The 70364-nt window shown below is 39.8% G+C and overlaps 6 protein-coding genes, 2 long non-coding RNA genes and 2 other non-coding genes across 12 annotated transcripts; 1 reads left to right on the top strand and 9 right to left on the bottom strand.

Annotated features, from left to right (window-relative positions):
* Nucleotides 1–13372: 13372 nt before the first annotated feature.
* Nucleotides 13373–13446, bottom strand: TRNAV-AAC (transfer RNA valine (anticodon AAC)). The gene has a single exon. It is a non-coding gene; the product is annotated as a tRNA-Val (tRNA).
* A 1825-nt stretch (nt 13447–15271) lies between these two features.
* TRNAV-AAC (transfer RNA valine (anticodon AAC)) lies at nt 15272–15345 on the bottom strand. The gene has a single exon. It is a non-coding gene; the product is annotated as a tRNA-Val (tRNA).
* Nucleotides 15346–15511: 166 nt separating this feature from the next.
* LOC127781506 (cysteine-rich and transmembrane domain-containing protein WIH2-like) lies at nt 15512–17664 on the bottom strand. The gene is made up of 3 exons (XM_052308465.1): nt 17505–17664; nt 16799–17066; nt 15512–15725 (listed from the first exon to the last, which is right to left on the bottom strand). Exons 1-3 carry the CDS (start codon nt 17548–17550, stop codon nt 15677–15679), a joined length of 363 nt encoding a protein of 120 aa, XP_052164425.1. The 5' UTR covers nt 17551–17664; the 3' UTR covers nt 15512–15676.
* Nucleotides 17665–28050: 10386 nt separating this feature from the next.
* LOC127782966 (uncharacterized) lies at nt 28051–29087 on the bottom strand. The gene is made up of 2 exons (XR_008019243.1): nt 28747–29087; nt 28051–28350 (listed from the first exon to the last, which is right to left on the bottom strand). It is a non-coding gene; the product is annotated as an uncharacterized LOC127782966 (long non-coding RNA).
* A 2993-nt stretch (nt 29088–32080) lies between these two features.
* Nucleotides 32081–32850, bottom strand: LOC127782920 (uncharacterized). The gene is made up of 2 exons (XR_008019234.1): nt 32604–32850; nt 32081–32397 (listed from the first exon to the last, which is right to left on the bottom strand). It is a non-coding gene; the product is annotated as an uncharacterized LOC127782920 (long non-coding RNA).
* Nucleotides 32851–38874: 6024 nt separating this feature from the next.
* Nucleotides 38875–43113, top strand: LOC127783229 (zinc finger protein CONSTANS-LIKE 15-like). Its single transcript, XM_052310464.1, has 4 exons — nt 38875–39887; nt 41075–41302; nt 42291–42571; nt 42685–43113. The coding sequence occupies exons 1-4, from the start codon at nt 39021–39023 to the stop codon at nt 42797–42799; spliced, it is 1491 nt and encodes a 496-aa protein (XP_052166424.1). The 5' UTR covers nt 38875–39020; the 3' UTR covers nt 42800–43113.
* A 115-nt stretch (nt 43114–43228) lies between these two features.
* LOC127783230 (CASP-like protein UU1) lies at nt 43229–44840 on the bottom strand. The gene is made up of 2 exons (XM_052310465.1): nt 44009–44840; nt 43229–43930 (listed from the first exon to the last, which is right to left on the bottom strand). The coding sequence occupies exons 1-2, from the start codon at nt 44185–44187 to the stop codon at nt 43606–43608; spliced, it is 504 nt and encodes a 167-aa protein (XP_052166425.1). The 5' UTR covers nt 44188–44840; the 3' UTR covers nt 43229–43605.
* A 152-nt stretch (nt 44841–44992) lies between these two features.
* On the bottom strand, nt 44993–50595 carry LOC127783228 (uncharacterized). Of its 2 annotated transcripts, none has more exons than XM_052310463.1 (8): nt 50197–50595; nt 49782–50013; nt 47752–49229; nt 47407–47658; nt 46584–46664; nt 46044–46191; nt 45550–45956; nt 44993–45257 (listed from the first exon to the last, which is right to left on the bottom strand). In XM_052310463.1, exons 3-8 carry the CDS (start codon nt 48874–48876, stop codon nt 45201–45203), a joined length of 2070 nt encoding a protein of 689 aa, XP_052166423.1. In that variant the 5' UTR covers nt 48877–49229; nt 49782–50013; nt 50197–50595; the 3' UTR covers nt 44993–45200. The 2 variants fall into 2 exon arrangements, with proteins under 2 accessions (XP_052166423.1, XP_052166422.1); XM_052310462.1 differs by having other exon boundaries at nt 50201–50595.
* Nucleotides 50596–52756: 2161 nt separating this feature from the next.
* LOC127782970 (pyruvate dehydrogenase E1 component subunit beta-1, mitochondrial) lies at nt 52757–58061 on the bottom strand. 2 transcript variants are annotated; one of them, XR_008019244.1, is made up of 13 exons: nt 57837–58061; nt 57612–57689; nt 56701–56808; nt 56532–56594; nt 56344–56430; nt 55756–55881; nt 55261–55394; nt 55113–55185; nt 54928–54993; nt 53855–53893; nt 53617–53741; nt 53312–53528; nt 52757–53189 (listed from the first exon to the last, which is right to left on the bottom strand). XR_008019244.1 is itself a non-coding variant. In XM_052310263.1 (13 exons), the coding sequence occupies exons 1-13, from the start codon at nt 57873–57875 to the stop codon at nt 53121–53123; spliced, it is 1122 nt and encodes a 373-aa protein (XP_052166223.1). In that variant the 5' UTR covers nt 57876–58059; the 3' UTR covers nt 52757–53120. The 2 variants fall into 2 exon arrangements, 1 of the variants encoding a protein (XP_052166223.1); XM_052310263.1 differs by having other exon boundaries at nt 53414–53528; nt 57837–58059.
* An 8089-nt stretch (nt 58062–66150) lies between these two features.
* On the bottom strand, nt 66151–69446 carry LOC127781968 (NAC domain-containing protein 18-like). Its single transcript, XM_052309041.1, has 3 exons — nt 68739–69446; nt 68371–68657; nt 66151–66625 (listed from the first exon to the last, which is right to left on the bottom strand). Exons 1-3 carry the CDS (start codon nt 68935–68937, stop codon nt 66413–66415), a joined length of 699 nt encoding a protein of 232 aa, XP_052165001.1. The 5' UTR covers nt 68938–69446; the 3' UTR covers nt 66151–66412.
* Between the last annotated feature and the right edge of the window lie 918 nt (nt 69447–70364).

Below are 70364 nucleotides of genomic sequence, written 5' to 3'. Positions count from 1 at the left end.
CAATTCATATCTCCTTTAATTATTACCTACCATCAATTTATAAATCATGGAGCTATTTTAATCCGATCAAACACTCTTCACCTACATAACCACCAATACTGTACTTTCGTGTTGATGAGAGATACTTTTGTCTTTCTTCCTTGCTACTAAAACTCTCTCGAAATACGAGGAATTGGTTTATTTTAGGACATATATAGGAGTATATACTACTAACGCTGTATATTATTCAGAAAATACCACTCTCTACTACTTTATATTAATTCAGAAGAGACCACTCCTTACACTACACATGAGGGGTAAGGTATCACACACGCACACAACTTGCTCGTTTATAACTTTATTACCATGTTTTACGACAGCGATATGTCGGTTGATCAACCGGGAATTTGCCTAATTATATAACCAGATTCATGCATCGATCGACCATACGTGCAGAGATCGGTTTGCAAGATTTTCGATGACAAGTAACTTTCAGATGTGTTGGTTTTGTCCCATTCAGATGAGGATTCAGAACATGCATATGCATAAAACTGAACTCCAAAGGGGCAGCTTAAAAGGGACTACTAGTCAAAGACCAAGAGAGAAAATCTGTGTGATGCAGTAGTAGAAAAGCTAGAGATGCTACTAGCTGATGCTAGCTGCTGGTGCTAGCTAAAGGTTGGATTTTGATCTGATGTGATCTTGATCGATCTGCTGCAGAAACAGCAGCAGCTAATGTAGCGAAAAGGACTAGTTCTGAATCAACAGGTAATGCACCGAAAAACTGAACATGGAGACAAGAGAGATATATGGAGCCACTGTATGTGATTGATCCGCACGTACGAGAGTGATCGACCCTGCATATCTGGGAAATCAGGCAAATGCATGCAACTGATGACAAACTAAGCACATCAGGGTGATCATATATTCATATCTAATTAAGCTTGTTATTGCATAATCCAACCAGTACTAGACGATGTATCATGTACTTCTCTCTTATCATAAATATTACTACTATGTCAAAAAAAAAAAAAACCAATCCAATGGGACGGGTGTTTGGAAAAAGAGAGATTTGCTCCGATCCAGTAAAAAGTATCTCGAGGTATCGATACCTCCCGGTATCAAATCATTTCCAATCGTTGGATCTATCTGGGTAGGATGGACAACATTGTTAGATCCAACGGTTGGAAACGATTTGATACCGTGAGGTACCGGTATCTCAAGGTACTTTTTGTTGGATTGGAGCAAATCTCTATTTATTGTACGCAGCGAAAAAAATAATCAAATGCCTAGCTAAAAGAAAAAAAATAAAGTACATCATATATTCTCATATAATTATTAGATTTATATTATGATCTTATTGCAATATAAAGATAACGGTCGAAGTTTTAATTAAAGTGTTTGACCAAATATTATCGAAAAAGTCAAATATATTACAACTGGACGGAGTGCAATCTGTAGATGCCGATGCTGGGATTTATTCCATGAATGTTCATCAAGCAAAAACAGAGGTGAGAGTGAAGTCTGACCTATCAGATATTCGGATCATCATCTATCTCATGTTCTCAACACTCCACAACTAAAAAAGAAAAGTCCAAATCTATATATTGGGTCAACTGTCAACTAGCTGCTCAGCAACAACTTACAACATTCTAAAAGAGAAAAACCCACACGCCATCTCCGACATAAAAGAACAACGAACATGTCGACGATCGATCGACTACTGGCAGAAGAACACACACATTATTAATTAATTAATGAGAAACACACAAAACCGTGTACTCCCTCCGTCCAAAAAAAGACAAACTCTAGATTTCCGTGTCCAACGTTTGATCGTCCGTCTTATTTAAAAAAATTATGAAAAAAATTAAAAAGACAAGTCACACATAAAGTATTAATCATATTTTATCATCTAACAATAATGAAAATACTAATTATAAAAGAAATTTATATAGAACGGACAGTCAAACGTTGGACACGGAAATCCAGGGTTTGTCTTTTTTTTTTTGGACGGAGGGAGTAGTATGCATCCATGAATCTGCATATGCATGCGCCTCTCGATCATCGATCGATATGATCGCTCCCCATGGCGGACCAATGATTGAGCGAATCATCATCGATCATCATGCATATTCGCGTCAGAAATTCATATGGACGACGACCAGAGATCAATCAAACGCCGTCAGCTAGCCAACCAACACGAAAGCTAAAAGGCATCGATCGATCGATCAGAGATCATCCTATTTTCGCCATGCAATATGATGCAATGCACCTGCAAAAAGCTGCCTTCCATGATCCATCGAGAGCTCGATCCCGGCCGCCCGACACGGCCGGCGCCTAGCTCTCGTCGCCGGCGACGACGACGAACGGCGGCGGCGAGCTGTCCCCCCGTGTGGGCCCGGCCTGTCAGACACTGATTGGATAAGAAGGAGCGCATATATATATCGCTAATTAAGCTAGCAGAGAGAGAGAGCCCGTGACGTGACGTGCATGGATGGATGGATGGATGATGCCATTGGAGCGATCTCGGGTGGTGGTGATGGGGCCGGGGTCTCTCCGGCGACAGCGCGCCGGAGCCCGGCCGGAGAAGGGGCCCGCCGCCGGTGGGGGGTGGGCGCAGCGGCGCATGGGGCTGAGGGGGGTGTCCATGTCTAGAAGCTGTGGGCTCATCACCTCCAACAGTGGGGTGGCTCCACCCCTCCTGATCTCCTCTCCCCTCTACTCTCATCATGCGTGTATATATGCCCTTGCCACTTGCTACTAATTTATTTATTTCTCATCACTCTCACATAGATACCCTCTGATTATGGAGCGGGCCGGGCCGGCGGGCCCGATATATAATAATGGAGAGCTTCTCGTAGCTGCAGCTATTTCTGAAATATCTAAATTTTTGAAACGAATCGTATTCTCGATCCAGATTATTGTAGGGGCCTGTTTGGTACAGCTCTAACTCCTAAATTTAGCTCCAAGAGTTGGATCTGTAGTGGAGTTGTGGAGCTACCTAAAACCAGCTCCACAACTCTAGTTCATTTTGTGAAAGAGCTCCACCCAGCTTCACTCCCAGTTTTGGTGGAGCTGAAACTTTTTACCTAAGCTCTAGCTCCAGGAGGGGTAGAGCTGAAGTTGGAGCTGTGCCAAACAGGCCCTAGGATTCATATTTGTAGGCAGTTATAGAATCTAGAAAATGAAATAGGCAGTTAGGAACCATGTAAACCTACTTATAAGAATTAGTTCGAATCAGTTGTTGGCTTAAGCTTTTTGATTAATTGAGGAATAGGTCAATAAGAATAAGAATAAATTTATTTTTGGCTCCTCCCGTTTATCCCATAATAAGTTAGTTTTCATTACATCTAGTTTGTGAAAGTATAGTGGATATGAAAAACTAAACTTAATTTAGAATGAATTGAGTAAGTTTTACAAACTTGAAAAATATATTTATTTGATTCTTTAGAAGGAACTTTTATATAGAACTTTTTTTTGCAACAATATAAATTATTCAGTAGCTCGGAAAGCGGACTACTAAAATGAGGAAGTAACTAAGCCGCCAAATAAAACACAACCTAGCTTATTCATATTCTCATCAATTACTTCTCAGAATCACCATAAAAGAGGTACTGACTCTCGCAGTCTCAATCTCTCTCTAGATAGATAAAGAGAGAGAAAGAGGGGCTGGTCATGTGTTGTTCACATGCAGATGGCTGCTGGTGTCTTGCCTTGTTGTAGCATGGCACTTTCTTCCTCATCAATGGAATAATGGCCGCTGAATCAAGAGCAAATGGATGGATGGACATATGGAATCAGAAGCTCTGAATAAGTGTTTGTTGCAGGCCACAGTCTGAAATGAGTTTATTTCACACAATTTAACGCGCTCGAATTATGGTGATTAATCTTCCTTGGACCCTCTTGTGCGCGTCTCATGAATGATTTGTCTCAAGATTTTAATTCTAGATCAAGAATGCTCCAATATTGATGCTCACTTAGTGCTTTTGTTTCTTATATATAACGCGCTCAGAGTAATTTTCAGAGCATCTATGAATCATTTCCAGACATATGTAAATCATTTTCATTATCCTAAAAAACTAATCATTTTCAGATAGTGAAACATGCATGTGCAATTGTGAATATAGTACTTATATACAAGGGACAAATTAATTTTTCATCGTGTTACTTTACCAGATCTTTTTCGAGAATTTTTTTACGGTTTTTAAAAGGTACTGAGAGGTACCATATATTTTATAATTTTTTATGTCAAAATTCAATGCATCTTAGTACCTGAGATACAAGGAGTACCAAATTTAACATAAAATTATTAAGTTTTGGTAAAATCATGATTTGTTTATTTGTTCTAAGACCTATCATGCCCCCCTCTTTATGAACACTTTGAAAACTTTTACTCCCTACTACTATGAGAGATATCGAGAGACACCAAATTTCATACTTGTCCTACCTAAAATCACTCTTCAACTAATCTTCTTGTCAACTCTACAGTTCATACACTATAGATAGATAGTACTCCCTCTGTCCCAAAAAGACCGAATTCTTCGGTTTTCGTGTCTAACGTTTGACCGTCCGTCTTATATGAATTTTATTTATGAGTAGTATTTTCATTATTATTAGATGATAAAACATGAATAATACTTTATGCATGACTTACCTTTTTAAAATTTTTTATATTTTTTTTAAATAAGACGAACGGTCAAATGTTAGACACGGAAACCCAGGAATTGAGTTTTTTTTTTTTTGGGACGGAGGGAGTATGCACACTAGCTAGAGATATTAATTGATGAGCAGCAGGTCATGTCTGAAACTTCACTTCATCTTTTTCATTGATTTGATCCCTCCAGTGTATATGTGCCCCTTTAATAAGGCCAAGCTTCATCTTTCTGGCAATGGCAAGCCCATCTCCATCAATCATCTCATACAGATAACATTGTTCCCCTTGGAAAGCTCAGTTCCATTGCCATTGGCCATCTGCACTACCCAAAGTTCCCCCGATCTCCCAAACAAGAGCTGTAGTATATACTGGAGTACATTTCAGTAGAGATATATTTAACTAGTATTTGCCACTCTTACAAGAGCACTCATATATCATATACTGTGAGTGACAAATCCATCATATTGATAGATATACAATGATTTACTGCAGCACTACGGCTTCAAGAACCAAGGCTAATTAAGCTACTACGACTCCATTCCTTTTAAAACATAAGGATTTATAGGATTCAAATTTTGTACCACAATATAAACATCATGCAAAGATTCTCACAATATATTCCCATCATTTCAATGATTTCAAAGTCGGTCAAATTCAAATTTAAACAATTGACAACATAAGTGACTAAAAAGGAAACTTTTAATATAACTTTAACATTTGCTTAACAAGTTAGATCGAAATCCTTATCCTCCTTCGGTGCCAAAATATACTAACAACTTAGGAATTGTCCTAAAATATAACAATTTCTTTACCAAAATTCTCTTCCCATCTAATAACAACCATCCACCATTAATTCACTTTTTTCCACCTATCTTTACTTCTCAACCAATCACAATATCTCCCTATTTAATTTAACCAAGTTTCTTAATTACCGTGTCTAATTAACTCTTAAACTTCTTACTATATTAGAGACTACTGTGTATTTTTAGAAGAGTGGCTGCTATGATTTGAACACTGCTGCTGCTACTACTACCACTGCTTGCATGCATGCACTGCCATCACAGTTACCTGAATGGATCCAAAATGCATTTATGTAAAGCTGTGAGGCACTCATTAGCCATCAACCTCCTCTCACCTTGAGGGGGTGTTTAGATAAGGGGTGTAAAGTTTTAGCGTGTCAGATCAGATATTATATAGGGTGTCGCATAGGGTGTTTGGGCACTAATAAAAAACTAATTACATAATCCGTCAGTAAACCGCAAGACGAATTTATTAATCCTAATTAATCCGTCATTAGCAAATATTTACTGTAGCACAACATTGTCAAATCATGAAGCAATTAGGCTTAAAAGATTCGTCTTGCAAATTAGTCGTAATCTGTGCAATTAGTTATTTTTTAGCCTATATTTAATACTTTATGCAGATGTTCAAACGTTCGATGTGACAGGGTGTAAAATTTTGGGTTGGGACCTAAACAGCCACTCTATGCAGTAGTAGCTCTAGAGAGAGGTCAAGTCAGATGCAGAAATTTAATGAGAAGAGCAGCTGCGGCAGCATAGCACTAGCAGGGATCGAGTAGATGTGTGCCTATGCCTGTGTCTCTACACCAGCTGACGATGTTGCAAATTGGCAAATCATTGGACTGTGACCATCAGCTGATGTGACCATCTCCCCATCCACATGATACGTACAGTAGATGCTTTGCAATGACCCTTAATGATGACACCCCTAATATAATGATGTTGTTTTAGACAAATACCATTTGCTTGATTGATCAGGTCCCAGTACACATCATCATGCATACAATGCCCCACAACCTTTCCATTGTCCATGCATGCAGATGCAGGGTCAAGACACTGATATATGGGAATCAATCCCAGCTGCAGTTGGCTTTCAATTCAGGACAGCTCCATGCATTGCAATGCAAGCATAGAGAGAGAGAGAGAGAGAGAGAGAGAGAGAGAGAGAGTTCTCTCTCTCTCTCTCTATCTGAAGAACACCCATGCAGATCAATGCAGATGCAGGCAGGCATGCAGCAAACAGGTTGAGTTACTGGTATGTGCTTGTCTCTCACAAACACAACGTACACTGCATTTGGCACAAAGGAAAGAAATTGAAGCTAGTGTAAAAAATATAATGCAAGTTGGTTGAGGCAGCTAGGTAAGCTTAGCCATTGGAGCTAGCAGCGAGGAATGGAGAGGAGAGAGAGGGAGAGAATGCGTCTATTTCGCGGTGGGCCTGGGCCTGCCGGAGACATGCCGGGGTGGGGCCCCATCTGCAGTGGCCATTTCTGCGCCGGATGGAGAGGGCAGGGGCTTCTGTAGAGGCCCATCTACCTTGGCAGGCAAAAAGAAAAAAAAAAACATGCATGGGCTGAGGTCCAATCTGGGACCAGCATGTGGGCATCGGGATTCGTGTCCCGGTACACTTGTGCTATGACACGTGTTGACCGGAGAAGCGATCGATGGGTTAGGGAGAACAACACTTTGTTTGAACTAGTTGATATCCCGTGCTTTGTTGCAGATATGAGGATATAAGTATATTATAGAAATGATAGATTTATATGTTTAAATAATGTGTAGAAAATGATTTGACATTGCTTGCAGTGTTGAGTTCTAAATATACAACACAATTGTAAATGATATGTTATGTTTGCAAGATATTTAAAATACTTAAGATAATAATTGTTAATGAGTTATGATGTGGCACACTTGCATGTTAAGCTTTAGAGGTCAATAAACATTAACTATTTAAGTTTATAGTAAGATAGGATATTCGCGCTTATATTATTATATATATAGTGCATGTTGAATAATCGAGATGATTAACGTCTTGGTAATATAACTTTTCATGTTAGAATAAAGTTGCATGACATTTGGTCTCAACTTTATTTTATTATGTTTAATTATGCGATAGCGTTATGTTGAGCCTAGACAAACCGGCCATTGTTTTAACAAGGAAAAAGTACGAATTAACCTCTCCCTCCGAACTATCACGGTCGACCGAATTACCCCCTGAACCACAAAACCAGACATTTTATATTTCGAACTTTTTAAACCAGACAAATAACCCCCCTACCGCAATCCAGAGCGGTTTTCATCTTACGTGGCGTACATGTGGCGGTCTAGTCAGCAAAATAATTAAAAATCAAGGGGGCCACTTGTCAGATCTCTTCCTCTCACCTCTCTCTACCTCTTTCCCTATCCTCTCTCTCTTCTCCCGGGCCTTGTGAAAAACACGGCGGCGGCGGCGGCGATGTCAACGTTGCGAAGGTGAACACCGGTGAGGTGGAGTGGTGCCACGGTCCCTCGCCGTGCTCACCATTGAGAAGAGAGGAGACGGCAAGAGGCAGAGAGGCGGATGGCGGCCGGAGGTGGGGGCCACCTCGTCAATGGCGGATCCCGACAACACCGTCGTGTGTCTGCGCCAACCGACCGCCCGCCCACTGCCCATCGTCCGTCTGCGCCAACCGACCGCCCGCCAATGCCTGTCCCTGCGCCACCGTCCACCACCCGCTGCCGCCAACCGCCCGTCCCCGCACCTGCCGCACACCGCCCATCCTCGCCGACTGTCTGCCCGCCCACCGCTTGTTCACCTCCAGATCTCCCTGCCCCTGTCGTACTTGAAGGTCGTCGTCATCGTTGTCAGGCGGATGCCAATCGAAGGTCATCGTCGTTGCTCGAGGCCACCAGCGCAAGTCATGGGAGGTGGTCACCGCCGTGCCTGCCGCCTTTGCCACCGCTGCCCACCTCCCCCAACTACCTTGAACACCCCCCCCCCCCGCCCGTTGCCCCCAACCGCGAGATAGAGAGAGGGGATAGGGAGCTCCTCTGCCTCGTCACTGTCCAGCGCCGCCCGTTGGAGGCCGCCGGAAAGGATCAATCGCCTCGTCCCTGCTTTGCTCGGTGAGAGAGAGAGGATGATAGAGTAGAGAGAGAGAGAGAGGTGAGAGGGGAAAGAGGTAGAGAGAGGGAGAGTATGACATGCAGGCCCCACCTATTTTTAAATAAAAAATTGCTGACTGGACTTCCATGTAGGATCGAAACCACTTCAGATTAAGTTTTGGGGGGGGGGGGGTATTTGTCTGGTTTATATACTTTAAGGTGTAAAATGTCTGGTTTTAAGTTAGGGGGTAATTCGATCGACCGTGATAGTTAGGAGGGTAATTCGTACTTTTTTTTTTCCTTTTAATAATGTGATTATGAAAGGAAGGGCAGAGCCGCATAGACCAGAGAGTGACACCTCTTTTATCATTTCTCTACATCAGCACAATAATCCTCGTGTCATCAGCACAATAATAGTAATTATTGCTATCGATCTATTCCCCGCTATTGCACAATTTTTTTTGTCAAATTCTATAGAATTTTCCAAGATTAGTAGATTTTACAATTTTTTTTGCCCTATCAGTAAATAAGCTCGATAATTGTGTAACCGAGCGGTTTTCGTTGGTTTTGACATTCTTTTGTCCAACACAGTTCAGACTATTTACAGTAGTCTCTCTAGTGATATATAGTACTACCTCCTTAAAAAAGCTATGACGTTGGTTAGTTCATTTTTGAGCTAACCAATGTCAAACCAAAAAAATTGAAGGGAGTACTATAGTACTACCAATACTATCATTAGTTCATCAGTTGTACTACTACCAATATATAGAAGCTGAATATTTATCGGTTATTCAGTTCTACTGTAAGTAGACAAAGTTGCTGTATATATTATAAATAGGTATGATCTGTTTAGCGTAAGAAAAGATGAAATGTCTATATTAATTCTACTAGTATAGACTATCGTAAAAATCAACTTGATATATAGTTGATCAATCGACGTCAAGATAAATATGTTGCGGTTACAGCTACAATAAAATCATTGGTCAGCTCATCATATCCACTACCGGAATCCAGAACTTTCTTGACGATGGAATCCCTACCGTTAGAATTACTTGTTACCCTTTTACAAGGTTATATAACTAGTGGCCATTACTAATAGACTAATATTAGTCCTAGCGCTACAACTTACTTCGGTTCCGTAATTCTTGACGTTCTGGAGGGAGTACTCATCATTGACCCGTCTAGAACACATTACACACGCACGCACGTATATATAAATGGTATATATGTGCATCTTAGCTGTATTAGCAGATACACACCGGCGAGATCGAGACGCGTACACGTAGGCGACGGCCGGCGCAACGGTAAGCGATCTAGCTGCTCCGGCGAGCCCCACTCTAGCCAATAGCCATGCATGGCCATCAATGGAGGAGCAGCAGCTATAGCTACTGCATGCATATATATATATATGATATATACACACTTTCTCGGTTTCGAAATATAGTAACACAAAATTGATTAAAGATCGATGATCTTAATACTAAGAGTCCGAACAGATCACGCATCTATTCGATCCGTTAATTTCAAGGTTTCTATACTTTGGAATGGACGTAGAACGTACGCAGGGGCGCAGCTACAGGGATGCCGGAGAGGGCCAACACCCCCCTATCCCACCCCCTGCCGCTGTACTAACTTACACATTAGCATATTAATTAGTCCATTATCAATAAATATGATATAGAAAATTAATTAATAAGAAAGAGACGGAGAGACAACGCAAATCAACTCCTCATCTTCATTGCTTCGTGGCTTCACACATCTCTCTGTCCTCCCATTAGCGTCTCACTGTCGAGCATGGTGTCTCAGTTTTAAATTGTCAAACATCCAATGATACAACTAAAGAGCTGAATTCAAGCTTTTTCTATAGCAAAACACATGATGTCTTGTTTTATCGTCGGTATTGCTTACTCTGACTTATGACTTGTCCGTCCTGCCCACACCCCCCTAATTATAAATCCTGGCTTCGCCCCTGAACGTACATATGCGCGTCATCTAGCGTATTGAAGAATCGTACATACTATACGCGGCGTTTATATGTGGTTCGGATCATCAGAGTCATCAGAGACTCTCTATGGGAGATCGATCGAGTCTCGCCGGCCGGCCACCGTGCAGATCTAGGGCATGCAGCTGCAGCCACCTCCATGATTTTTTCAGGAGGATCGATCGATATGGTGGTTGGGCCATTGGTCCCGGGGCCCCACATACGTAGCGATCAATCGTATCTCTCCTGGTATGGTACAGCTTCGTCAGTGCGACCACCAATTTAGTTTACGTTGCCAAATCGATCTCCTCTTTTGCCTCTTCGATCGTCCAATTGTTCATCATTTTAATTGCTGTACGCTCCACACAGTACCCTGTGTGTACTGTGCTGCCCTCTCTGTCGTCTAGCTTAACTCATCATCTGCTTAATTGATTGGTACTAGTACATTAGAAAACCATTGCAATTCTATTATTTCCTTTTTTCATCACCAAATTGATTAACCTCCTTGGTTTCTTGATATTCAGTTCATCTCCAAATGGAATCATGTACCAGCAACTCAAGATCGCCCATCTCATCTCTACAACTTACAGCAAGAGAAAACATTAGCGAGCTAGCTAAGATCACAAACGAGAAACTGTTGCATGCATGCCAGCCATATCATTGATGTGTGAGCATAAGGGTGAGGACAAAGATCACTAAAAAACTAGCTAAACTGACACCAAATCGATCGATCTTGTACAGTCAGATCATACGTCGTCGTCTCGTCACCGCCGCTATCGACGACCTGAACAACGTGCCAAACGCCATCCTTGTCGATCTCACATTGCATATGCATGCTGCAAGATTTCTGAACAATTAGCTGCTAGTCCATGAATAATTATCACGCGGGAGCTAGCTAGCTGGATCGATATATATATATATATATATATATATATATATATATATATATATATATATATATATATATATATATATGCAAATCTAAACAACTTCTCTTCAGCTCTGAATTTTGACTCATATTGTCAGGAACGTCCTCTGCCAACTCAGAAGCGAAAACTAATTGATTACTATATCACTCAAAAATCTCCTGACGATCGAGGAAAATATGGTCTCTCATTATGTTTTTGTCAGATATGTATGAACAATGTGTGTGTGTGTATCATCAAGTTTACTGCACATGCTGATTTACTTCAGCTGGAGCAACACTCTCATCAAGCATGACAAAACCTAGCTAGCCACTTAGCTAGGGGCTAGGCTGAGATATGGACCCCGGGGCCCAATGCAAATTATTTCGTGTAAGCTACAGTTCTAGCTAGCTTAGCTTGGTCCTTGAACACCAACTCACCAAGTTGTCACCACAAAAATATTACTACCAACTAGTATGATTCTGCTCGATTAGTGTATAATTCCACCAATGGTTGCGATCCATGTTTCAGTAGATGTCAATGCAACCATCCGATCGGATACGTACGTATGTGCAGATAAGATCAATGCTTTTCTACATGAACTGCTACTGAATCAAGATCATTTCTGTTGCATCCATGTGTGATCTCAGAGTTTCAGAAAACATGCAGTACTAGTACAAACCAAAGATGAGTAGTAGTACAGGCTACAGCGAAGATCTGCAATTTTGATCAGATTCAGGACGCGTGCAGTATTTGACACTGCCTAATCCTGTGTCCTCCAACTGACACCAAATCTTTTCTGCAGGTCAGAAATCTAATAATAACAGGGCTCCAGTGAAGTTCTTGTTCATGCAGAGCGGCGTCTAGCTCTGTCGCCACCCCTCGATCGCATTCTCACTTTCGTCTTTAAATATCGCTGCAAAGCAAAGAAACACAGTGACAGCGTCGATCGTCTCAGATTTGCAGCAAGAACAGTTTCTCTCCTTCACCTCCCAACAATGTTTCTGTCAGGCATTCTGCTAAATCAGCAAAGGTACGACCAGTACAAGACGAACAAGAGCATCATCATCGTGAGCTTACTATTAAACCTTTTCTGAATCCTGATGACGAAATGTCACTGCAGATCATTGCTTCTTTTTTTTTTCACTCTGTCAAGACCTTGTGCATTCTGATTTGGTTTCTGACCACATTTGATCAAAACATACAAATCTAAGCTGAGACGCTGAGATTGAGAGAGATCATCATCTGGGTGATCGATCGATCCGGCCCCGGGGCCCTTGTGCTTGTGAGCTTGCCATTAAACAGCAACGAGGACATTGGCATCTGCTCACTTGCTCAGCCATGAACTGAGTGAACAGAGGTCGGTGCCGGATTGCCGGTCGTTGCGTGCAGCGAGCCTCTGGTATGATCAGTCATGTGTGACGACGCATCCTAATGCAATCCAAAGGGACAATAAGATGAACTCATTTAGGAATTCAGTTATGCAGTTTGATGCTGAAGGGAAAAAGTAAGATGAACTTATTCGGTTAGTTTGGTGATGAAGGAAAAAAAGGAAGAGAAATTGTCATGCAGTTTGATGCTGAAGGAAAAAGGAAGTCATTCAGTTAGTTTGAATCCGAAGGGGGACAAAAAAGAAGGAAAGTTTGAATTCAAATGTTAGTTTGAATCTGAAGAAGGAAAAAAGAAAAAAAAATTGAATCTGAAGAAGGAAAGAATAAAAAAGTTTGAATTTTTTAATATGAAGAAGAAGAAGAAAAGGGGAAGTTTGAATTCAGATGTTACTTTGAATCTGAAGGAAAAAAAGGGGAAAGTTTGAATTCAGATGTTAGTTTGAATGTGAAGAAGGAAAAAAGAGGAAAGTTTGAATTAATTTGAATCTGAAGAAGGAAAAAATTGAATGTGAAGAAGGAAAAAAGAGGAAAGTTTGAATTAATTTGAATCTGAAGAAGTAAAAAAAAAACAAAAAAATTGGCTTCGCCCGGGTTCGAACCGGAGACCTTCAGTGTGTTAGACTGACGTGATAACCAACTACACCACGAAACCATCTTGTGCTCTGAATCTTTTAAACCATACTAATACATAAACTATTCTATCAGTGCTTATTACATGTCAAAGCTTATTATACAGTATCACTTATCAGTAATAAAACTTCCCACACATGGATGGCTCCAGCAAAACTCTTCTTCCACTTCAACAGTTGAACAACGCCTCACTTTTTCACCCTAGCTGAAGAAAAGCAAAAAAAAAAAACAGTTTCTTCAGCTTCAAACTTCAGATTTATTCAGAGTTCCTCAGACTTGAGAGTTCACAACAGTATTTACTGTTAACCATTAGATGATCTCTCTTCATTTCCCCTGTCAGATACGAGCAATGTGCATATATATGGCACTGTGTATGCATGCAATGCTGATTTAATTTCCGGCAACATTTCATCATCAAACAGACAAGGCCTAGTCTGAGCCTTGTGTCCGGTCCCCGGCTGCATATTGTCCTTGTTGTGCGTGTAAGCTACTATGGAGTTGTAGACTGGTCCTTGAACAGCTATGGACTGACACGGAAAATTAACTCGGCTTTGATCTGCTTGATGATACTCCTAGTTGGTGTGCCAGGAGTCAGGACAAGGAGGACAGAGGTAATGCTGGTTAATTAATCACAAGTACTCCAGTGTCTAGCTAGAGTTTGTTGGGTGGTGCAAATTTCTTTTGGATTTTATTTTATATAATGAATGAAAATATGTTCTTTATATCCAATATTGATATATGCAGCCAATTCTTTTGGATTATCTACGTGATTATAATATAACTTAGATATTTTAATAAATAGATTTAACAAATAGTTTAGAATAAAATTCTCAGCAATGCAGTAGAAAAAAAGTTTTTTTTTTAGAAAACATATTTTCGGAAGCATCGAACACACAATATAGTGAAGTAGCTGAAAAAGATAAGATCAGAAAAACAGGTTGGTACCATAGTGTTTGCAACACTCTAAGGCTTCGTTCGGTTTAGAGGGAATTAGAGAGGATTGAGGGGGAATAATTTCACACCACAATACGTGTGGAATAAATCCACCCCAATCCCTCCCTCACAGGAATTAACCGAAGAAGGTCTAATAATGTACTTATCAGCTTCTGTGTTTGACTTCCATCGAAGTGAATTTTCAGGTTTTTAAAAAGTTTACTCGATGACCCTTGTATATAGTGTAGGGGATCTTATAGCACGGTTTAAGGCCTGAACCATGAGGATTGATCCATATGTTAAAGGGCGTCTTTCTCGACTAGTTTTAGACTTTTAGGGTGTGTTCGGTAGGGAGAGTTTTAAACTCTACCTCTAAACACGTAAAACGAGGTGGTTCAATAACATATGATTAATTAAGATTTATACTTAGCCTAAAAAGTCATGGGTAAGGTCTTTCTTTCGTTTGTCTGAGTTTCTTTTTTTCAATAAAAAAAGATCGGAGAAAGTAGCTCAAGAGAAGCAATGTTGAAGAAAGAAGACTGCAAATTGCTAGTGACATTCTTTTAGACAGGAAGGGTTAAGATTGCTGAAGGAGACTAATTTTTATATTTGTTCCTGATTTGCTAATTAATGATCCAACATGAGAAGTTCCGTGTAACATGGTGGAGTACTGGATTGATGGTCAGGAAGATCAACTGCCCATGAGCTAAGCTCTGCCGAACAGGTAAGCTTAGCAAATTGCAAACCGCAAGAAAACATTGGAATAATGCAAAAGAAAAAAAAGTGGATCAAAGATTTAATGTTCAGGAACAAAAAATGGTAGATCAAATTGAAAACAAGATGAAAACATATCGGAATAACCCAAAAGGAAAATATTTGAAGCGAAAAGTAAAAGAAAAAAAAAGGAAAAAATTTGGCTTCGCCCGGGTTCGAACCGGAGACCTTCAGTGTGTTAGACTGACGTGATAACCAACTACACCACGAAACCGCTTTGATTTGTGTTGCAAACAACATTTATTTGATACTAACAATCTGCGAATTGTACAATATCAGTAGTCCACGAGACAGAAAACCTGAATACATAGCAAAAGAACGATGACAGCTTATTTATTTCAGTTCCTGAGATTAACAATAGAACATGCACACACAGGACATGCTAGAACAATACAACTTATTTATTTCAGTTCCTGAGAGTAACAAATATTTTGCGGATTTCTGGAAAAAAAACAATCAAATATATTGTGATGTTTACATAAATGCTAGAAACAATAGCCTCTTATCACATACTACTGCTGCACAGAGCAAAATAATTCTTCTCCTTAGAAGCAGCACTCCTCCAGCAGGCAACAGCAGCAAAGAGCGGCCAAACTGCAAATAGTACAGGTGAAATAATCAGCAAATTATGTGTTGGGGCCTAATATCATGAAGGTACCAACAAGGCAACAAATGAGGACAACAACTTCATAACAGTGTGATCCAAGTAATGAATACGGATATCACGTCTGATTTACGATGTTCTTATCATTTTTCTAAAAGAAAAATAAAATGGTTGAATGCGTGTTTCAGAACCTTAATCTGTCTAGTATGCCATAAGCCACTGAAAGCTTCATTTTTTTCCAGTATGTTGTCAGTCTATTCCCAGAAACTTGAGAGTCCTCTTATTAGGTTTTGGTGCTAGACTGCTAGTGCAGTACTAGAGTGTGGATTCATAACCAGAATGCTTAGTCAAATTCATAATTTACTCTCAAGTTCTCCGTGTCAACATATACTGAAACTTCTGACGATAATGAGCTGAATGGCCATCTACAATTACAGGATATGTGGCTACTCTCTTACTGTAATTTCATATTATTTCTAAAAGGTTGAATCTAGTCAACTTATAACTAAGAACATCCTACTTCTAGGCTTCTAGCAAAAGTGACATTTTGATATGTATGGCAGCTTCAAGATGCTTTACATTTTGTGACCTTTTGAACTCACTTGCAATTGACAGTATAAGTTGAGTTTACTATGCATATTACAGCATCTTATACTCATGGCAGAACCATTATAGGGAACATTGCCTATAATAAAAAAAGCTAACTTGAGACCAAATCAAACTTCGCCTGATGCAAACCCCGCAAATTCTCTATCCAGCTCATGAAAAAAAAATGAAATACAATAATCAGTAACCTTTCCTACTACTTCAAACATTGCCTGCTGCAATCCCTGCACTCTTCTTCCATTCATGAAAGCAGGAATAACACCCTCCTAACTCTAAAAAAAGACATCTACTACTTTAAGCAAATGATAATATAGAAAAAAAAAAAGAGGCAAAACCATCTCATTATCTAGATGGAAGCATAAAAAAAATATCACTAACCTAACTTATCCTCATAGAAAGCAAACAATTATATTTAGCAGTAAGTGCAACACGGTACATACACCCAAAATCATCTTACCATCCTTTGAGAAACCCAGCTCCAGAACCCTCATCACCACAGTGGTGGTGGCAGTGGTCATATGGCGGTGGCGGCGGCAGCGGCGGCGGGTAGTAAGGTTGCTGGCCCTGATTGAAGTAGCCCTGGTACCCTGGTGGTGGAGGCTGGTGAGGTGGGGGGTAAGGCCCCTGTGGTGGAGGGTACACACCATGGGAGCTAGGGTAACCCTGAGGAGGGTACACAGCACCTGATGGAGGTGGGTATGGATATGGCCCGGATTGAGGATACCCTGCAAATTTCACAGGAGATATATTAGATCAGGCATCAATTTGACATTTTGGTATGGATTCACACCTTCAGGAATTGCAAATCTGAGGTCCCCCCCCCCCCCCCCCCCCCCTAAATTTCAAGAACAGCGACGAACGGTGGACATGGTTAGAACATCTTACTAGACAATCGCAAGAAAAGGATTTTTATCGAGACAAGAAAATTATAAGATATCCGGAGTAAAGCTTGGCTAATTTCAAGGATCCAGCAAAAGGGCCCTCACAAACTTGAATGGTTGACTGTTTATTGCTCAGCTAACTTCTGGATCCAAGAACAGTACTAGATTGGTTCAATCTTGCGGGAAAGTTGAGATCTTTGATAATAAGAGCAGTACTACGTTGCTAGTAACAAATATAGCAAAAAGGATTGCGAAAATCTCGAGAAGAGATGCAGATCTTGCCTGGTGGAGGGTAGGGTTCGTCGGGAGGGACTCTCTGGTAACTCATAATTCCCCTTCTCCTTTCTGAATTCTTGCTTGCTCGCTCGATTGCTTTGGGCTACTTCTGATCTTTTTATTCTTTGAGATATTTGCGTTGTTGCTGGAGACTTTGAAACTGGAAAGATAACACCAGAATTTAATTCATGATGTTTACAGGAGTAGGAATTTTTAATTGTTCCTGGTAAAATTAAAAAAAAAGGAAAGGAAATTCAACAGAAGTCTTTTATGGTTGAAATAGGAAAAAAATACAGTTAACAAAAATCATCAAATCAGCTTAAACCAAACAGGATTTGAAATTTTTTTAAAAAATCAACGAATCAGCTAGAGTAGTTTTAACTCGGTTGGTTAATTAGAACGTATGGCTATTAACGATAATAAGGCCGAAGATTTACTTTTTCCTGGAGGAATCATCCAAGGAAATTTTCGTTTTTGCAAGATCAATTAAAGTAGTATATATACTCCTATATACTAACCAAATAAACGTTGGTAGAGATCGGATATGTAAATTATTTCCAATATCTTTTAAAAAAAACTAACCAAATAAACAGCTAGATAATTACGTCAACCAATGCATAAACGAAAATTTTAGGCTGCCTAATTATCTCGGGGTCTCTACCTCTCATGGGCCTGAAGCCCATTATCACAGTTTCGTAGGCCCATCTGAAGAGGTGTATCGGCCCATCTGTTCACTCGATGTTCCTCTGATCCTCTCCCTCCAAATTAAGGATATAAACCAATGCAAATTAAATTCCAAATGCAGCTAAAATTTATAGGGACGACATCAGAGCTAATTTACTTTATCTGGCAACATCTTTTTTTTTTTTGAAGAAAGGGCAATCTGGCAACATCTTTAGCTATTGATGATATGGTGAATATTCTTTAAAAATGAGATATGGCCACAGTTGTTCTTCTCTAAAAGTGAGCTACAGCACTTTAGTAGTCTCTAGGAGCATATGGAGTCCTTTTTGGACCTATTTCTTTTTTGAAGACTCCTTTTTCGACCTTATATCAATGTCATTATTCGAAGGTACCAACACACATGGCCATGCGTAGTAGTACATATATTTCTCCTACAGTTGTTGACTTGTTGTACTGCTAAAGGAGAACCTGTACTGCACACGACAGAAGTACAGAACCAAAGTCAAAGCATTTTATAGAATTAATTAATTATCTTATCAAACATAAGAATTGTGACAGGTGTTTTTGTCGAGGGTGAACTCCTCAAGCGGGGGACAGTGAGGCCCCCCTTGTTGGTTTGGCCAGGGGTAGCGGGTGAGAATCGAGAACTTGGTGGAAAATGTGATGTAGAGGGGGTCAGGCCCCTCTAGAACAAAGAGACAAAAGGAATTTATACAGGTTCGAGCCGCTGAGACGCGTAATACCCTACTCATGTTCTTGGTTGATCGACCAAATATTACAGGTGCTTGAGCCGTCGAGAAACAAGCCTCGGTTCGCCAAAGAATCGATCCCCCCTCCTCGGTAGGTATGAACTTCCTTTTATATTTCAAGGGGTTACCACATGGGCCTAAAAGCCTATCTAGGAGTGAAAGAGTGCATGCTTTGCAATAAATGCATGTCTTGTTCCTCAAATTGGAAGTTACCCCCACGAGCGCCTTGGTCATAGGGTCTATCAAATCATGCCGCCTGACACGAGGGACGCTCGTGTCATTCGCCATTTAATGGGTGAAAACTTCTGGGTCCTCACTTGCGTCGGGAAACGAAGATCTTGCTCTAATTGTAGCAGACAAACCTACTCCAGCTTTGATGATGAGGGGCTAAAACCCCTGATAATCACGATCTGATGGGACAAGATAGGCTGCACACCGCCTGACACGCGCGGAAGTGCGCTTGACACCCCTGGTCCCATCAATCATTCGACCGGTCACAGACCAGTCAGGAGCGCTGCACGCCGCATGCGGCGCGGCGTGCCCGCTTAGGTCGCCATAAATGCGGGTAGGTGGGCGTCTTGTGGGCATCTTGGAGGCGGCCACCTAACCCACCGAGCGTGGCGACCCACGGAGGGCGTCGGGGGAGCCCGACCCCTAATCAGGAGGAGGCAGCCGCCGCCCTACCTCGGGCCCGACCCCCCTCAGGGGAGAGCCACGTGGTATTGGGGACAGCCTCCTTACTCTAGTCTTGATACCCTCGTATCCATATCACCGACAGTGTTCTTGCTGCTTAATTAATGAAATGATTAGAGAAATATTTCTCGAACTTCTAAATGGCACGATTTTTTTTTTAAAAAAATCTATATATGAATTTATGAAAAACTATTTTAAATCTCCTTTTAATTTAATAATATTTAATTCATTTTTTATTCCTCCTATAATTATTACAAATCATTCGAGGATTAACCATTTAGCAGAAATTAAAAGAAAATTTCATGAACATATGCAAACTCAAACAAGGCTAACTTTCAAGAATGTCATGTAGCTAGGCCATCCAGGTATATGGAACAAAATCCCCTCAGCATAAATCCACAGTAGGAATGTAGGATATTAGAGATGCAATTAAGCCTAGCATGAGCAATAAGAACCACTCAGGCTAGCCAAGGAGACTGCCCATGAACCAGCTTAAAGGATCATTAAATTGCTAATCCTTCAGGGAGGACACAGGCAAGTCATCCTTGGCTATCAGAGATAAGTCCTTACTGCCATCCATGTAAGGCTGCTTCTCTCTTTTGCTTCATCTAGTGTTGGTTACCTTAGCAGCTTAGCTTGAATGGTCTGTACTGCATTGGATTGTTGCTTCCATTCAACATCTATTTATATATACCTTGTAAAGAACAGTATCTGATACTTTGGGTCTATGTAGGGCCTCTATAGAATATCTTATCATTACAAACTTTTAGCTAGCAGCATATAGATATGTTCCAACTTTTATGCATGTCAAACCTGTATATATGGCTTTGCTGAAGACACGAGCAGATGTGTCAAGAAATGATGAGCACACCATATTCTGATGGCAACATATATACATAGAACTTTACACTGGATACATAAGGAAAATAAAGATTTCCTTGGATTTTGTGAAATAAGAACAATTTGACCCCCGGAAAGGGATACATATATAGAGGGATCTGATTCTGATGAAATCCATGCTAAAAGATAGCTGAATGCCAGATAGATCGACAACTCAATGAATAAGGACCAAGAAGTTGGATTGACTTCTGATTTGCTCTATCTAGCAGCTAGTAGTAGTTTTCAGGCAAAGTTGACAAATCATGATGACAATTGCTATACTTAATTAAGATCAATATATAAGGGTGTGAGTATATATATCTTGTTGAATGCTAATCAATTTATACACGTCCTTGGAGAAGTTAAAAAAATGTTCTTGGAGTTTTCTGAATTTCTTACTCGTCAGTATATCTTGTTAAGATAATTATTTGTTTGCATGTATATATATGTATGACATATATCAGTATAAAGTCATATACGCCCAATTATTTTTGATTAGTTCATCGGTTCGATCAACATCGCCATAACTGAAGCCTGCATATCTTTCACAGATCATCGAACAGAGAGTAATTTAAATTTTGTTTATACCATGCATGCATTTCATAGCAAAACAAGAAGTTCACCAGATTATTTTTCCAGAACATACAAAGATATGATAATGATGCAGGCAGCCGGCCTCTTTGCACGGGATGCTAGTGCTCGATCGCTAGCTGTTTGGTTGAGATATGATGCTTTCTGAATTGCAACTTTCAGGCAAACGGTTTTGCCAAATGCATTAATTAATAATAAACTAAAGCAGCGTGAAAACACAGTAAAGTTTATAACATGGATGGAATTAAAAAGAACTGAAGAAAAAAAACGTCAAAACACAGTAAAGTTTCATTAAGCACTTGCATAGTTGCATTATAGCCAACTTAATTGTGTTCTTTCTTCTAACTGAATATAGATCATTTAAATAAAACGAGATTTGATAGGAGAGACGTCCCTCCAGACAATTTTTAAGAAGAAATTACGAGCGCGTTAGGGATTGAACATATGACCTCGGGGTTAAAACTACACACCTTGCCACTACACTATTAAGTGCATCTCATATAGATCATTTGAACACACAGTCCATGAATAAATCAGACCTCCATCTTTAGTTCCAGACTAGTCTACCGATATCATGCAAGTATCTATGCTGGATCAACGTAAATCAGCCCATTTTTTTTAAAAAAAAACACCGTGAGGGTGTACTTGTATTTAGAAAAGGGAAAACTGTATAATATAGCGGCTAGGAGTTACAAAACAGATGCTAAAAAGAAGGGGAAGGGGAGGGAAAAACAATACTCTCTTCTTTTTAAATTGATCATCATATATATATATATATATATATATATATATATATATATATATATATATATATGCACCAATACCAAGAATAATTTAAATCACATCAATTAAGACATGAGGTGCCTACAAATCGGGCGCTCGATTTTTTTTTGCAAAAATCGGGCGCTATTCCACCAAGTAGTTCGAAAATGTTTCAATCGTTTAAAAAGTTGAAACACAACGAAATCACCTCATGAAACATTTTGCTACAACGTATGAAACAAACGGTTTCCAAAAAATCAGATGTTGTTTCATCGTATATAATGTTTTAGCAAATAGTGAAAGAATGTTTTAGTTTACTGCAACATTTGATCTATACATAGTGAAACATTACGAATACACTTGCTGAAACATTGTTGGTGGAACAAAAATTGAAACGGATTCCCTTAATAGAGCGTTTCCATAATATGTGGGTAATTTGTTGCAACGGCGCATGTGGTTGGGCGTGTGGTGGGAGGCGCGCGGGGAGGGGCAGGAGCCCGATTTTTCTGGTGCTGATCGGGCGTCCGATCCCCAGCATTTTCGATTAAGACACCATGCACACATTCTCCCACAATGCATGCATCAATTAAAACACCATGCCAATCACACCTTAGCATGCACACATTCTCACATGCTGCATTAATTGTATTATGATGAAATCCGTGTTCATGCGGTTATATGATGATTAATTTGAGAAATTTTTAATTCTATTATATGATGGTCAATCTAGGATGGATGGAGTACAATGTTGCCGGATCAATGTAAAAAATCAGCTTTGGTTGTATGAGAAAAGTGAATTACTTCATATTGAAATGAGTTTTCATTACATCAAGATGTGTTCAGGGCATAAATTTGACCATCAAGGGGAGAACTTGATCAGTTCTCAAAAAAAAAAGGAAAAGGGGAGAGCTTCAGAACTCAGACTTCTATTGGTGTAAATCATGTTCACTAATACCACAGTACACTGTACACACCAGAAGTACTCCGTTTACACACAGAGATATACAGTATATTATTGTTTGAATTTGACGTAAAAAACTGGTCCTTTCGATCAACTTCTTCAAGCGCAATGGCCAATGGGTGATCATCCTGAAAATTAAACAACTTGTTCCAAGAAAAAATGCAGTACTATACAGTCAACTGTCAAATTAACCAATCTTGAGTAAGAATTAAAATAGTACTGCATGCGGGGACGCATGCAGAAATTGTAGGAAAACAGAGAACTGAAACACACCCAGAAAAGAATTCTTCCACCGTTCAGTTTTAAGACTGGCTTACTTGATAGACACACTCTCATCCTATACTATGTTGCTATATTTTAGAATAGAGAGAGTAACGGTTTGGAGGAGCATACGACTGAAAATTATCTTTACTTTCTGAAAACAATAAATTAAGAGGAGTCAGATCATTACTATCAGGTAGCAAAACCATGATCTGAAGATCATATCGTTGGATCGGAAGATCTGCGTTCGCGAAAAAAAAAAACCATGATCCCCATAACCGACTCTCGATCGAGCTCAGATTAAGAGACTGATGCCTAGCATGGAGGATAAGAGGCAGCCGGGCTAGCCAAGGAGACTGCCTGTACATATATATGCATGAGCCTGCAAGCAGCTTGATCAATCCATTGATCACACACATATATATATAGATATACAGGCAAGTCATCCTTGGCTACCAGGACTCACTCTCATCACCATGTAAGGCATCATCTCTAATTTCTCTTCAATAATATAATTCCTCTCTCATTTTTACTTCACATTTATATATCTTCATTTGCATTGTCTAAGGCATTTGGGCACTTGGCAATGGACTGTGTATCATTATTGTATGTGTCCTGCAGTTTGCAGTGTAGGAGTGCCCATGGCCACCTATTTATAGCCCTATCTGACTGTTACTCCTAACTATTTCTGCAAAAGCAGAACACTTAGATAGAATAATGCAGGAGTTGAGGCTTTCTGCTAGCTATAGCTCAATTTTCGATCTATTCTTCTCTCCTTTTTGCGCTTAATTAATTACAAAGCAGCAGGAATATGTTCTTCCTCATGATTGGAGTCGATCTCACTTTTTTGAGCATTCTTCGTGGTTTCAAAGTTGGGAATCTAATCGTACTATATATTTATCGTCGTCGTAGCATATACTCCCTCCGTTTCGAAATGTTTGACACCATTGACTTTTTAGCACATGTTTGACCGTTCGTCTTATTCAAAAACTTTTGTGAGATATGTAAAATATATGCCTACATAAAAATATATTTAACAATGAATCAAATGATAGGAAAAGAATTAATAATTACTTAAATTTTTTGAATAAGACGAACGGTCAAACATGTGATAAAAAGTCAATGGCGTCAAATATTTTGAAACGGAAAGAGTATATGTAACGCCAACGATATATCCGTATATCAAGCGAGGTTGACATGTAAGTTGACCTATGCCAGTATATATCTTCCTACAGACGCAAGCGCTCATATATTCGTGCATATTCAACCCAAGTTATAACCATGTCTTAGTTTTGTGATTAAGCTAGCTAGCTACTTACGGCGCGAATTTTAAATTTGGTTATTTGAGTGCTAAGTTTCCTATTTGATAGGTTAAGTTCCTAATTTAAAAGGGTTGCGCATATATATATATATATATATATATATATATATATATATATATATATATATATATATATATATATATATATATATATATATATATATATATATATATATATATATATATCCGGTTGGATGTAGAGGCCGGATAAAAAATATAATTCTCTAAAAAAAAAAGCTACTTACGGTACACAGATACCACATTCAAAAACACTCATGAGTGTGTGCCTCTCCTTGTAACTTAACGTACGCAAGACTCTAGATTCAACAAAACGGAGGCTCCATAATAATTTTTGGGTGTCACATACCTGATGTCGGAAGGGGTTTTTGGACACGAATGAAAAAACTAATTTCATAACTCGCCTGGAAATTGCAAGACGAATCTTTCGAGCCTAATTAAGCCATCATTAGCACATGTGGGTTACTGTAGCACTTATGGCTAATTATGGACTAATTAGTCTCAAAAGATTCATCTCACGATTTCCATTCAAATTATGCAATTAATTTTTGTTTTTATCTATACTTAATACTCCATGCGTGTTTCCAAAGATTCGATGTGACGTTTTTGGGAAAAAAATTTGGGAACTAAACCATGCCTAAATCCGTAAGCCTCTCACTAAGGAATCGTAAAAAAATATTAGAAGCCTATCCGTATATGCATAAATGCGGTCATCAATATAGTATTTAGAAACTAATGAGTAGAGTAATGTACCTACGACTCCACCACTCCACCACTGTATCTACATTACTTCTAGAAAGAATGTTAAAAATTCTAGTGAAATTGGCTTGATGTATTCCATTTCAAGAAAAAAAATACTACCTCCTTTTTTAAGAAAATATGACACCATATTTATTTTTATATATTTGATCATTCGTTTCATTTAAAAAATATGTAATTATTATTTATTTTATAGTGAATTGTTTTATCATCAAATATACTTTAAACATTACTTCTATTTTTTCGTATTTGATTTTTTTTAATAAGCCGAATAACCAAAACATATGTCCAGAAGAGTCAATGGCATCATATATTAAAAAAAAGAATATTATATTAAGAAAAATGTAAAATAAACTAATTGCATGCATATTGCGGGCCAAGCTGCATATATAGATTGGCAGTGATCAAGGGGCGGCATGCTCGAATGGAATAGTTCATGCTTATCCTTCTAAAAGGCAATAATGCTAGCTAGCTGACCTTGAGAAAGTTACATCAGAAATCGTAGTCATATATTATATTATACATCGATATCATATCATGCATGGTGGGTGTGTGTGAGAGAGTGAGTGAGAGAGAGATGAATATATGGCAGTTGAAAAGCTACCTAGGAGTAGCTAGTATCTATGAATTAAAATATATGAATTAAAATATATAGTGCAAACAACATATACAGTGAAAATCTGAAAACTGTAAAAGTTTTATTTATGATGACGTGGAGAAATCTCATACATCCATTTGTATATCATATTATATTTTTTTCATGGTTTCCACTACATATTTTTTTTCCTAGTATCTGGCTTATGCATGCATGCCTCTTGGGATTAATTGTTTTTAAATATACATGTATTTACAACAGGGATGAATGAATGGAGAGTGTCTGATCAATGAAATTGCTGGCAGCTTCAACTTGTACATTTCTTTACTTGAACCGTCCAAATTAAAGATGGCCTGTTGAGTTTTATTAAAATTCCATGAAAACAAGGTTGTATAGATATTAATTAACAGATAGAATATCACAAAGGACCACTCACAACGAATTAGCTTCTTGTCGTAGAAGCAAAAATAATAATTTGTTGCCTTACAAATTGAATTAATGTTAAATAATATATGTTATCCACTTGTCATATATCTCCCACCAAGTTGTTCTCATATGTTTAGAATATTAAAATATTATAATTTGCCACGTAGATTAAAATAAAAGGAAATTTTCCAAACATCAAAATATGCAGCAGTTAGCTGCAGCACCAAACGAGATTATCGTAATCTTTCTCAAACATAGTCTAAATTGGTAGAGCAATGCACATGTAGTTCACTTTATAAGAAAATTTGGCTAGCCAAATTTGACCATTTTTATTTTTCTACAGCAATTATATACATGAAGCAAATATGTGATACTATAATTTCTTTCTATATATTATATGTATGAGCAAAGCTTTCTCAAACAACTAAGATATACTGAGAAATTTGAAAGTTTTTCTAATCAGGTATATATAGTGGCTATATATTGTATGCTGCTTAATATAAGATATTTATTAACCGGTTCTTTCCTTCTTTTTTTTTTGCATTGACATGGTATCCCATACAACATATTGAATGGTTATCTTTTTTTAATTGTATTACACAAAATTACCTAAAGTAATAGCCTTACTCAAGAAATTTTAATGATGGCCAATCAATACCATTTTCAATAGGCCAAAAATTTTAATATATTCAAAATACAAACCAGCAGTGATACTCCCTCGGTATTTACATATATGATGTTGTTGACTTTATTTGGTCAAACGTTTGAAACTTTGACCATCAATATTTAGTTGAAAACATAAATATTATATAGGTAGATTTTTCTTTAAGTGATTTTACAATATTATAATTTTGTTATATATTATTGTTATATTCTAATACTTCCTTCATTCCTAAACATAAGTTCTTCTAGCATTAAAAATATACACAAATATAAGCATATATCTAGGGCAACATATCCTATGCACACAGGCCCTCACGTGTACACACGTGCACACCAACTAAAAAATGTCACCAAAAAAACTAGAAAAAATCATACACATACTTTCAATTGTATTACACTTAGGGTTAAAATCTTAACATCAAATTCATTATATTTTAGCCGTAACAAAAAAAACAAAAAATCTGACAGTTTTAAGGTTGCAATTTTGTCAGAATTTTATCTTTTTTGTTATTCTCTATGTAGAATGAATTTGAAGATGTGACTTTGCACGTAGATGTAATACTATTGAAAGTACATGTATGAATTTTCCTAGAATTTTTTGTGATAATTTTTAGTTGGTGTACACGGTGTGTACACGCGAGGGCCTGTGTGCATAGGATACGCTCCCTATATCTAGAGTACTAGTTATATATCCCACCAATTCATCCTCGTTATATTTAATGTTGACCAAATCTTACCCCCTAACCACCTCTTATTTCATAAGGTGTACCATATACTTTTTTCTTCTAAATCCTAGTCTTCTTTCCTACTAAATAACCTAGAAATGCTTATATTTAGGAGCGGTGGGAGTAGAAACTAGATGACCAAAGTTGCTCACAAAGACTGAATAAAGCTAATAATATCATAAATTTAAACATTAAGGTAGTAATAACTCCAATAGCTTGCATGATTGCATGTATTCTAATGTGAATTACACAAGAACCGAGGAAACACTTATCAATTAATTATTGTAATGATGAAGTTGCTAGGTATATATTGTGTGTTATATGTCTATAAAGAGAGGTTAGTCGCGGTCCATATTTAAATTGACTCATGAATATGTTTGTGATCGAATTCGTACTTCTTCATGCATGAATATAATCATGTTACCATGATACACACTTCACTTGAAAATGCAATTACAAGAAGCAAGAATGAAATTAAGTTCTACTATATTACTAGAAAGTGTACAGTGATCTTGTTGCACAAAAGATCTAGCTAAGCTACAAACAAAATGTTATTACAAGACACCCTTTTCACTTAGAAAAATAAAAACAATAATAAAGTCAGAAAGAACGACGAGCTAGTAGCTACAAACATTAACACATTATTACATACAAAAAAACATATAGTGGCAACCTAGCTAGTTATGCCCAATATTTGTACGTCGTGTTCTTGCAGCCATCCGATTCCGATCCACTGCAAAATAATTAAGACCTCGTTCCTGTATTCTGTCCAACAGAATTAATAATTCCACTACCAATAGAAACCATTATAACATATATCTTCAATAAACATATATAGTTAAGCGCCACTTGATGAGCTAGCTAGCTGCCCCTCTCATCAGGACCAAAATAAAGTAAAAAAAGAAATGTATCGTATAGAGATACATACACATACACACATATATATGATTACATATATATTTACATTCGATCGTCATGGATGATGGATCCAAAATACTACATCCATTAATTCCTAAATATATATAAGGAATTAATTCTGCCTATGTGGTGGGTAGAAAGAAGCAGCATCAAAGTACAACACAAGATCGCTCGACCTGCATACTAAATAATATAATCTGCATATATATGTATATCATTAATTTGATTAATTATCACCTGTACCTTAATTAGCCGCGCACCAGCATGCATTGATTCTTCAGAACAGATCGGCATAGATACAGATGAAGGAGAGATGCAAGCCTAGCATAAGTGACAAGAATCACTCGGGCTAGCCAAGGAGACTGCCCATGAAACCTGCTGAAAGGATAATTTTCTGAATAATAATTAATGATCCTTACACACAAGGACACAGGCAAGTCATCCTTGGCTACCAGAGCTAAACCCTTATCTCCATGTAAGCCTTGCTCTCTTAGTACAAAAATAGTGTACATATATAGCTTTAGATATATCTCTACTCTCTGCAACTCTTCAGGACCATGGATGACTCTAGCTAGCTTAGCTTGATCTTGTGCCTGTTTGCTATGCATGCTTCCATCCACCAGGACCTATTTATAGTGCAGTGAAAAGCAACTGTGACCTAATTTTATTCTAAAGGTCCATATAATTAAAAACATATCAAGAATATCCCTCATCATATTGTTCATGCAGAATATATTCTTTTGCCAATTTCAACATACATGCATGCATATCTGCATATGTATGCAGCTAGCGCATATTGCTGGCTTAGCAATAGAATGCATGGATGATTAATTTATATATTCATTTTCTATTTTTTTAAAAGAAAAGAAAAAGAAAAAATATTCATCTTCTCTTCTCAGAAAGCAGTGGATGACAGCTTCCTTCCATCTTGGGAAATCGGAGCTTTGCATTGACCCCCTTTAGAAGAAGATTTTATGCTGGAATATCTGTTCTATATGGATGGCTAGTTACCCAGACGCGTCAAATTAAAATTGCATAACTAATTAGCTGGTATTGTCTTGGAATTGGATCCAGTGATATATATATCTACCCTGGCCGCCCATAGCTTTTGACCTGGAGATACTCGAACAATATGATCATGTATGATGACATTGATTTTATGTTTTTTCTATTTTGTTCTGATCTGCATACATGCATGGGTCTTTTTTTTTCCGGTTTATGTTGCGTATATGCTCTTCGATCAGGATTGGCAAAAGAAAGCAAAGTTTTCTCCTTCCTTCAGCGTATTCTTATCTATGCCTCCTATTCCTTCCCCATTTTTGATAAACCATGCAATATGATTAATAGAAGTAATAATTAGCTGATATTGTGGTGGAATTGGATCCAATAATATATCAATCCGGCCTGGCCCTAGCTTTTGATGTAGATACTCGAACAGTATATATGATCTTTTGTACAGTATATATGTATGATGACAATGATTTTATTCTGTTCTATTTTGTTATGATCTTCATATGTGGGTCTTTTTTCTAGGGTTATGTTGCGTATATATATATGCGCTTAGATCAGGATTGGCTAAAGAAAGTAGAGTCTTCTCCTCCCTTGAACGTTTTCTTACATCCTTTCTTTCTATATATAAAGTTACAACTACAAGCTCTACATGCGTGAGCCGTAAGATGAGCCGTTTTAGATCTCTTCCATGCTTGATCTCAACCGTTTATATTGTGTACAATTATTATTCTCTATTAACTACTAAATTAATCTCCACTCTAACTTATGTTGTACCCACTAAATGTAGTTATTGGTTGTTATGCTTACTTATTTGTTTAAAAAACGTTTCATCCTGATTGTTTACCTACAAGTGCTCGCAGCAACCCGCGGGGTTTCAGATGAGGACATCCTCCACTATTACTCGCTGGCAAAGACGCCAAAGTCGGGCGGCGACCATGTGAGCTTCTGAATAATCCCACCTTACTTAGCTTGGGAAGAGGAAGCCACCTTAAAAGGGAGAGCCACCCTTCCCCTATTGGACTAGTCTTTTAGGGAGATTGGGCCTCTCCGCTAGTGGGTGTGCTTAAGAACTGTGTTGGGGTCCGGGCAACCTTAATTTGTTGGGCCTCGGCCAATCCCACATGGGCCGGATTGTTATCAAGCATATACATCCTATTCCTTTCCCATTTTTTAGCAACAAACCATGCCTTGCCACTTTTGGTACGTGAAACCCCTCCCTATGACAAGTGAGCCCCACTACCAACAATGGTCAAAATTAAATTCATGCAAGAGAAAAAGGGATGAGTTTAATCCATATTTAGAGATAAAATGGATATTATCTGTACAATTGAGATACAAAAATTAAACTAATTAATAATAGTTTGAGGGACGGGAAATATACAGCCTTAATGTGCACTATATATGTGCATATTGATTTCCTCTATAGTTTTTTTTTGAGGGGGGATTTCCCTCTATAGTTTACCTTTTTCAAGTGAAAAGCTTACAAAAAGAAAATGAACTGGTTTGTAACTTTGTGTTGCAAAAGGGAATGAGCAGTTAAAATCGGTTTAGCTAGCTTTAATTAGCTAATGCTCGTAATAATTCTTTTCTGCAAGGAAAATGCTAGCACTTAGTACTAGATCAATAGAAGTATAACTAAACATGAGCATGCAGCAGTACAAAATTGGAAAAACATCAAACATTTTGTTCAGAACTTCGTTCCAAAAACAACCACGTTACAGTACATATCTATATATTATTGTATTAATTACACTTTGTCAGATATTCAGCTCAAACATAAGAGTTTTCCCAGATTACAAAAATGTATATATGTCGACACATGCATTACGCACTAGCTAGTACTGATCCTGTAGACCAACAGAGAAACGAAAAGTAAGTTCAGATGCGTGTACATTCAGTCGTCCGATCGTCAGAACTCTGAACTTTGATCACCAGCTAGCTGATCAGTAGCATATTTCTTCAGCATCTGCAAAAGACGATATGCCGTACCATACGTGGCGCAATTGATCTATCGAGGCGGCGGTGCATGCATTGCTCCGGCGACGGCGACGGCGCCGCCGCGCCGACCATGCAATGTGTGCCCCTGAACAAAAGGCAGATAGCTAGTGATCAGCTAGGCTAAGGGAATCTCTCTATCTTGTCTAGCTTTTGTTGTTTTGGAAAGTATATATTTAGCTTAGCTTTGCGGCTATAGCTGGATCATCTCATGCATGTTCACGTACACAGCTAGTAGCTTTAACCATTTTGGCATATCTATGTGTGTGGGGATGATTGATCATTGTCTCATTTCTCTGAAGCCTGAAGGTATGTTCAGACATTCAGTCCCAATCTAGGCATCTAGCTCAACCTTTTCTTGCTTTCTTTTTTCTCACTTTGCATTTTATGCATGCATGTGTCAAGAAAATGGCCATGCATGTATATGTTTGACATTCCTGTGATTTGAAAGGCGATGGGAAATTTATAGCAGCTCTTCCTTTTCATTGTTTTCTGAATCTGTTTCTGCACAAAATTCAGAGATAGGAGTACTAACTCACAGTTTCAGATATAGACATAATTTAACAAGATGGGTTAAAAAAAATCATAAATAGCACAGGATTAAAATGACAAAAATAACTAGGCTCTCAAGAACGTCCGACAAACACTGAACATGAACAGCTCCAAGTACAGACAGTAGAAAAATATCAACTACATGAAAAAAGTTCAGACTTGCATTGCCATCAATTTACAAATTGCATATGCTCCGCATTGCTGGCAAAATTAAAACTAATTATCAGGTTTCACATTGCAATTGTCCGCGCCTGTGTTCGTCGATTCTCTGAAATATTTGATCTTTGTGTTCTTTGCCAAGCTGGTCTGTTTTCATATCTGTTCTACCAATAGAACCTGTTGCAAACATAACATGATATGCAGTTAAGTGTGAGATCAGGTCAATCCTATAATGCAAAGATACCACACGCATATATATATATATGTACTGTTATGAATAACTTTGCAGCAGTGCTCCCCTGTAACTGTAACCTGAAGATGATCAAACTGTATCTCTGCATGTATAGATTTTGCAAAGAACTGATAAATGCATCAAGAATTACTTTTCCTTCTGAAGAAAACGTAGTTAATTACATATCGATCAACGAGATGCAAGCCTAACATGAGTGATAAGAGCGACTCAGACTAGCCAAGGAGACTGCCTATGAACCAGTTCAAGGCTCATTTTCTGAATGATCCTCTACACAAGGACACAGGCAAGTCATCCTTGGCTACCAGAGCTACACCCTTATCACCATGCAAGCCTTGCTCTCTTCCATCTCCAGAAATTAACTTCCCCCCCCCCCCCCCCCCCCCTCTTCTTCTCATGCATTAATTCTGTGTTTTTTCTGTGCATATGCATGGCTAATTGCTAGCTAAGCTCATTGCAGTTGCCTGCTGGTTCATGGCAAAACAACCTGCTTCAGGGGCTATTTATAGGCAGCTTGCAGTGCAGGAAAGCTCATGTTTTTGCGTCCAAATAGCATCTTTCTTCATGCATGATGATAATCTTTATTCAGAGAACATATTCGAGATAAATGGTCAACCCATTTTGATAGAGACACTAGTTGCTGGGCCTCAGTCTGGAATCCCTGTCTATCTAGCTACTAGTGGCTCAAGCAGATAACTCTCTCTGAATTCATGATAGATGCATGCATGGTGATCATACGACATATATACAGATGATCACAAAGACCAAACCAAAACTTTTTGCATAGATTAAGCAGCATCAACATGTCAGGTTTGGTTTCCTAAGATCTATCCTAATGTCAGCCATTTAGCAGCCAATTTTGACAGTCCAAAAGGAATGTTCACACTGTCAGAATTCAGAAATCACTCCTTATCTCTCTCTTTGATAGCTAGGATCCAATTAACCCTACATTTCTTGGGTGATCGTTGGGCCTCACTTGTAATAGTTATGGGCTTCCATTGCAAAGCCCATCACAGCTAGGCCCAACCCAAGACATGTGCACCTGATGATGAATTCTGAAGTCTCTGAACTTCTAAAATTCTCTGTATACTCTGAAGTCTGAAGATTTGCTTGCTTGACCTGCCACTTCACAAATCACACTGTAGGCTGAATGTGACAAGACAACATTTTTTAATTTATTTATGGCAAGATAAGATCCGGAAACCGATTAATTAATTAGAAACAGGAATCCGTACACCAAAAATAGACGCTTCTGGACTCCTCTCCCAACTGTCACGGCATCTTCAACTAATTAATCAAGCAGGATTAGTTTAATACTTCTGTCACAAGTGCTACTAAAAGAAGAAGAACTGAAGAAGCAGCTAGATGTACGGGATTATAAAACACTCTAATCATGGCACTCCACTGGCCCAACCATGCTTAATTTAAATCCCAGCTTGCTAAATCCAGCTAAATCAAGCAAGCAGCAGGAGCACGTGGCGGCCCACGGTTTGCTTTGCTCGCCAAAAGATTTGGCCGGAATTTGTTCGATTAAATTATTTCAAATTCACGTGTAGCCGCAATGGCGTCACTGCTGACCTCAATTCGAAAAGTTGCAACACTACACGTACTGTATTTTTTTAGTATAAGGTTTTTAAAATATAACAGGATGCTGGAGTTACTTTTTTTTAAGAGATAAATTTATTATTGTATGTCTCATGCTCAATTAGCATGTACCACCACACTCAAATTCTATTTCTATATGGTTTTTTTGATATGTTCGCTTTCTGTGCAGTATATATCATGGTGATGGGGGCCAACTGCAATGACTATTATTATTTTTATTATAATACACACTTTGGGTGAGCAGCATTTGTGCTTTGAAGATGCATGGCTTTTTCAAAAGCAGTGTTAGTACAGAGGATATAATAATATGGAATGGTTATAGTGTCACCTTTTAAGGGGATTTGTATGCACTACTTGTATATCAATAGGCTATTTTTCTAGTGTAATAGGAAATAAACAAAGAGATTATGTTTAATTATGGACTGGCACGATCGAGTACATATGCTTCCAAAGGGTAAGGATAGTTTATTTATGAAATCCACTTAAAGTCTCCAAAGCATTGGATATGGTGTTGCAATTCAACCCAAGGTTACAAATACATTTCAGTTTGGACATCAACATGAATGGAATCAGTGTATTAATAATCCTATTGGAATATCAAGTGCATAATTTTGTTCATTTGGTGAATGTCAAGTGCTATCACTTCTTTCTGTGCTGTTGGCCTGGAATTAATAGTTGTGCAAAAAAAATCAAAGCATCGAACATCCGACAAAAAATCAACGTAGAAAAGCCACAGACAATTCTAATCATTCCCTTTTTGAATTTACTTTTCTTTTGTGGGGACTCTTGGATTTACTTTTCAGTGCAACTTGTTTAATTTCCCCTATCGTACGTGTCATCAAATTTACTTTTGAATATTTGTTTCCTGATTATTTGCACAATTTCCAAGAGAGGGGTCAAACATTAATGTTATGCCTAACATTACTGTATAGTACTATATACTACTACTCTAATTGTAATGGCTAGCTACTACTAATATTAAAAAAGCTATACAGATTTTTTTTTTTTTACTCTGGTGCTGATGTACATGCTGTTTTAGACATTTGGTCTAGTGCAAAGTGCAAATTACTTGGAATCAGAGTTTAATTATGTATGAATAACTTTGAGGTCACATTTTTAGACTTTAGAATTCATAATAAAGAATGTACTTTGAAGTTGTACCTCACATTGGACCGGAAAATTGCTGACTTTGAGCTTCACACAGTGGAAACTTCTAACTGAAAGGGCAACTTTTCTCAAGAATGACACATTGGACCAGAAGTTAATTAATTAAGGTGGTCCATAAACCACAATAACACACATATATATCTAGCTTACAAGTCAAAGCACATGCATTTGGTACAAAATCTTCCAGGGGATAGAGGATTATGGATTATGACAAGAAAACAAGCCACTTTTAACTTAATGCATGAAAAGTTTCCATTTGAGAGAGGGAAGACTTTGAAGGGACCATCAAATCAATTCCTAGATCTTGGACATGCCTTGTGCAATAATGAGAGATCTAGTGCCATACCTCTTAGCTCTTGCTGCAAATGGCATCTTTGGGACAACTATATATACCTCTTCCCAATCTGACATGCAAGCACGATTGAATTAATTGTGAGTTTGGTCAACAAAAATTAATTGTGAGTTTGACAAAAAAAGAGAAAATTATCAAAATTTGCACTTCTAAAAAATGCATGCATTCTCCATGTATGTATCAAAGTACAATGGCTACATGAGTAGTACCATAGGGTACTAGCAAAAACATATGTGCATTCAATTTGGTTGTGGTTGATTCAGAACTACTAAAATTTCTCTTCTAGGAGGATGATTGGTGCCTCTGAAATTTACTCGAAATATATAATTTTAGTGCAAATTTGGTTCGTTTCACATGTTGAAGGACCCACCTGTCACAACTATTCGAACCTTTCTTTTATAGGAGAATTTCATCAAGTTACCACTGCATGGTATTTCATCAAATTTTAGGTGAGAAATTATGCTGTTTTTCATAAAATAATTATTTGACTTATTAGATGGTTTAATTTTATATCTAGTGTACCTAACATTTCTTGCATGGTGGTACCCATAAGATATCTTCCCAACGGAGTGTATGTCAAACAAATTAAGGGGCAGTGCCACCTAGTCCAGCTGTCGTGATACCACCGCAATAGTATCATGTAATCCCGATTTGTGAAGAAAACGCGAATATTAAGAAATGACCTAACATCAAATAATTAGAATGGGTGAGGCTTTGAACCCAGACCGGCTAGCCCACCACCTTGTGGAGCTAGCTAGAAGACTCCTGGTGTTTCTCTCCGATTTGTGAAGGATAGTCCAGGTACGTAATCATTGAGTAACTTGAAAAGAAGAAGATATCATCTTGTTATCAAAATTTACTCCATTCCTGCTTAACCAAATGGACCAACAACCAAATAGCTACTATACATGAATAGATGGTGCGGTTATACTTCTAGCTTACTCCCTCCTTTTTAAAATAAAGTTAATTTGATTTGGGACAAATGAAGTACACGTCTAATGGGTATGTGGCAGCGACATGAATTTAGATGGCTTTATTTACGACATACTAAACTGTCTTATTTCTGATATATATAATAGAGTAAAAAGAAATTTTGACATTAGGTCTATCTTGTTGAGACTTAACTCGCCCCGATAATGATCATGAGTGTATAATTAGTACTAGGACGAAGCTCCCGTAGCCAGTAGGACGATATTGACAATGTCGACACCGACCGATAGTGTCACCATCGTGACCCATAAGCTGCATGTCGGCATTATATTGCATATGTACTACGCATCATGATCTGGTATTTTTTGCAATAATCTAGATGATGACCAAGGTTTGTGTGATTGTGATCTAGCAAAAGTGCCTGATTTGTGAAGGCACGTTGTGATTAATCGAAAGCTAGCCAATGTACAGAAGAAAAAAGAATGGCATGCTTAATCAATTGGGATGGGAGAGAATTTTAGTTCAGTGCCATATGTATGAGAGATTATCCCCTAAGTCGAAGTAATTTAACTTGATTCTAAAGACCGGAAAATAAATTCTGCAGTCCTTTGATATCAAGTAGAGTATTGCCATAATTCCATTATCAATATTAATTTCCAGCATCCAAAATTAACTTTACTTATGAAAAAAATTTAGTATGTCTCTTAGGATTATCATTGAGGTCAACTCGTAGGTAATTTAGGTAGCTACGTTTATCGTGCAAATTAATTGTGCTTACTGTAGATCACTTGCTTTCTACGGGAGCACGTGCGGCTAGCTATTCCTAGGGCCATCTCTATCTTTTGGAGATATTTTTTTTTCTATGTCGTACTAATCTATCACTTTATAACTTTTATGTTAGGACGTTGAACCATGACAAATGACCAATTACATCTTGTAGCAACTCCTGCAATCCAATTCACACGGCATTGACAATTTTGTACTAGTATAATGATGGCATCTCTTATCGATCAATCTCACCTTGTTTCTGCTCCTATATTCCATCTGTTTTTTCATGCTTTGGTTTTGATATAAATCGAATTTCTTCAAGTTTAACCAAGTGTATGAAAAAAACAGTAATACCTACTATACCAAATTAATTTTATGAAATCCACCATTGAATATATTTTCATTATATATTTGTTTGGTGTAAAAATGTTGCTCCTTAAACTTGATGAAACTTAAAGAAATTTAATTTTGAATAAACCAAGTAATCTTACATGCTGAAAACGGAGGAGTATATCTTAATCACAAACTCGTGGTATCATTATATGTATTTTATTACTTCATATTAGAGTAAATGCCATAATTAAGGTAGTCTAATTAATTAATTGGTGCATGGGAATTTTATTAGAATTTTACAGGAAGAGTAGTAGCTTTACTTCTGGTGACATTTGAAAAGGTTTTCTATTTTTTACATTCCAAATGTATACATATGATAATATTATTATTAATTGATAAAAGTTCGTCGCGCGAGTTACGGGGTGATTTTTCGACACGGACGCACCCAATACACTCCAATATGTCCAAAAATGTTTCGGTATTTTTTGAAAATTTTTATTCCGGTAAAAAACATCGCACCCATATGTGCCAATATATATAGCGAGTAAAAAGAGATCCTTATTATAGGGAGAATTTAAAAGTCAAAAAATAAAACATAATATAACGAAACATGCAATCAATCAAAATGTTGGGAAGGATACTGATTCTTAAACGTTTTGAAATTCATTACAAAAATATGCCCTCGTTCCTTATAAAGTCCAACAGCCATCTATCGACTTTTGTTAAGCATATTATATACGAGGACATGTTCCTAATTCTATCCTTAAACGAAACAGAAAACCTAAACAACGGTATCCTGTTGGAACGGGACACCCTTATATGAGACAGTACCTGATACCTAATACCTGTTGTGGTACCAGTTGTATGGCACCCGATACCTAGGATACCTGTTACCCGGTACCTGTGATACCTAGAACCTGATATATGTGATACTCGTGCAATAGAATAGTTAATATGTCTATTCCGTTGCAACGGCATCCCGTTTTGTAACAGCCTCTAAACGAAAACTGTCTTCAAGTCCAGAATTATGATAAAATTCATCCGAAAAATCAATTAGCGCCGCATTCTGGTGGGCCCGACCACGTCACCCCCACCAGCTCAGCTAAAGCCGGAGAGATATTTCCCGACACCCCTGGCCCACTGACAAGCGGGCCCCACCCTCCCTCCACCTCGACGCGCGGGAACGAGTCCGAATCCGTGTCCCGTGTTCGCGCGCTCCGCACCGGATCTCATCTCATTCTCGCCGTCTTCTCTTCTCCACCACCTCGCTGCCTTCTCCCTCCCTCCTCATTCCTGCATTGCATTGCTTCCGAGCTCAAAAGTCGTCGTAGACCCCCGCCTCCTTCCTCCTCCTCCTCGCGCTTCGATTTGGTTTGGTTTGATTCGGTTTGCGAGATGAAGGATGGTGGTGGAGGAGGAGGGAGGGGGCAGCAGCAGCAGTGGCCTTGCGACTACTGCGGGGAGGCGGCGGCGGCGCTGCACTGCAGGGCGGACGCCGCGAGGCTGTGCGTCGCCTGCGACCGCCACGTGCACGCCGCCAACGCGCTCTCGCGGAAGCACGTCCGCGCCCCGCTCTGCGCCGCCTGCGCCGCCAGGCCGGCCGCCGCGCGCGTCGCCTCCGCCTCGGCGCCGGCGTTCCTGTGCGCGGACTGCGACACCGGGTGCGGCGGCGACGACGGCGCGGCCTTGCGGGTGCCCGTCGAGGGGTTCTCCGGGTGCCCCGCCGCCGCCGAGCTCGCCGCGTCGTGGGGGCTCGACCTCCCCGGCGGCTGCGGCGGCGAGGAGGAGGAGGCCGACGACGCGTTCTTCTCGGCGCTCGACTACTCCATGCTCGCCGTCGACCCCGTGCTGCGCGACCTCTACGTGCCATGCGACCCGCCCGAGGTGGTGGTGGCCGGCGGCGGCGGGCGGCGACTCAAGGGCGAGGCGCTCGGCCACCAGCTCGCCGAGATGGCGCGCCGGGAGGCCGAGACGGCGCACCCGCACACGCAGCCGCACTCGGATCTGAGCCCCCGCACGCCTCGCCGGACCTCCGCCGCGGCGAGCGGCCGCCTGCAGGAAAAGCAAGCTCCCCCGCCGTTGCCTCATGCTGCTGCGACGGCGGCGGCGGCGGCGGCGGCTCCGGAGGCGCCGCTGCCGTACACTTCACTGCTCATGATGGCGCCGGCCAACTGCACCGAGCTCATGGAAAACGACCGTGTTGGAGACGAAGATGAAAATGTTCTGTGGGAGAGCACCGCGCCATCAGTGCCACCAACCCAGGTAAAAAGAAGCAGAATTTCTTTTGAATAAGCACACATCTTCTGAATTACGATTGCATCTTCGCTGTATATTCAATGTTTGATTTTTGTTTTTGGGGTAATGGTTAATTGTTGCATTTCTGGCCTGTTCAATGTTTGATTAGTGTGAGCAATGTTAGTTGCATTGCTTAATTAGTCGAATTATTTGTAGCTTCACACTCATTAAGATCACATGGTGTTAGGATCTTATTGGTTCACATCTAGCAATAGAACAAACTGTACGAATGGTGGTGTTGGACCCATCACTTGTGTAGTTCGTGCTCAGTTGTGCAGATCATTCAGATTGAGAGATGCGGTTATGATCTCTAATCTCTTGTGGATGAGGGGATGGGTAAAAGAATTGGATGTTTGAACCTTTCAAGAGAACTACCACTGTGGTTTTGTGATGAACACTATAGGTGCAAGTTATTGAAATTTTACATCTCTGTGCTTTTGTACATGATACTGGTTTTTCATGTGGTTTTCGTGTCCTGTCTAGTTCTATTTCCTAGGTTTTTTTCAACCACATAACAGAATGATTCTATTACTTTGAGTAGACATAAATTTATCCTTGTTGCCATCATGCACGATTTATGAACCGGTTCTTTCAGAGATTGCTTGCAGGCACAATAAACTTTCATGGACTCTTACTGCAAAAGAGTAAAGTATCATGGACTGGGTAGCATTGTTTTAGGGGCATTGAATGTGCAAATTGGGCTGATGAGGATGGGTGTTTTTTCCTTTTCAATAATGCAAGTTAGACAGAACTTTCTGAGGAGATGTTGCTATCACAATATGGAAAGTGCATTGTATGTAGATTTTTCATACTACTGCTGTACTGCATTCTTCAGAGTATTTGCCCCTTCAGATATGAGATAGATCCTATGACCTGGGGTGTGCAAATAGGCTCTTGAATCATGGTGTGTTGATGCAATGAGCTTTACCTGACTTTTGGCTACAGACTGTCTAGCTTTAATCAAGCAAATAATTAACTTTCCGTAGGCATATATATACTAGTAGAACTGTCATCAAAGGAAAGAATGTTTTTCAACTAATCACCCTTGCTAATCCATCTCCTAAATATTTCAATGTTTCTTCTAGTTTACCCTGGAATGAGCTTCATTTCATGGCCTAAAACTTACGGTTCTCTTCTTGTTATCGGCGTGACAGATATGGGATTTTAATTTGGGAAAATCAAGGGATCACAATGAGAACTCTGCACTTGAAGTTGGATTTGGCTCAAACAATGGAGGCTTTATGATTAAGAGTTATAATGACATGCTCAAGGAGATTTCTTCTGGGACAACGAAGGATCTGGAAGATATTTATGACTCAAGATATTGTGCAGCTGCCGAAGATATCATGTCGACTAATGTCTGTCAGCTGTCATCGAAAAATGTAAGCCATAATCCCCTTTTTTCCAACGTAAAATATGCTTGCTGACTGTGCTTATCCAGCGCACCTAGCACACAATTCACCTAGCTTAGTGGTGCCAAGCAAGGTATTCTCATACTGCCTTGTGCTAGAGAAGAAGTGGCATCAATCCATGCATCTGATGAATCTCATAATTCTTGCAATTTTGGTATCTTTTGATTAGCACTGTAACTTCCAACAGCAAGGATAAAAGTAGTGTTAGAACACCTTATCTATCTGTATAGGATCCTCTTATTTGTTACCAAGCCTTACACTTCATACTAATAATCTATGACAAAGCCCAAGGTATCGATTTAAGCAAATCACTAACAACAGGTTTGCTTGAAGAAGCTGATGGACTTTCTGAAAAGGAACTTTTTGCCTTTTCCTTCTTAAAATGTGCATGCTCACGTGGACATTTGGTACCCCATCTGTGTGTGGCATGGACACTCTTTTAGTTGTTACCTGTTAACTTCCCAGTTGACCCCATGGCAGAGCTTTCGCTGATGTTGATGCGCCACTAACTTCTGCAATGGCTCCAGTGTTATGTTCCTAATTCGATCTTATCTTTTTAAAGGGGGGCTATTCTTGTATAAGTTGGCACCATGGTCCCATATGGTGTGAACACTTTTAGCTTGTTTCAATCACCGCGATATTTATGGACCACCGTACAGATCCTTGTTTCCTCCTCCTTTGGTCCACCAAGTCATGGACGCATCTTGTTTCGTTGCGAAACATTGAAAGGCCAATTTTGTTGTATCATAGAAAGCCCCACCACGTTTTTCTTGGTTGGTGTCATTGTAGGGTAAGTGTCATTGTAGGAAGTACCAAACCACTATCTGGGGCTATCCTAAAAAAAATTGCTGTCTGTTTGCTACCCTGTAAAATTCTGCATTTGTGATGGTAGTATATAGGACCAGAGGAGTATCTTCAGTTCAGTTACTCATGTTCTCTGCTTGAACTTTCCTTGCAGCCAAGCACCGGGAGCAACAAACGGAAGGCGAGCTCATGCGCTTCGACGATCGATGGACCGACAACTTCCACAAGCCATGTACCTGCTGCTTCAGGGGCATTGGGGGGCTCTTCGAACGACAGAGGATCGGCTCTCCCCAAGGAGATTTCCTTCTGTGATCAGACCGTCGTCCCTACTGGAGCCGATCAGAGGCCATGTACCATCAAGATCGACAGCGAGACGCTCGCGCAGAACAGGGACAACGCGATGCAGCGGTACAGGGAGAAGAAGAAGAACCGCAGGCATGGATCAATGAATTTAATAACTAACTACTCCTGAACTCGAACTCACCATTGTTGTTTACAGGAAGGCCTGAATCTTGTTCTGACTGTCACTGATGTTCTTGGTGGTGCAGGTATGAGAAGCACATCAGGTACGAGTCGAGGAAGCTGAGAGCGGACACGAGGAAGAGGGTGAAAGGCCGGTTTGTGAAGTCGAACGGAGCACATGATGTCAGCAATGGCGGGTGATCTCATCCCTGCAATCTCTGATAGCTAGCTGCAATGTACGTAGCCTGGTTTTTTGACGTTGCAGGGATCGATGTGGCCATATATATATGTGCTGAGAGCTAGTAAGTCTGAATATGCTGCGTATGCTGTTACAAACTATGCACGCTCTGCTTAAGTCTGTCTGCTGCTGCATGTATTGTTCAGCTAAAATTTTTGCGTCCAAGAGTCGATCTTGATAATTAAGTACCCCTACTACAAATCTACACTACATACTGTAATAGACCTTAGATTTTTTTTCTCATCTCCTCGTAGAAATATATGGCATTTTATATATACGTAAATATGCACAAATAGCCACATTAATTATATATATGCACGAGATCATACTGAAATATGTTTCAGTCTGATTATGATTCTGATATACATATCCATGCATAAATCTCTACCGGCAATAAATTACTCTATCCGTCTCAAAATAAACCAATGAATCTAGAGATAGCGTCACATCATCCAGTGCCAGGTTGATTTATTTCACTAGAACGGAACCAATTACTCCCTTTGTTTTATTATATAAGTCGTTTGACTTTTTTACTAGTTAAAATTTGTTAAGTTTGATCAAACTTAAAGAAAAAAAGTTGTCGTTAAACTTGGTCAAACTTAAAGAATTTTTATTAGAAAACAAGCCGAACAACTTATGGTATGAAATAGAGGGAGTAGTAGTTAGAGAAAAAAACGTAAAAAAATGCATAATGTTCTAAGCTGTAACTATATATATACATGTAAAAACAATAACATGTATGGAGCAAATTAAGCATGGAGTAATTAAGCTAGGTGGTGGGCGGCATCTTGGGGTAGCGAGAGCGGGCGCAGGCGACGCCGAGGAGGAGGACGGCGGCGAGGGAGAGGGCGAGCGCGGCGGCGCCGGCGTTGCAGTACCTCCGGTACAACCGGCAGACGGCGTACCAGCCGCTGGCCTCGTTCCCCCACATGGCGATCGACCCGATCGCGCCGGCGCCCGCCGTCGCCGCCGCCTCCAGGTTCACCACCACCGCGTCCGCGTGGTGCAGCCACCACCGCCCCATCGCCTTCCTCGCCGCCGCCGCCGTCGCCGCCGCGTACACCGTGCACACCAGGTTCACCGCCACGAAGCCACTGCAAATCAATTAACACTGACAATGTCAGAGATCAAAACGCCGGCGGCCGGCGGCGAGATTAGATAGATCGTCGTACATCCAGACTTGGAAGAGGGTGAAGTCGACGCGGATGCCCCAGCGCTGCTGGTGGTTGGCGGCAACGACGACGGCGGCGGCGAGCGACGTGGCGGCGGCGAGAAGCCGGAGCGAGACGTCGACGGCGATGTCGGCGGTGGAGGCGACCGTCACCGCCTCCTGCGATTCGAGCTCCACCATCCTCGTCGATCGATCAACGTCCGTACGTCCTCGTCAATCAACAACTGAAAAAGTAAATAATGTTTCGCTTCTTCTAAATTTATTATAAGTAGATGTCATTACGAATCTTAGCTTACCAATACTCTAGCTAAGTATCTTAATCGTGCAAAACTACATACATACACGAGCTTACGCTAGGAATTCGAGAAGATAAGATAAGCTAAGATACACAAAAAGAAAATAAGTGTGCAACAAACCGATCGATTCTCCAATGGACTCTGCTCCTGGAGTGGATTATAATTTCTCATATCCCCTTTATATCTTTTTCTTCTAATTCGATCCAAATAGTTATGAAAATTATGAAAACAAATGACAATGTTGAGTATTATGATATTTATCTGTACAACAAAAATCAAGTTCAAATTCGACCGAATCATTGTAAAACAGAAAAGACAAATTCAGATATGATCAGTACGTTAATATTTATACACTGAATTTATCTTTTTTCTATATCTCAACATGTGTGTTGAGTTTAGACCTAAGACTTTTGTCAAAAAAATTTCAAAACTTGTCAAATGATTTTTAAGCAAATGAAGAGACATCCTGTCGAGGGATCAAAACTTTCCCCTCTGCTCCATGTACGTCTTGCGTTCGACTGGGCCGCGTAGACCAAACGACCCCCCGCGCGAGCAGCCCAAATAGCTAGCTGCAGCTGCGTGGGCCCAGCACAGCCAGGCCGGCCCAATTGGCATGACGACGCGTCCATTGGGATCCATATGCAACCACAAACCTGAATTGTTCAGGTTCAGTAACGCACAGCACAAACTGGGAACTAAAAGTTGCATTTTATTTGAAGACTGAAACTGTACAGTTGGTTGCGACTGATAAATACATCGGGGGCTGATGAGTGATGACAAGTTAAGAAGGATTAAAAAGATATTTACATTTTTTTTGTGCGCAAGAAAGCGCATGCTATGTACACAAATGACATGAGAGCTTAGCTGCATGCACAAGGAGAAGGAGAAGCAGAGGTGTCAATTGCTTATGTCGAAGTACTTGGGATCAGCAGGGAAGTCATGTTCCACACGCAGCTGAAACAAAAGTGAAAACCAACACATCAAAACTCTTTAGGATAAAATGTAGTAACAGATCAAGAAACAAGAGTTGCAATCAAGCCAGATAGAGATGATATATTGCATTATAAACTCAGTTAATTGTCAGGAACCGGCTGCTGAAATAAGTTGGGAGTAGCCCAAAGTAAGACATTATGCTAAACCAAATGCATTTCTATATATGTAAAGTGAGAAACTGATTATCCAAGAAAGAAACCAGAAGAAAGCTGTACTGGTAGATGATGTTCACAATATTGGAATGGGTGCATACCTCGCCTTCATCTGCATCTGAGTGCCTTTGAGGAAATACAACTCTAAGATCATTATAAAGGTAGAATCTGCGATCGTCCTCTTTCGCAGCATTACTATCATATGGCACCGATGATGGATCGGATTTGCATCGTAGCATCGATTTTGAGGATTTCTTGGAGGAAGGGCATAGAAAGCGCAGGTGCAGAGCATAGCGAATCACACCTCCACCCGAGCTATCATTAATCCTAGAAGATGCACAGCAAGAATTCTTGCCACCTAAATTGTCCATCTGACAGCAACAATCATCAGAATCGGTGTTATTTTTCTTATTCACAGGAGAGTTATGTTTATTTGATTCCATCATGTTACTGTCCAACGAACAACGTTTTGCATTTGCGTCTTTCTCCTCTGATCCATCAGATGAGCCTGCAAAGACAAAATAATCTATCAGTTGACTCGAGATAAGTAGTTTGGACTGAGCTACTAGTTGTATCGGGCTATCAGCACCATTACATTCTGAACTTTCCCGTTCTGTAACTTCTCCACATGAGACAGACTCAGCCTTGGGGCCAATATTAATGTCACCGGCATTACTTCCTTCTTTCATTGGATTAGAGGAGGAAAGAGTGGGGGACAGAGTGACCTTTTGCCGCATGAAAGTCTGTCCCATTACAACAAGAGAAATAAGATGAGAATTGGGGATGGAGATGGAGAAACCAAAACTGCAAGCTTCAAAACACTTGTTCTCTGTCATTGTGAATGATTAATAATGTAATATTACATTCTGACCCATTATGTGTGTGATAACCTTTGACTAAGCTTATAGGAAAAGATCAAAGCTTGCAAGCAACCATGTATTCGACTTTGTTTAATATTGGCTCAGCTGACCAAAACAATAACCCAAAGCAAATACATATGTTGCCACCAAGTCAACAAGAAATAAGGCAATCATATGACAAGTAAGCTTCAAGGCTATTTCGAATTTGACCCAAAGAAAAAGTCTATTAGTCACAATTTATTTTTAAAACTGAAATTAGTCATAATGTCTTGTACCTTGGTCCCTGAAGGCATGTCTGTCAAGTCATAGCTGCAGAAGAAAGTATGAAGTGGAGTCTTCTCAGGGTTGCTCACGACCTATTGATGTTATTACTTGAGTAAATAGCATGTTTATAAATGTATAGTTACTTCAAAAACAAGAGCAGAACTGCACATAGATAGGTGTTATGTACAGCACACTAAAACAACTGCAGAAACTTAAAAACAATGACACTTGATAAACAGCTTGGTATTATTTCTGTTCACTGTTCAGGTTAAGTTTTTCATGCTACGAAGCACTACTTAAGTGGCATCAATAGAAGAGGATATTATCCAAATAAATGACGGTTGGTGTGTCTAAATATGTGAAACAATTCAAGTTAACACATAATATAAGCATTACAGAGAAATATTGAGTTATAATCAACTGAAAAGATCAGGTACTACAGGATTATTGACAAATGATGAAACAACCAGTGAATTACGGTTGGTGTGTCCAAATATGTGAAACAATTCAAACTAAACACATAATATAAGCATTACAGATAAATATTGAGCTATAATCAAATGAAAAGATCAGGTACTACAGGATTATTGACAAATGATGAAACAACCAGTGATCTAACTGCCGTTTATGCTTTAACATTGAGAAGTATTGGCAGCAAAATTTTATGAGACAGTATTAGAGTTTGTCGAATGAAATTTCCCGTAAGACCTTTGCATTATTATCAACTACAACTAAGAAAAAAACAATTCACTAGCAGCTAATATCAAACAGCATTTCACCCGAAACAATAAGTCAAGAACACCTTTCACTTTTAATAAGGATAAAATATAGTACCAGTTGTATCCTGCCCTTAACAGGGATCCGTAAGCGACTTTTGGCTGATCGTGAATCATTATTGCTTAAGCTTCTTTCGAGTTTTGGGCTTCTACAGTTAGTTGCTGACGACCTCCCAGCAAGATCAATAGAAGAATAGTACAATAAGGAGCTATCCTCGTCAATGCTTGTTACTGCGAACGGCAGCTTCTGAGTTGGAGGAGAGAAGTTTCCACCAGTAATATTTAGAACAGCTAAGAATCCATCAATTATCTGCATTCGAAATGAACATTGGATTAAACCAATAGTCAATAGCCTTGCATTCTACTAATACATACTAATATCTGGTGAAAGGGAATAAGAGACCTGATTGTCTTTTCCATAAGAAAGCCGGCCAGATAGAAGGGACTCCTCAAAGGAGCCAACTAGTGACCGTCGTACTGGGAGACTCAAACTCCGACCATAACCAACCCGGGGAGAAGTAGGGGTGGATTCAGGACCCCAGATTTGATATCTTCTGCATGAACTTCTTTTAGGGGTCATGACATTGTATTCATCATGTAATATGTTAGTTTCTTCTAGCACACTCAGCATTCTAATTCCATCGGGTCCCCCTTTTTCCCTTGAATCTAGAAAATGATGTTCAATATCTCTCATTGTACGGCATTGAGCTCCTGTAGCCTTAGTTCTGTTCATAAATTTAGGGCTAAGCGGGGACAAGGAGAGTGGAGAATGTGCTAATTTTGCACTAGCAGCTAGATGATCAAGATAAGCTAAGGACTCCTTGCTCCCAAGTAAAGGACCATCAGTGAATAAATTAGAATTAATCTTATTGGCATCCCATTCTGGACTACCATTGGAGCATCTAGAATTTGTCCAGGCTTGTGGCTCAAAAGAATCGAGCATACCAGTGTTTGCTTTTTTACTATCTTGGAAGCACGAAATGTTAAGTTTCCTGGCTGAATCAGAAAGTTCAAATCTAGCATCACCAGCGGAAATATTCAGTATATCACCGTGGAACTGTCTATTAAGAACGTTTTTCAATGGTGAGAGCAGTCTTTTCCTTGCCTGAAGTTCATGCTGATCGAATGGAGTATGACAATTATCAGTTTCTATTATAGCAGAACCTCCAACAGAACCCGACTCAAATCCCACAACCCTCATTGTGGGAACATGGACAGTAGGATCCAATTTATGAGAAGATCTAGAATCTGCATCCCTCGAATCAATTCTTAGTCCTCGGAGACCTGCAGGTCTATCAAAGCAATGGCTGTCTCTAGAATACTCAGTTGATCCATTCGGGATGTCTAATGCAGTCTTCCGATCAGAATCACAGATTGACGGGTATTCGAATACCCTGCTACTTGAGCTTCCTCCAAGAAGCCCATCCAAATCACAGGCGCCAACACCCTCGAAGCTACGAGGGCTCGACACAGGCCTACTTGACGGCGTAGGCGCTTCCTCGGCTGGATTAACCTGAGGCAAACCCATTGCAGGCAAATCTACACTATGTTCAGCGAAACGCTGAAAGAAATTTCACCGATTTGGGCTCCTAGCACTCCTACAACTACAATGCACTTATCCAATCCTTTCTGATGAACTCCCTAAGAATCTTTCTTTCAGTCTCCAAAGAAATCATCAACTGAAACCGATCAACACCGGGAGGGTGGAGCTACACTCGTACAGCCTGCTCGAGCCCATGAGGCGGAAAGGTATCATCCTGCCACGCCTAGCCATGTCCCCATAGCTACCACGGCAACTGGAGATGAAGCACAACTTGGAGCCTGAGCAAGCAACCAGGAACCTAGGATGCAACATGCCAGTGGGGATCACACATCACAGTCCTGCACAAGCAAAATCAATCAATGGACAATTAACACTTAATTACACCGATGAAACAAAAGCTCAAAAAAATTTATCCGATGTGCTAATGATCACGAGTACTACTCTACGTTTTAGCTCAGGAAATGGGAGGCATCCACTTGTGAAGCTGCTGCCGAGAAAAAGGACAATATATATGCCACTCTATATCGTTGGTTTCAACAAAATGCCACTCACTAGGATGTATAGGATAAAATGCCACTCTATATGTTGATCTCAGGATAGATTGCCACTTTGGAGAGTTTTATCTATTTTATTTTCTTTTCTCCTCAGTTTCTTTCATGGAGTGACCAAACTACCCTTGGGCTCTCAATACAGAATCTTTATATGCAGCTGGTCGCTCCAGCGCCATGGCAGAGCCTGCCTGTGCCAACACATGGTGTCAATGTGTTGCATGCAGGACAACACAATACATACCAATAAACCCACAATCTACCTAATTAGGGTTTCATGCAATTAATCAGTGCAAAAGAACAATACAATCTCAAATTAATTTTTGGTTTGTGATTTCTCACCTTCAAAACGTCACGCCAGAACCTACTACGAGTACCCGGCTTCTCCCCTAACGACAGCCGGCGCTAGAGACGGCCACCACCGCTGGTCGCTGGAGAGAGAGATAGAAGGAGACGCGCGCGAGGGGGAGCTGAGCTGGAGGAGCGGCGAGCGGCGTCGGGAAGCGGAGCAGCCGCGCGCGGCGACGCTGGAGGATGGCGACCGCGAGTGGGAGATGTGGAGGAGCGGCTCGATCTGAAATTCACAAGTTCAGACATCAATCCAAGAGTAAAAAAAAAAAAGAGAAAGATTAGGATTGGATCAGCGAACAAGAAGAGCTCGAATCCAACGCTCCAAGCAAGTGAACCAACAGTTGAATCATCCTCTCAAGAAACCAATCGAACCCCGGACAGGGGAGAGAGGAATGGATGCCCCTACCTACCTTCGATTCGATTCGACTCGACGCGGCGGTTCGACGGCGGAGGCGGAGAGGGATCGATCGGCGAGCCCCTCTCCTCTCCCTTCCCTTCCCTTCCCCAACCTTGGCTTGGCTTCTCCCCAATTGCTTCTTCTTCTCTTTCCTGGCTACTCCATCTCGCTTTCCCTCTCTAATGGCTTATATAATTCCAAGACTAAAAAATTAATTACGCGGGCGGCGTGATTAGGGCTCTAATCCGTGATTAGGAGGATATTTTTCTCTCTCTCTTGGGGGGCGGAAAACGTTGGGTTATAGCCTTATAGGAGTAGCATCTGGGTGCTTCCAAATTCCAATCCGGTAGGCTAGGCTGGTTTTGGTTTCGCCTTTATTTTCTTCTTCTTCTTCTTCGGTTGGTTTGGTTTGTTGTTGCTTCGGATAATTATAAAACTGATGATGATGATGATAAAAATCCACGCCTTTGTTTTCCCAAGGCGATTTTTGTCGATAGACCCCTCAAGTTTATGTATTTTTACTGGTTGAGCCCTCATCGGTTCTCGATTTTAGGACTCTAAATTAAAGTTGATTTTTTATAGATATTTTCCAACTTAATTAGTTTCTTTTTTTCATTAGATTTTAAGTTGCTGGGAAAACATATAAGAAAATTAAACACAGATTATTTGTTATCACTAATAAGCTGTTACAACTTATAATAAGTTTTGAACTATCAATATGATCCGTTATAACAACATGTGAACAAATAGAATTAGAGTGTGCTGGATATTTTTCTCCTTCCTTTCAACATTGAACGGTTTATGTTATCAAGTGAGACATGAAATTCGTATGTTTTAAAGGAGACTTTATGGACTACAGTTTTATTAATAAAATCTTTTATGACAAAGCTAGCTATGCCATTTTTTGGAAACACAACATAAACATAACGTTTATAGCCGCATGCATACCCTCGTTTCACATCTTACACTTGTGAACACTATTGAGAGACTGGGTGAACATATTTTTAAGATTAAAAAGGTTACCATTTTTTTTAAGATTAAAAAGGTTACCACATGTGTTTTAATATCGATGGGCGTGTTGGTTGCCACTAATTGAATTATTAGCCCGATATGTCATTGAAATTTTAGAAGTACTTTTTTTTTTTCATTATCACTACTTGGGGCTCCTTGAACATAAGATTTTACACAAATTAGTTTAGCACAAGTAAAATTTTCTCCCATTCATGAAAGAAGGCCTTAATTTCTTTTGTATTCGTAGTTTGTTTATGCGCCTAGTTAGCATCATTGCTGCTACCAGCACTGATATCTCCATCAATAAATTATTCTAGATTCATTATAGGCATCATTAATCACAAGCATACATTATGCACCAGCACCATCAGTCTTTCATAAAAGATCAGGAATAATCAACATCATCCTACAGTGTATAAATATCAAGAAGATCCATCAAGCACTTCAGCATCCCCTGGCCATGTTTTGTTAATAATCCACTAGTCATAATGGGGTTGGAGATGTGACACCAAATTAAAGTAGTAAACAGATAAAAACAGTGAGCACTACATAAAATGTTTAGTTCCCAAGGGTCTCTTTGCAAAGTGTGTAAGAGAAGAGAGAGAATATTGAAGCGCGTGGGCCCACTGACGGTGCGGCTGAGATGCACACCTTCTACTTTTGCATCATCAAATCTAAAGGGTGATAATAATTGGGTCTGATGGTCACTTCATCTCCAGCCCATGATTTTCCAGAAAAGAAAACCATTTCTTTTAATTTCTTTCTTCTTTCGAGAGAAAGCAGTGTTTACTAGGACAATATATATTGCTCTAATTTGCACAAAACTCATATGTTTTGAATCATATTCGTGGTAAAGAAAATCAGTTTCCTAGGAGTAGACAAAAGAGTACTCCTAACAAAAGATATCCCAGGTAAAGTCAGGGACACAAATGCAGACAGCAGTTGATTTGACCCATGGCACAGGCCTGTCCACTCCTGCAAAATAGTGTCAAGAGATTAGGGATGTGATTATCACAAAGGAGATAGAAGAGGTACAGTACAGGTGGCCAAGGGCTGCCTCATCCACAACACCACCAACCAAAAGATGGGCTGAGAATAATATCACTACTCCTACTCCTAGATGGAGATAAGCTCTAGTACAAATAAGAGAGAATTTTGAGACCCATTCATCAAACCAGGCAGTAGTTTTCAGAGAGAATCATGGTCCATGATCATTAGAGTTTAGTGAGACCCACAGCTTTGCAAGTTGCAGCACACATGTGTAGCTCTCTAGCTCTCCACCTGTTACTCTCTCTGCATAACCTGATAGAGTAGGAGTAGAATCTTGCAAGCCCCAGTCTGTGTCTTACCTGTAGCCTCACTTTCAGGGCACCTGGACGTATTCGCGGGCGACGGCTGGGCCTCTCCGTCGACCAAACGTGTCACCTTCAGATTACAAACTGGGTACTGATGACTCTCGATGATGGCATGAGGCGTGGCCATCCGATGGCCACACCGCACATGAGATGAGATCATGAGACCCATCTTTCCTGTGTCAGAAACTCCGAACATTTCTGGATAACAGGACCATGAACTTGTAGAGTCCAGTGCATTCAATTCAGAGGCATGGACGAACAAACATTGAATCTAATGGGGGTTTGGTTTGCCGACTTATGGAGCTCCATTACATACATGTTATTGACATCAACCGGTCATGTAAAATCTCCAGAAGTCGCATGGTTCAAATGTGTATATTCAGTTTGGACTATGAACGGATGCAGCCATCCGACTGCGACTAAAGAAAGAAGGGGATTGACACCTCATGGTGGATCTACAAAATCAGCTTACACTAGTTGAGACTTGGGAAGACACCATTATGCTGTGGTACATACTCCTGGCCATTGGGAAGAAGACAAGATGGAGAAACAAAAACTGTCACTGAATTAGGCTGTTGCTGCCATTGGTACTGCTCTGTAGCAGGCTCGCTTCGCTGCACGAACAATGTCCTCAACCTGCAAATGTGGGGCACCAACATGAGTAAGGGGAGAAAATAAATGAATCGATCACATTCCTACTATATTTTTAAAGTTTTGATATGACTGAAGGAATCTGTATGGTAGGATGATTACTGTACCCGGCTAGGTCGTTATGGTAGAATAGCAACAGTTGCTGAACTTGGCATAACGAGATGGAATCCCTAAAGTTCTTGTTCAAACAAAGCAGCAGCCGTAAGTACCTGTGGAACAGCCATCCTCTCAAGGTTGGCAGCGTAGGGCATGGGCACATCAGCTCCAGCAATCCTCTCAACTGGCGCATCAAGATATTCAAAGCTGTCCTCTACAACAGACATGCTGCAAAGAAGATACAGTACATATGAGAACAACTTGTCACAGAGAGCGAGGGAGAGGGAGAGCGAGAGAGAGAGAGAGAGAGATGGACCATATTTCAGCGCCAACCCCATGTTGTGGAAATCCTTCTTCAAGGGTTACCAATCTGTTGGTTTTCCTAACTGATGCATTGATAGTAGCTCTATCCAATGGCCTAATTGACCGAAGATTGATCACCTGATAAAAGATATTGATATATAGTAATAAGAAAACAGTGATGGCATGTTGTTAAAAATAGATGTCTAGTTGCATATCTATACTGTACAGTATATTTTGCAAAAGGAAACTACCTCAGCACTGATTCCCTCCTTGGAAAGTATCTCTGCAGCCTGAAATTTGACTGAACATGAGAACATACCCAGGCCAAAACCATCGATCATATATTGTACATATAGTATTAAAAATGAAATGCTACTTAAACAAACAAACAGTGAACTATCTCAAAATAATGCATATCCAAGTGTATGTTTGCCAAGTCTGCATCAGAATCAAGCAAGCATTGAAAAAGGGAACGGGTCATATTACAGATACTCTCTCAATTCCACTAACTAGTGGAGTCGCGCATTCGCATAGCCTTGACCAGGCTGTTAGAACCACTAATGTATGTGCCTATTTGGTTTATGTAGTGAAACAACTAAAACCAACTTGTCCCAACCTTCCACTGTCCCATTTGTCAAGATAAGGCATGTGTAAATGAGAGCTCCCATACAAATTCCAGCCCAAACAAGAGGCCCATTTATGGCTGGTATTTGGTACAATGTTGACTGTTGATAATGCAGTGTTCAGCTAGTGACTCTAAGAAGCCTGGAGCCTTCTTCCTCATCTACCTATTCATTTGTTGTATCTCCTCTTACCATCCTTCTCCTTCATTTGTGGCTCTCTAACATCCTTGGTCAGACAGTTCACATTTATTGTCCATGTGTTGTCTTTTTTTTCTCTCAATCTGATGGTCTTTTTTTTTTTTTGCCTAAGTTGACAATGAGGTGCTTTGAAATCATTTTGCATTCACTACTATATATAGATGTGATTCTATTAGGGATGCAAGCCGGCAGCCCGCTGTGCCGCATAAGAGCCCACGTGCAATTCATTTTCCACCCACTAGAACAAAAATGGATGCAAAAATATAGCTGCAACTGTGGATTAGTGGGCCTCAAAGCCCACAAGCCCACCCTGCTTGCATCCCTAGATGCTATGTACATTGTCCAGCCTTTTTATTTTGTAGAAAAAAAATGGAATGAATAAATAAAGGGTCCGGTCTTTACCAACAGGTATAAGACCTGAATTACTGATGGAAACCAGTGTCACTAGAGACACCGTTATTAGACATAATTCTTCAGCTTAAGAAAATCTGGTATCCACACACCTGAAGAGCATATCCGACCATCTTGGAGAATGCGGTAAGTGTAACATCTTTTCCTTCTCTCTCTATCTACACATAGAAAAATGAAAGCAGCCATCAGAAATAAACTCTTCCAGGCAAACCAGAAACCGAAACCTGACCAAATAAAACTCATCCTACTAAGAAATCAATACAACTATACAGCATACCTTAGCCTTCCCAATCGGAAGACAGAAGCTAGAATCAAGAACTTCCGCAGAAACAGGGAATGATTCACCATAGCTGCAGAAATACACTATTCAGTGAAATGGCAAATCAAATTTAGAGAATATAATTGGGAAGGAAAGGCTAGCATACAGCAGTTCATTTTCCAAGAAAACAACAGGGTCTGGATCCCTGATTGCTGCTTTTAGCAAGCCCCGAGCATCTTCTGCAGAATAAGGAGTTAGGACCTTCAATCCTGGTACATGCGCATACCAAGCCGCATAACACTGCATACCAAGGCACTTAGTTAATTCCACCAAAATAAATGACAAGAGGAGTTTGAATCAAAGCTAAGGAATGAAAAGAGAAGAAATAAACTAAAGCTTACACAATCACACTAAGTACTTAGTTCAACGCATTTTTATAAATAATAATAGCAGGATAAACAACTCATGTAACAAATAATCTCATTCTTCACTTTTAACTTCACTGTGAATAATAGAATGCATAATAATAGTTTTGTGAAATTTACTCTATTTACAAACAATGCAAAATGTTCAAAACACCACAAGTATTGGTTATTTGCCGTCCAAACAATAATAATAGAATAGAATAACAGATAGGCATTAACAAGTTTCTGTCACAAACCTGAGAGTGCTGAGCACCAACACCAGCAGCAGCACCGTTTGGTCCTCTAAAAACAATAGGAACGTTTATCTGACCAGCTGACATGTAGTTCGACTTGGCAGCTGAATTTATGATGTGATCAATTGCCTGAATATGCAAATGGTGTTATAGAAACTATTTTAATCTTTACATCATATAGATGGGAAAATATATTTGTATAAAAGATCCAGATATGCATGGAAGTGAATGCTTATGCATAAAGGTATGTGCAAGACAAAGACAATCCAAAGTACTGGCAGAGTAGCAGGTGGAGAAGAATTTCATCAAAAAGCTACTCGAGCGGACATATAATCATATCTATTTATCACCCGTATTTATAACTATCAATGGTTCATTTCATCATAAAAAAATTTCAGTGATAGCCATTAACCAATTTTGTACTCACAAAAAAAGAAAAATTATGCTGTAGAAATCAGGTTCTTCTGTATAGTATACTCTAAAATTAACCTTTCTAAGTGTGCAGAACCAAACAATCTGCTTAAAAACAAAGGAAAAGGCACATTCTGAAATCAAACATATAAATTTAAGTGAGAATAGTGAATGATTGACCTGCATAGAGAAGTTAAATGTCATGAACTCAACCACAGGGCGAAGACCTTGATAGGCAGCACCAACACCAATTCCAGTAAAACCAGCCTGAACAGAATGCAAACATATCAGTACTTCAATGTGATTGCGTCACTCTAGCTGCTTATGAGTGGACACCAGCGGTCACTCAGAAGGTTTAAGAGTATCACCTCTGTGATTGGTGTGTCAAGAACCCTATCAGGGCCATATTTGTCTAACAAACCCTTCGATATCTGCAAAATGTTGCAGGAAAGAGAAGCTTTACTATTTAGTATTCAGAAATTAATTATGTCATGATAATGGGCCAAAGACAGCATTGGTCTAATAAAAATTACTCACCTTATATGCCCCTTGGTATTCTCCAACCTCTTCTCCCATCAAGAAAACAGAAGGGTCAGCAGACATCTCCTCATCAAGGGCAGAATTCAATGCTTCACGCACAGTCATCTGATGAGCAAGAAAAGTTGCAAGTCAAATCTCACGGTATGTAGAACGGAGAACTGTACTCAAGAGAACGTCATGTCTATGTATTCAAGAATCACGTGTATATTTTAAACTATGTTTAGACTTTCAGGAGCAGGAAAAAAAGTCTCCATCCCCCAAAAAAAAGTCAAATGCTATAAAACAGTTTCTCTTTTTTTTTTGTGTGTGTGTGTGTGCTGCGTGAAACTATATAATCTTAACAGACTGAACCCAAGGCCGGACATCAAATTGATAAGCTACCTTCATTTTCAACAGAACGGACATCAAATTGATAAGCCACCTTCATTTTCAACAGGAGCAGGGACGCTAATGTACTTACGTGCAAATGTAACAGTTTTCAGCACCACAAAGCTGCAACTAAATGTGATGAAAACAGCAGCTCACCCAACCACGCATAGGCATTGAACCTATCGAGCTGAAAATCACGCATGAACATGAAGTTTGGGGCGCATAGAGACAGCATCCTCATGGGAAAAACAAACTGATTCTCGTGACAGACCGAATATTCCCCCAGAAACGAAACCCGCTAGAAACCAAAGCTAGGTGGTATCACACAATGACACGAATTCACAATCAACGCGCCTAAATCAGTTAATCCGCATGACAATACGCTCCTGCAACGAACAGATGCAAGCATCTCCGGAAGCTACCAACCAATTCCACAGGAAAAGAAAAAAAAACAACAACAACGAGAGTCGACGCTCGCGGCTCGCTTTCCGATGGCATCGCCGCTGCAACGGGCCCAAGGGTTCATCGAAGCGGCTCACCTCCTTGGCGGCGGCGGAGTATGTCCTCGCCGCGGCGGCGGCGGCCGGTCGGAGCGCCTGCATGAGTTGCCCCAGCACCTGCACAACGATCGAAACGGGACGGCGAGCGTCAGAAATCCATCCCCCACCCCCAGATAATCAGAAACCGCGAAAACGAGAAGAGATTACAAAAAAAACAAAAAATCATCGGGATGAGAGAAGAGGAGAGGGGAGGAGGAGCCGTACGCATCCGGATCCGAGTCGCCTCCTCGCGACGCCCAGCATGGTGGTGGGAACGAGACGAGAGGAGAGGGGAGGAGGGTTTAGGTCTCGTGAGCGGAGTCGGCGGAGGGAGGGTTCGAGTTGGAGTTCGCCGGAGAGAGAATTCGCGGCGGCGAGATGGGTCGTCGCGCCGCCTTGGGATGGTGGTGGGTGAGATAGGGGTGTACTGTGCCAGCGACCCGGAATGATCCGTTTATGGGCTTAACCCCCCCCCCCCCCCTTTTCCGGACAGAACCCTACCAAAGGACATTATTTCAAGGATGAGTCCGTTTGACATAAAAAATGGAGTACTCCCTCTGTTTCAAAATGTTTGACATCGTTAACTTTTTAGTACGTGTTTTACCATTCGTCTTATTCATAAAATTTAAGTAATTATTTATTCTTTTCATATAATTTGATTCATTATTAAATATACTTTTATGTACACATATAGTTTTAAATATTTCACAATTTTTTAATAAGACGAACGGTCAAACATGTGCTAAAAAGTCAATGGTGTCAAACATTTTGAAACGGAGGGAGTATTAAACTAAAGGTATATTTGACATGGCTTCAACTACAGGTTCACCTCTTCTGGAGTTGGAGCCTAGTCATTAGAGCCCAGCCAAACAGTTTCAACTCTACCTAAGATGGGAGTGAAGTTGACTGGAGCGCTCTTACGAAATGAACTGGAGAAGTGGAACTGGGTTTAGACTGCTCTACAATTTCACTTCAGACCTAACTCCTATAGTTTGAGTTGGAGCTCTACCAAACGGATCCTAAATTTTACAAAACTAATGATTTAAGATGTTCTATCATAAACTTACAGATTTGGCACTAAATTTATCACAAAACTGCATATTTAAGACTAAGATAAAAATTCTATGTACTTTATGTTGAAGCTATCACAAAACTATTTATTTTAAAGTTTAAATCCCTAGTATTGCTGTTATGTTGGAGCCATAAATATTATAGGTCTATAATTAAATTGGCATTAAGCATATACTTATTCTTTGGTAAAGTTTTTGATCTAATTTAAAGTTTTGTGATACGTAGTTTATGATTGGTCGCATGTATAGAAAGGTTAGCATGGTGGTTGTTCGAAAATGGGAGGAAGTGAGGGAGGAAAGCGTAAAAGGGGAAGAGAAAGTGGCGTTGCTACCCGCCCGTGCGGTGCGATTGACCGACCGGGGGGCAGAGAGGGTGACGGCGGATGGAAACAGTGGTTGACGAGAGCAGAGCCGTCCGTCTGTTTGATCCATCTGCGACGTGACATGTCCACCCATTTCACGTTACTCCTCCCTAGTACTACTGCTCCCTCCGGTTAAGATTTTCTAGCATTGCTCATATACATACAGATGCTAATAAATCTAGATATTATACACATATATATATATATATATATATATATATATTCATTAGTATCTATTATATAAATACGAGCAATGCTAGAAAGTCTTACATTGTGAAACGGATGAAGTACTACTTTGTCGCATTTTAAGTAAAGCCATGAGTTTTCATGTTTAATTTTGATCAGCCATTTTATTTAAAAACATTTTATGAATAACACTTTTATTTTTATTAGATGATAAAACACGAACAATATTTTACACGTGACTTGTGATTTTTTTAAAAAAGTTTTATAAATGAGACGGACGATCAAAATTAAACACGGAAATTTATTGCTGCGTTTAAAATAGGAGGAAGAGAGAGCTCTATACAACATGAGAAGAGTGAGATAGGTGATAGCCACCGGCGCGGCGGAGGGGCGCGCGCTCGGCACGTTTCGTCGGCCTTTGCATCGTGCAGGGGCCGCGTTTTTCGGGTGCCAATCCAAAATCCAGAAACAACTTGGCTGCTGCTGCCTGCTGCTACCGGGCCAACCAAATCTGATACTGACACTCGTGCATGCGGTGGCCGCTCTGCACTTTGTCACCACCCAACCGTTCGGCTGACATTATGATTGAGTACTACTTCGTTCGGTTTTTAAATTCGTTATCTTTGAAACACATGTTTAATTATTTATTTTACTTAAATTATATAAATGTATAAGATAAAATCATACTTAACGCACTTTAGGTTATAAAAACAACTCACAACGAAATAAACTGTAATTGCATGCTTATTATAGCGTAATTTAAAAAAAGTGCAGTATGAAACGTAGCCTAATGCTAGCATGTGTTGTTTCTTCACCTTCATTCTCATCGTTTACAGTTTAGCTTAAAATCTAAATTACAGTAAGTTATTTTTTTAATCTTTTTATCTAGTTTATTATTCAAATCTTTTAAATTACTAACAATATTTATACAAAAGTCTTATTTCTAGACTATTTTTTTGTAAACCTAATTTACGGCTTATAATAAGCATTATCGAAACGAAGACTGTGTGATTATCCCCAAGATTTCTAGTATTAAGTGACGTAAAGATGATGTAGCAAGCAACTACTTCTTTTCTCCTATAAAAACCAACCTAGCATGTGTCACATGTTAGTACTACAAATCTAGATATACATCTTAAATTTATAGTAATATGATGTGCTGCATCCTATATTCGTTTTTTAAGAGGGAGTACGTAGTGCCATATCCTTCAGCTAGAAAATGTGGCACTTGTACAAACATGCTTGATTGTTTAATCTCTTAGTTACCTGCTTGTTGCACTATCAACAGTCCATTGTGATCAGGGGCAAGTTGCCCTAAAGAATGGACAAAAAAACAAACATGACTAGAGTACTGTATTTGATTATTGGTAGACTTGATGCAATGCTAACTGCTCACGAATTTATCCGCTTTGCTTTCTGCTTTCTCTATTCCATTATTGCTAGAATCCTTGTCCAATTGATCAGGTCAGCTGTTAATCGCATCTTACCATCTTGTTCTTAAAATACTACTTACTAGTGGTATTATTTATTCCCTAGTTAATTTATTAGTAATTGTGTGAGCAAATGGGTAAATTAAAGGAGGGCCGGCCTGCTTGTCTGGGCTGCATTTACATGGGTTAGAAGTTAAATGGGCCTCCATTAATAGGATGAATCAAGCCCATAAAAGCATCAACAGTGAGTGGCCTTCTCTGAACATGATGTGTGCAGTTCTCTCTTCATTCTGAAGGCTTTTCTTTTCTGAAGATGAAAACTGGTCAGTCACCGATGGTCATCAGCATCAGCTAGCTGGGGTACGCACAATTATGTGATCGATTGCTAATTATCAAGACAACATATCCTATACACACAGGCCCTCACGTGTACACACGTGCACACCAACTAAAAAATATCACCAAAAAATCTAGAAAAAAAATCATACACATACTTTCAATTGTATTACACCTAGGGGTTAAAATCTTAACGTCAAATTCATTATATTTTAACGGTAACAAAAAAAACAAAAAATATGACAGTTTTAAGGTTACAATTTTGTCAGAATTTTATCTTTTTTGTTATTCTCTATGTAGAATGAATTTGAAGATGCGACTTTGCACGTAGATGTAATACTATTGAAAGTACATGTATGAATTTTCCTAAAATTTTTTGTGATAATTTTTAGTTGGTGTACATGGTGTGTACACGCGAGGACCTGTGTGCATAGGATACGCTCCCAATTATCAATTAGTAGATGTTAGGTGTCCTGGCACTAGTGCACTGTAGTTATCCATCGGCCTTATCTGCAGTTGGTTGCTTGCATTCTTGCTGTCCTGCATGTAGGCCCAGCAAGGGGAAAAGAAGAACACAATCATCCTGGCCAGACAGACATCCTCTTAAATCTCCATCTGATACTTCAGCTACTCATTCGGTCGGTCGATCTGTGCATAAACTAACATGCATCACCATTATCAGTTTATTCATAGATTTATCACTCTGAATTTTTTCAGGAGTGTGTGTCTCGCTGTGTACATCTTAGCTATATGAGGTCGGAAATGTTTGTAGGATAATTGTATTATCTCGATGTAATTGAGTATGTGCAGTAAAAGCTTCTATCATCTTTAAAGAAAGTTAAGCAGAAGATAAGTCAGGTCAGTCAGTCAGTCAGTGTCTGAATATGGAAGCACGGTGTAGCTGGACTTGCTAACCAACCTGCAAGGCCAATGAGAATTGGTCACTGAAATCGAGTCAAAATGCAAGTGTCAAAATCAGATGCTGTGGGAAGTGAGAAGAGTTTCACAATTAGAAGCCTGCCTGTCTGCTGCTGCCGTGCCGTGGTGTGGCCGGAGAAGTTACCCAGACACCCGGCAACCAAGCAAGCATTTGCATGCACTCACATTCTTCAGACATTATCTCTTCTGGAACCAGGACCAGAACATTCAGCTAGCTGCACATATTCATCCATCCATCCATTCATTGATCATTCAGTTAATTGTCTGAAAGCAACTGCTGACCAGAGAGAGATAGATGCAGTTAGCTAAGCTAGCTGGAGTGAGAAACTGAAACACCTCCTAACCCGGTGTTGGAATCTAGCTAGCTCGAGGAATATATCAGGAGCAGCTTGATGTGACTGTTACTAGTATTTCTTCACAATTTCCACACGCCGCAATCGTCGACTCCAATTTTGCCAACGAAAATGAAAATCAATCATGCATATATATTTCTTGAAATTAACTGAGCTAGTAATAACAGGAGATTACAGATAGACACATGGCTTGCTAACTAACTAGCTAGAACGATCGATGGATGGATGATTCAGCAACCTTAATTAATTGAGAGGAATTTCAACTCCTTACCTGCAAGATATTTAATTTAGTTAGTGTTATAAAACCAGCCCCGAAATCGACATCAGTAGCTAAACGCGGAAGAAAACGCAATAGGAGATCCAAACACGATGACGACACCGAGGCACGATATTTGATAACGAAGTTCAGCCGAGGCCTATATCTCCGGGGCACTGATTACGGGCGCTCCTCCCCGATCCAGCATATTACAGCGTATCAGAGTTACAACGACTCACGGCCGGTCACCGCCGGCAGCTGCTCCCTCTCGCTATGCTATGTCGCCATGCGATTATAACAGGCACGCCCCTCTATTTATGAGAAATCTTAGGACAGAGTCCGACTTTTACTCTAATCCTAATACCTATTACAACTCCATGTCCTAAACTGTAACCGACTACGTACACATATTTGACACAAACTCTAACAAACTCCACCTTGGCGAATATGCCATGCCAACCTAAGTGGTATCAGAGCTACAACGACTCACGGTCGGTCGCCGCCGGCAGCCGCTCCCTCTCGCTATGCTATGTTGCCATGCGATTACAACAGGCACGCCCCTCTATTTATGAGAGATCCTAGGACAGAGTCTGACTCTTACTCTAATCCTAATACTTATTACAACTCCATGTCCTAAACTGTAACCGACTATATATACATATTTGAAACAAACTCTAACAGTTAGACAATAAGCCTTGGAAAAATTTGTACAAGATATCGAAAGCAACAGATGCTGCAACTGCTCAATTGTACTGCTACGAGTAATCAGCTAGAACACACCTCACTGAAATAAATCAATCATGGTCCCTAGAAAGAATTCATAAGATCAATTTTATTTCTTCAGGCGCCGTCCAGTTCTAGCCAGCTCGCAATATGCATCTAATTATCTATCTATTTCGCCATGTCGCATTCTTCACAACTATATATATATTCAACTCTGATCCCTGCTGATTCCTAACCTGCATCTAGCTAGCTATAGCTGTAAACATCTATCAGCAAATATACACATGGCTCGATCGATCGATCGCTATGCAAAAAAGAAGAGGCTAATTAACCTTGGATCTTGGATTGATAGAGTAGTGATGATGATGATACATCAATCAGTCTATCGATTTGTTCATCGCGATCTAGGCTGAATACGCCTGAAAATTACAGGTCAGGATGGGTGCATGTATATATGCTGCACTGCACACTGCTCTGCATGAACAGTAGTCGAGACTGTCCCTGTACACGAGTTCAGAGAGCTGAAGCAACGACGTGTAGCGTAGGCGACACAGTGCATATACGTACTGCAATTAATCAACCTGTCACGCTCAAATGGGTGCTGGATTAGCGACTTGAAGATGATGCAGTTCTGAGGATTCAGGCAACCGGGGAGCAGCTTAGCTAGATAGCCAATCAACCATGCGAACATCTTTCTATCCATCCATCCATCCATCCAGCTATCTATCTGAGAGGAAAAAGAAACAGTCAGTTCAGAAAGTGATGGATGGTTGCAAATTAGCATCCAATTTAGCCAAACCTGAATATATTTTGTGTTAAACTTTTTCTAGGCATATACACACTTTTTTTATTAATAAAATTTATTTCAGTCTTAATTTGCTTGAAAAAAATACAGCTAATTATTATAGAGGGTCCAGGACGAACTATTGTAAACTATAAAATCACAACTTAATTGAAATAAAATAATTACTTAAAACATCATCTTAAAGATAGAGATGACACCAATTGCTAAATTCCTATCTAAGGTTGGCGATAATTAATATGTATAACCGTTGTTTTGTTTTTCTCAAACTATAAAGGAGAATCTTCAAGATCAGCGGATATATGATTCAGTCACTGATATGATATTTGGTTGGATTGGACAAAGTTAAGGGAAGAAACAAAAGGGCCATAAAATGTGAAGAGAAAGTATTTATGCGGCTAATTATTTGTGCCTTAATGGAGGTGAGCCTACCAAATGGGTGAGCTATAGCTTAAGCAAAATCTCACCATATATGTTTGTGATTAGTGGCCTGTGTGGGTCGCTGTTGGTGAGTGTGACACATGGCCTTTATTATTCAAAGCCAAATCTAGAGTGGATTCGCTTGGCTATCACTGGGCCCACCCACACACACACTCTCTCCCACTGAATGAGATCAAAGCTCAAGCTGAAGGCTATCATCTACTATCTCTCTCATTTTGCACATTGGAAAGCATCTCTTTCTCAAACCACTCGTCCATTGCCACCCTTATCCTATTGTAATTAAGCTTTTGGTTGTTTATTTCCTTCAAGTCTAGCTAAACTCTCTTTGCATGCATGACAATCTTAATTAGGTTCTGTTTGGAGCATCTGTTCCTTTTCATGCTGGTAGGAAATGAACTGATTATATTATTGTGGAATTCTTTCAGAATTTCTATGTTCTAATTAAACATGCTCTTAGCTCATATGGTTATGTGTGTTTAATTAAATACTATCTCCGTCCCAAAATAAGTGCAGTCGTGAATATCCATGTTCAACGTTTGACCATTTATCTTATTTGAAAAATTTATTAAAAAAATTAGTCACATATGAAGTACTAGTTTTATCATCTAATAATAACAAAAATACTATAAAAAAATGTTATATAAGATGAACAGTCAAACGTTAGACATGAACAGTATAAAACTATATTTATTTTAGCACAGAGGAAGTATTGCTTTTTTAATTTTTCTTGCAGAACTAGTACAAGAATTGTATGCTTTGTCGGACAGTACTGAATTAATTATAGTGCATTAATAATTAATCCAGCTGGAATGGAGATTAATGGAGTTGCTTACGTTTATATGGATCACAAAGCAAACAAGGATCCCTCTCTTAAAGAAGGAAAATAAAATGAGGATCTACACTATTAAAAGAACAGCACTGTTAAAGCATTAGCACCTACAGGTGGCATTAGGTGTTGTGCAGCTTTCTCTCTTGGCAGAGCAGACAAGCACTAGCTACTCATATAATTTAGTTATGTTGATCCTTAACCTAATAATAATTAACATATATGTGCATGCATGTCTATGTGCACGCATGATAGCAGCCTTTTATTTGTCAAGAGTTTTAGCTAGCTTCTTATTGTGCTAAATGCTGTTGATTGTATGCCTTCTTTTGTGGGGAAATGAAGTTATGTAGTATGCCTTATCAACTCTTAAGCACACTTATCATTTTATTCTAAGATAAGTTATTTATGTGATACAGAATGATATATCTCTCAGAAAAAAAAATCATCTCTATGTATGTGAACATGAGTTGGTGAGGCGTAAGCAACTCATGTAGAGTACAGGGTAGTTAAGGAATGAGACATGCAACTCATGTAGAGTACACGAGTCTGAAAACAAAGCAAAGAAAAAAAGAATGAGACATGCAACAGTTGCAATTAATTGCTATAATGGATTTCAGATTAATTTCTCAACCATCGGAGAAAAATATTACAATATTACACCAACACAACTTGCAAGTTACAAATGGATCGACAACGACGAGATGCATATGCAGCTAGCTAGCAACTACAGATATGTGCCCATAATTAATTAATTAAGTAGATAATATCTGGCTCCTGAACCTTAGAAGCTTCCTTGGACTTTTGAGCACTCTTCATTTGTTAATTTAATTTGATTAATTCAGTGCTTCCTTCCCGTTACATTACACTGCATTACATTAAATTACATTACATTACATGGTTGGGAAAAAATAATTAAGGAGGAAGAAGAAATTAAAGGGGGGCATGCATTGATGCAGATCACTTTCAGAGGGCTTGGCCGGCTATAAATATATATGCTTAGCTAGGCTAACACTCAAGCCTCTCTTTGAGAGGCAGCTTAGCTGCTTGCTGCTGCTGCCTGCATTCTTCTTCAGCTAGCTAGCCGCTGCTGACCTCTTCCTGGTCGGAGCTGCTTGTGACGCAGCTGGATTGCGACGACGACGACGATGGCGACGGCGACCGGCCGAGCTCGGCGACGGCCGGCATCGTTCGCCTCATGTCGTTGTCAGGCCTCCTCGGCGACCGGCTGCCGCTGCTGCTCCTCTGAAATATCCGGCACACTACCCATTCTTCAGCCTCAGCCAAGCAACCCTGCAGAGATCGTTCACACAAATCAGGAAAAAAAATATGTCAGCTTCATCGATCTAAGAACATTCCAGCTTTAGCTGTGTTTGAAAACTTCAGTTGTTTCTGTCCATGTACTCATTTTTTTTTTAATTTTTCCCTTTTTTTCTTGAAATACTCTTTTGTAGTTTTCACATTGTTTACAAAGGACACACAAGCTTAAGCAACCTAAAAACTGTTCAAAATTTATGGTCTTTCTTCTGGAATTCTATCCTCTGTACTTTATTTTTAATATATGCTGAAATTCAAGTGCAAATCCTACTGTTCAGTCTGTTCTAGCAACAGCAGTGAAACACAGTGTTAGCATTAGTAGTGATATTGCAAGGAATGGTACTAGCTACTCCTACTACACTATGTACTAATCCAGGCTAATTTAATTAATTTTACACTAAAATATACTAGCAAAATTAATATCATGAAAGTTTTTTAAATGACAATTGCAATGATAATTTTCATGTAACAAGTTCAGATGGTTTTATATATGTATTTACGATCAAACTTCAGAAAATATAACTACATGAATTCTAGGGCATTCAAGCATCTTTCTTAAAAAAAAAAAGTAGATATACAGAGATGTAGCATTCAAGTACAGCTTGTCAATCAAACTAATTGCCAGCAAGGTGTTTTAATTTCAAGATTCTCTCAATCAAAACGAGCATGAACATCTACCGCACATATCTTCAACAGTGGCCACAGAACTGGCCACAACAGCACTGGTCGATCTACTGGACAGCATTGAAATATATACAGGCCCCAGCTTGTTCAGACACAGGAGCAGGCATGGAACACTGTTGTTCTGGCTAATTAAGCATTAGTTAATGTAATCCCAACAAACATGATTAATAGCCTGAGGTACTACTTGTTTGTCAGCTTAATTGGATGCTGCTGGGTTGGTTTGGTTGGTTCTTGCATATATGCAAGAGAGTGGTTAGTAGTACTAGTACTAGCAGATACTGGTAGTAGTGGAGCTGCACAACTTGATGAGACGATTCGATCTGATGAGCAGAGAGCATCTAGTACAACCACCTCTCCATGTCAGGATGAATTGCAACCACCATCAGAAGCAATTTAAAACTGCGAGTTATTGTTGTTGTTGATCATGACTATTAATGAGCATGTTGTGACAGTTTGATGTGCAGACTGTACCCTGCCTGTATGTGTTAATTTGTATGATGCTCCTCGGTTAATTAGTTATGGCTGAGAAGTTTGTGTTGAACTGGGTTTTTTTTGTTTTATTTATTGGCAAATTCTAGCATAGTACTTGACTGGTTAACTGATTTGTACCTATGCTGTGGCTATCAGAATTATCTAATTAGTAATTTAAGACAAATATACAGCTTTAAGCTAATGGAGAGCATGTGACATGATCTTGAAAGCCATATAGCTAGTAATTTTAAAAATAACTAATAAAAATAGTGATAAGCAAACATATGATCAAGTTAGCTAGTAGTAGCACTTTGAGAAGCTAAGCTAAGCTAGCTTGAGCTTAATATTGGATCCCAAATTAATGCTCAATTGCTCACTTGAGTTGCATGCATGCAGAAACACAAGAAGATTTATCAAGAAAGAAAACAAATCAATCAACAAACACAATCAGTTCTTGCATGAAGAAATGGGCAAATTGGCAGTCAACTAGTCATCAAGAGAGTGATTAATCAATCATTAAGGAGGAAATCATATGCTCATATGATTGATTAGTAGTGGTTTCTCACCTTCTTGTGCATCGGCAGGGCGAGGCTGTACTCGTGCATGACCCAGCAGCCACCGCCGGCGGCCGCCGCCGCCGCCGCCGGTGCCTTCCTCCCTTGCCGTGGGACGAACACCATGCCCTTCTTGACGCCGACGAGGTGGCTCCCGCCGCACCGGGCCACCACCACCGGCTTGTCCCGCCCGCCCGCCTGCTTCCAGCACCCACCGCTCGCCGTCACCTGCTGCCTCCTCCCCCTCGCCGCATGTGGCCGCACGGCGAAGAAGTACTTGTCCCCGTCGCTGCTCGCACCTGGATCACACATACACCGAATCAATCAACAAGCATTCATGGTGCCATCTCGACATCGTCGTCGTCGTCAAGAATTCATACCAGGAATGTCCCAGGGATCGAGCTTGAAGAGGTTGTGGAGGTCGGGGATGACGGCGGCGGGGAGCGGCATGCCGAACGCTTTGCGGCGGAGGTACTGCACCACGAGCTCCTCGTCCGTCGGGTGGAACCTGAACCCCGGCGGCAACACCACTCCTCCATGCCTCATCACCACCGGCGCCGCCGCAGCCGCCCTCTCCATCGTATCAATTCTATCAATTCACACCACCACCGACGCCGACGACGACGACGACGACGACGAGGAGCTAGAGCTACTCAGTCACACAGCCAAGAAGCTAGCTAGCTCAAGCTCAGTGAAGCACAAGTTAATGGCAGAGAGCTAAGCTAAGCTAAGCTAGCTCGATACAGTTAAAGATCGATACTGAAGAGAAGCTGCAGCTGCTGCTTCTTCTTCTTTTTTTACTTTGCAGGAGCCATGCATTTGCTTGGAACGTTCATGGCGGCGACGAGCTAGAGCTAGAGCTAGAGAGAGAGAGGAGAGAGATAGAGAGAGAGAGGGGGTTGGGTGTTGGCGTGAAATTGAAAAGGGAGAAGGGATTTTATAGCATCTCCCTCCTGTGGCGTGAAGTGCACTCCAACTCCATCTCGTCTTCTTCTTCCTCCTCACCTCACCTCCATCGATCGCCCTGTGGCTTCAGCTCGATGCCTTCTCCGAATTGGCAAGCACTGCTTCTTCTTTTTTTCTTTTTTTTTGGGGTTTTAGGTTTTCTGCACTGGATTTCTTGATTTTTTTTCTCACGGGAAATTGATTAGTAGGGTAATTTTTTTTGCGGGGAATTAATTTGGTTGCTCTTTGGTGTACTTTTTTTTTTGTGTTTTTACGTGGAAATTTTGGGATTTTTGACGGCGCGGTGGAGGAATGTGTGTGAAAATTACTCTGCCTTTTGGCGCCCTTTTCCTGCGGTGGATGTGATACACACCACCATTGACTGGAGCACGTACGCACTCGGTTTCATTGCATTCGACTCGGATTGAATTTACAACGTGCGTGATATATATAAATAATTGTGTAATTTTTTTTAACCAAAGCCAGGCTAAGCTGGTGTTATATTAAGGAGGAGATAATGGTGTAATTTTAATCCCAAGAGGAATGGTGGTGCATTTCCTTGTGAAACTACCTGCAATTTATGCGCGCTACAACAATTAAACTACTACCTTTGTACATAATATAAAGAATAATTAAACTAGCGTTCTACACAAACAATTAATGAAGCAGTGGTGGATTTAGGATTTTTTCATATCCTAGACAAAAGCCACTATGACATACCATCAACATCGTTTAATACAATGATATCAACGACTCTGAATTTCTACTTCTTGCTATAAGTTGGCGAGTCCGGTCAGCTGTCTAAAACAGTCGGGCGTTAACCGGCTCCGCTATAAAAGTTTTATAGGGTGACTTTATTTTATCCCCTTACAACTTTGCTAAAATGATCGTATGCTAGTGTTAATTTGCGTTTTTTTTAAAGAAAAACACATTAAAAACCCCAATATCTAACCAAACCACTAGGCCATAGCAATCTACTGTGAAAAAATAAAAGGCAACCCACGTACAACCTTGTTCCTGATCAAGTCGAATCCAATATCGTGCTTAACTGGTAGTATAAT

Source organism: Oryza glaberrima, chromosome 8 (assembly GCF_000147395.1).
Source record: "Oryza glaberrima chromosome 8, OglaRS2, whole genome shotgun sequence".
Lineage (NCBI taxonomy): Eukaryota > Viridiplantae > Streptophyta > Magnoliopsida > Poales > Poaceae > Oryza > Oryza glaberrima.
Note: the sequence above shows the minus strand (reverse complement) of the source record. Positions and strands in the feature narration are given on the sequence as shown.

Excerpts from the sequence above, each read along its gene's own strand:
- LOC127781506 (XM_052308465.1), bottom strand. The coding sequence starts at position 17,550 with ATGAGTTACCAGAGAGTCCCTCCCGACGAACCCTACCCTCCACCAG. Across the intron at positions 17,067-17,504 it reads CGAACCCTACCCTCCACCAG|GGTATCCTCAATCCGGGCCA; the intron begins GCAAGATCTGCA and ends TGAAATTTGCAG. Across the intron at positions 15,726-16,798 it reads GCTGGGTTTCTCAAAGGATG|TTTGGCCGCTCTTTGCTGCT; the intron begins GTAAGATGATTT and ends TACTATTTGCAG.
- LOC127783229 (XM_052310464.1), top strand. The coding sequence starts at position 39,021 with ATGAAGGATGGTGGTGGAGGAGGAGGGAGGGGGCAGCAGCAGCAGTGG. Across the intron at positions 39,888-41,074 it reads CATCAGTGCCACCAACCCAG|ATATGGGATTTTAATTTGGG; the intron begins GTAAAAAGAAGC and ends TCGGCGTGACAG. Across the intron at positions 42,572-42,684 it reads GAGAAGAAGAAGAACCGCAG|GTATGAGAAGCACATCAGGT; the intron begins GCATGGATCAAT and ends TTGGTGGTGCAG.
- LOC127783230 (XM_052310465.1), bottom strand. The coding sequence starts at position 44,187 with ATGGTGGAGCTCGAATCGCAGGAGGCGGTGACGGTCGCCTCCACCGCC. Across the intron at positions 43,931-44,008 it reads ACCCTCTTCCAAGTCTGGAT|TGGCTTCGTGGCGGTGAACC; the intron begins GTACGACGATCT and ends ATTGATTTGCAG.
- LOC127783228 (XM_052310463.1), bottom strand. The coding sequence starts at position 48,876 with ATGGGTTTGCCTCAGGTTAATCCAGCCGAGGAAGCGCCTACGCCGTCA. Across the intron at positions 46,665-47,406 it reads TTAAGGGCAGGATACAACTG|GTCGTGAGCAACCCTGAGAA; the intron begins GTACTATATTTT and ends TAACATCAATAG. Across the intron at positions 45,258-45,549 it reads CAGATGCAGATGAAGGCGAG|CTGCGTGTGGAACATGACTT; the intron begins GTATGCACCCAT and ends CTTTTGTTTCAG.
- LOC127782970 (XM_052310263.1), bottom strand. The coding sequence starts at position 57,875 with ATGCTGGGCGTCGCGAGGAGGCGACTCGGATCCGGATGC. Across the intron at positions 56,595-56,700 it reads AATACCAAGGGGCATATAAG|ATATCGAAGGGTTTGTTAGA; the intron begins GTGAGTAATTTT and ends AACATTTTGCAG. Across the intron at positions 55,186-55,260 it reads TTCTTGGAAAATGAACTGCT|CTATGGTGAATCATTCCCTG; the intron begins GTATGCTAGCCT and ends GTATTTCTGCAG.
- LOC127781968 (XM_052309041.1), bottom strand. The coding sequence starts at position 68,937 with ATGGAGAGGGCGGCTGCGGCGGCGCCGGTGGTGATGAGGCATGGAGGA. Across the intron at positions 68,658-68,738 it reads CGATCCCTGGGACATTCCTG|GTGCGAGCAGCGACGGGGAC; the intron begins GTATGAATTCTT and ends TGTGTGATCCAG. Across the intron at positions 66,626-68,370 it reads CCCTGCCGATGCACAAGAAG|GGTTGCTTGGCTGAGGCTGA; the intron begins GTGAGAAACCAC and ends CGATCTCTGCAG.